Genomic DNA, 71,708 nt, shown 5'->3' on the forward strand with positions numbered 1-71,708 from the left:
CTTCCTCTTCCTGAGGCTGAAAACCAGGTCCAAAGCTATCAAAGTATAGAAGGCCAGCAATCAAAGGCCCCCCCTTTGGCTCACCTAATTAACATGTCCAATCAAAACCTACTGTCTTTGTTAGGGTGTTACTGCTGTAAAGATACGCCATGACCAAGGCGACTCTTATGAAGAACATTTAATTAGGGCTGGCTTACTGGTTCTGAGGTTCCATTATCATGGCATGAAGCCTGTCAGCATCCAGGCAGGCATGATGCTGCAGGAGCTGAGAGTTCTACATCTGGTTCAGAAGGCAAATAGAAGACTGGCTCCCATGTGGCTAGGAGGAGGGTCTCTAAGCCTACCCGGACAGTGACACACTTTCTCCAACAACACCACACCTACTCCAACAAGACCACACCACCTAATACTGCCACTCCCTAGGCCAAACATATTCAAACCACCACACCTACCAAGTCATCCTAACTTGGGCTTTCCCCTTTATAAACGACCATTTACCTATGGGCTACCTCAGTCTCGTCTCTGCCCAGAGGCAGTCATTTGGCCCTCTGGGGCAGACTCTTTACCCCTCCCTTTTATTCCTTTCCCCTTTTCCTTTATTCTTTAGCTCTTTGCCTCTCATCCACTGCCTTTGTCTGTAAATAAATCTTTGTGTAAGTAAATCTGTGTGCTGAGGACTCGGTGTCCCTGTGCCCTCTCCCGTCCTCTCACTGTTTGCAAGTTGTCTAGATGTGGATCTCTGTTGTAATTACCGTCTACTTCAAGAGGCTACTCTATGCTGATAGCATGATGTCATCAGTTTATGTCTACGTTCATCTCACAGAATAGTAGTAATAGGTTTTTCCATAAGTCCATGGTCTGTCTTGTCTCAGGTTCTTCACCTCATTAACAGCATCAGGTATGTTCCATTCTGTGGAATGAGTCCGGCTGCCGCTGTTGTCAGCAGGTCTCGAAGGCAAGTCATTGTTCGAGCTCACCGGCTCTGGAGCTGGGTGATACTAACGCTCACTTTACCTCCTCTCGCAGCGCGGACGGCACCTTTCAGCACTATGGATGCTAGCCAGAAGAGGGGAAGCTTCCAGATGTGTACCAACTCGATTTCTCCATGTTCTTTGCCATAAGTACGTGGTATCCTCAGCCACGGTGTCTTACTATTGTAAAGGATAACCAAACTTGTAATATTTGGGGGAATCTACAGGACTCCTCTGCCAAACTACAAAGTAACCCATTCCCGGCACCGGGGTATGGTATCTCCACTTAAAACTCCTTTTATATATGTATATATTTCAGGAAGATTCTACAGTAGTGATCTCCATGTGGCCTTTTGAAAGGTCTTTAGTGTTAGTTTTCCCTCTTGTTAAAAAAAATAAAAGCATGACAAAATAGGAACCAAGACTTTAAATTACTATTATTAAAATTTTATTAAAAGTAGGCCAACAACAACAACACACATAGGTATTACTGCATGCCTGATGCCCACTTTGATTTTCAGTGCCTCTCCAAAGTCTAACTGCTTCTGTAGTTCATGTTCTCAGTTTTCAGAACTGCTCTGAGAAGTTCATTGTATTTCCCTGTAGAGTGATGGTTACAAACTATAGGTGATTAGGTCTCTGGGCCAGAAATCTAATCCAGCGAGATTGGCAAATCCAGCCCTTAATAAGATCCTACTAACATGCTTCTTGGAGGGTGTGTCCTATCGGATGATACAAAGATGGTTCTCTTGAGATCTTCACCAGCATGCTCAGTCTGTCTCACTGCTTCACGGAGGCCGATGCATATGACCTCTCTATGCATCCAAAGGTAAGCGTTACGAGAGCAAGGTTCGGTCTCATGTCCTCAGTCTCAGTCCAGACCAAGAGCCTCAGCTCCCCAACAAGGAGAGAAGGCAGGGTGAAGAGAGAAGATGCAGGTTCCTTAGTAACCCCACATAAAAACACTGGTGTTCTGTAACACGTTTGCAAGAAAGAAACTCTTCATTGCGGCTTGTAACCACTAGGTGGCACCACCCACCTACATTCCCAGGAATAAGTCCATTTTTGCCCAGGATTGTGAGTCCTAGATAGCTCCAAATCCTTCCCATCCTTCAGGACACAACTTATAAAGCTTGTGGTAATACATCTAGACACTGCCCCTGGCTTGCGGCCTAAAGGCCTCTATGATGATGACTGCCATGTTCCACCCCAAGCTTTGTGTAAATCTCATGATAGATGTTTCATGAGGCCTGCCAGTTACCGAGGGCCTTGACTAGACAGTCATCAAAATGAAAAGAAATGGTTTGTCCTAACTAAGGGAGCCGGGCAGCGGGGTTCAGCTGCCTCGAGCCTTGTACTGAGTGCAATGGGCTCATTTCTCTCGTGCATCTAAGAATGGGGACAGGTTCTGCTTTACCCTTAGGAGAACGGGGACATTGCCACTCACATTTCCTGTGCTCTGTGGTGCTCGAGAGAAACCCCATGTTTAGGTTCCAGAGGCAAAGACTCCTGTGGTAGTCAGGAAGGATCAAGTGCTGAGTGTGTGTTCAGAGCACAGGGGTACGTGCTGTTCATGGTATTAATCCTTTTCCACCAGCTCTGGGTTGTCAGAGACAGTGTGGGGGTAGCTGCCAAGCATCCCTTGCCTCTGCCTCCCCTTACCAGGGCGTACTGCTGGCTAAGCTGCCTGTGGGAATGGAACCTGTTGTGAGACTCTTCACACAGGCAAACCAGTCTAGTCTTCATAAACCTGCTCCATTTTACAACCTTGCCCCTGAAACCGAGAGAGGTGGAGCACTTCACACATCTCTCTTGAAAACCTAAACCCGACCCGGCATCCTCTCTTGAACCCACATGGGCTTCTGGCTCCTGCCCGAATTTTTGCTTCATTTCATAAAAAACATGTTCGTGTTGTTTCTAACCCTGGTCCGGCTTCCACAGCCCCACTCTCTTTCCCGTCCCCTTGGCTGGGTTTCTGTTAACACTGCCACAGAATCTTCACTCCCCCAGGTCACCGGTGAACTTCGAGTCACTTCCAATGACCACATCTCTCTTCTATATGTCATGGCAACGCCCATGAGATTCCAAGGTGCTGTGCCTCCCACCACCCCTCCCTTGCTTCCAGATCACCATACTCCTTGATACTCTTTTCTCCCTGACCCTGCCCTCCATCATCGCATTTTTCAGATGCTCCTGGATCTTGTGCTCACAGTACATCCTTCTTCACTGACCCGGGGCTCCCAACTCTCTTATTCCAGCGTGACCTTTCCTGGCCCTGCAGAATCCTGTAGCTTACTCTTGACTCAACAGACCAGCATGGTCATCGGGAAGCCATTTTGAAATTAACACTGCCTAGGGCAAGTTCCTAAGCCCAACCCCCAGTGGGCTTTCCCTTCATCTATAACTTACACCAATACACACCTACTTGCTATGTCCAAGTCTTTCTCACTGCATGCTTCTGGTTGTGCCCCTCAACCATTTCCCTAATTTGCTCTCCCTCGTCAACGTCATCTGTCCCTCTCTGGTTCAAGCCACCAGCATCATAGTCTGGATTGCCACAGGAGTCTCCTAACTGTTCTCCAGGATCCTTATCCATCTATCTCTCTAGTTTGGTCTCTGCTGCTTTAGGCATGCACACCAGGTGACATACCTTTGGTGTGGCTTTGATGATGGTAGTCCATCATGCTGGACAGAGATAAATTACTGTTTACTCTCATTCCCAAGCTCCGCCATGCCCGCCTCTGCTCACCCTCACTGCACAGGCTGCTGCTCCCCATCATGCCCTACCTACCCCACCAAACTAATATTCCTGCCCCAGGGCCTTTGCACTGCCTCCAGTCTCTTCCAGGAAGGCTCTTTCTTCCTCTGGTTCTCTCACAGCTACGACCCTTAAACTCATTTAGCCCTTAGGTTAAAGATCATCTCCTCAGGAAAGCCTTTGTTATGAAGTTACCCAATCACATCCCTCACTTTTGGGACCTGTTTGCAATCCACTTTCCTAGTTGTAGAACCCAGAGCTTCTGCACAAGGCCTGTCAGTCTTCAAGAACTGACATCATAGTTCTCAGCTCTGGGTGCTGGCTCTGTCTCAGTTCATGTGATTCAGGATATGAGTTATCTCCCCCCATGTCCTTCCCCTGTGGGACCTCTGAGGGTCCCAGGGAGCAGAGTGTTCTTGCTGGTCATTCCACAGCCTCCAGCTTCATCCTTGGTCTTCTCACTCCTTCCCCTTAGGTCTCAGGGGCCTGATGGCTTCTTCTCTTGCTCTACTCAGGGACCCTTCTTCTGGAGTCCCTGCCCTGGTCTATACCACATCCTGGGAGGTAATTTTTTTGTCTTACGAGTGGTCGCCAATGTGTTTTCTCGACAGGGTTTGTATCACCCATGAGATCCTGTTTTAGTTTGTAAGAGGAAGGCAGTGTGTTTTTATTTGCTTGTAATGCTTGCCCCAGACCTTATGTGAGGCACAGCATCTCTACTGAGCTTCGGTTTATTTTTTCAGACGAGCGCCTAAGGCCATTGCTAATAAATCCATGCTTGCTCTGGAGAGAATTAAATGTTTTTTTTTTTTTTTTTGTCTTTTGTTTGTTTGTTTGATTTGTTCCCCTGCATTTTCCCCCTTGTTTCTTGAAAGCCGTTGAACAGGAATTGGGAAATAGCTGAGTGGAAACCAAGCCCCAGGCAGCACACACTGTGGGACAGGGGACTCAAGTGTCCCCTCCCTTAGACAGGTGTGTAGATGCACAGGCAGACTAAACACCATATACATATAGCACATAAACAAATAAGTAAGTCTTAAAAAATAAAATATGCTCTCAGAGTTAGAGTATGATGGAAGTGAATATCAAGCACCATATATATATATATATATATATATATATATATATACACATATATATATAAATTAATTCTTTGAGAATTATAATACATAATTATATATAATTACTTTAAAAAATATCCACAGTTCTAGAGTCAAATGTATTGTGGTGGTTTCAGTGAAATGTCCCCCATAAGTCTTGGGCATTTGGATACTCGGTCCCCAATTCTTGGTGCTGTTTGGAGAAACCAAGATGTGGCCTTACTGGAGGAAGTGTGTCACTGGTGGTGGGCTCTGAGGTTTCACAAGCCACACACCATTCCCCATTCTCTCCTCTTCTTGTTTGTGGTTCCAGATATGAGCTCTCAGCTGCTTCCCTGTTGCCTCCATTAGGCCACCATGGACTTTCCGGAACCAAAACCCTCAAATTAGACTCTTCCCTCTGTAATCACAACAGTGTCCGCACTTTACCACAGTGACAGAAAAGTAACCAATGCGCCAATGTACCAATGACTTATCAGCTGTCCTTGCTCAGGTTTCTGCCTTCTCTGCCAGTTCCTTTGGCATGGAGAGAAAATACCCCCCTGTACAGATGAAAGGCTTTGTTTACAGCTCAAGGTTCAATCAATCATAGCAGAGAAGTCAAGGCGGCAGGAGCCTGAAGCAGCTGGTCACACCATACCAGGAAGCAGAGAGGGAAGAATGCAAGCTGCCACTCAGCTCCCTCTCCATCTGTGCAGGCCAGGAGCTCATGCCTAGGGAATGGGACACACCTGCCATTAAGTCTTCCCATATCAACTAAAGCAATGATGATGGTGGTGGTGGTGGTGGTATAATGATGATAAATCCCACATCAATTAAAGCAATTCAAAAAAACACAGTTAAGCTCAGAGGCTCATCTCCCAGGTGATAGATGATTCTAGATACTGTCAAGTTGACAAAGAACAGGACCTGTCCACTGACCTAGAGTCTGTACTTCACAAGAAAGTCACACTGGAATAGTGAGGCCAGTTTGGCAAGCACCTACTACCTACTAGATGAAGGCAAAACATCTATACACATAAAATAGTCAATCAATATAACCAATATAAATCAGTTAAAATCACTGGATCCAAACTCACATAGCCAAATCCAGATTTCAAATCCCAGCTCTACAACTTTCTATAAGGCTTCCAATAAATACTAAGCCTTTCTAAGGATGGTTTTCTCATCTACAAAATGAACCTACCTCTCAGTGTTGAAAGGAGCAAGAAGCCATGTAACTTCTCAGTAAGAGGTACTTAGTTTCTTTTGTGTTATAAAATGGTAAGGGTCAAATCAGCTACTAAGGGCACTCACTGCAAGCTGGAAGCGTTTATCTCCGATCTGACCTAAAGGACTTTTCCTGTCCCGTGCCTTGTCTTTGAGTCTGGCATTCCCTGTGTACATTCCATCCCGAGGAGATCGAGTAAGGAGGGTACAGCAAGCTTCACGATAGTACCAACTGTTATTGTGAGCAACCTCACCCTCCGGCTCAAGTGAAGGTTACATATTTAAAGACTAATGGAGGCTGGAAAGATGATTCAGATGTTAAGAACACTTGCAGAGGACCCAGGTCCAGTTCTTGGCACCTACATGGTGACTCACAACCATCCATAATTCCAGATTCAGGCGATCCAAGGCTTTCCTCCGACCTTCGCTTTCTCTCTCTCTCTCTCTCCCTCACACACACACACACACACACACACACACACACACGCAAAAACTCTCATATATATTAAATAAATAAATCTAAGATCAAACAAGCACCGAATGATATTGAGAGAAAGCAGATTCAGGAAAATAATAAGAAGGATAGAAAATTCAAAAGTTCAGTGAAGCTTTTAATGGGTAAAGATACAGAGGCTAGAGATGGGCTGTCTGTTTGTCTGGGGATTGGAACATATGAGAAACTGGTGGGTTGATGTAAGGCAAGAAACTGAGCTCACAGCAGCAGGTGAGAGATGAGAAAGGTGCCTTTCTCAGCATCAAGAATATGACTTAGAAGGTGTGGAGATGGATGGCCCAGTGGTTAAAGTACTTGCTGCTCAGGCTTGTGTACAGGTGTTTGGATCCTCAGGACTCACATTAGTGCCCGGTGGGTGTGGGGGCTCACTGATAATTCCAGCCTCTGTAGGTGGAGACAGGGAATCTCAAGAGCAACCTGGATAACATCAGAATCTCTGGGTTTGATTGAGAGACCTTTTCCCCCCACTGCTACATTGGAAAAGAGGGATAAAAAGAATATGATTTAGCTAGGTATGGGGGCACATAGCTGTAATTTAAGCCTTTGGGAGGCCAAGGAAACAGGATTGCCTTGTCAGAACCAATATGGGCTACAGAGGGACTTCAAGGCCAGTCTAGGATATATACATAGCAAAATCCTGTCTGCCAGAGAAACAGACAGACAGAGAGCCATACAAAGACAGAAAAGGGGAGAATCTATCTACTTCCCCTAACTTTGACATTTCCTTTAAGGACAGACAATTCAAAGTACAAACAGACAAATTCAAATTCATTTTGGCCAGCAGCCTGCTCTTCTGCCCCTGGCTGTGACATTACATGGCCATGTTCTCACAGGCTTCCTCCTTCCTCCCCAAAATACATGCTTCCACAGGAGCCTAATCACTGAGAACCGAAGAGCTGGGTCTGGCCACTCTTCTTATGACTGTAGACTGGAATAAATCCCACAGGTATGTTGGGATCCTTGATGTACTCTTGGACCTATTCCTCCTCACTTGGGCTGCAGCAGACTTCTTGGTGACAAAGCTGTGGAGTCAGAGTTAGACTGTCATGGCTATGAAACAGGATGGGGTCTACAGTTGGCAAACTCCTGCAACTCACATAGCTCATGCTTTCTCGAACCTCCCTTTTGCTTCCTTGTATGAGTCCCAAAGTCCTCTGTGGCCTCTAGACTTGATCGTTCCTTCTCGCAGGCTCTTACCCACCTAGACTGGACAGTCAGGCTTTGGTTTTACAATGGCAGTGATTTGTTGGGTGGCACAATGCTAAGTGGCAGAAACAAGGGTAAACTCAGGTCCCCGAGAGCGAAAGCCCAAACCTTAGCCACAGCCTAGACGGTTCTAGGATGGAGATTTCTTTCCTCTGCTTCCCATTCCTGCTCGTTTCCCCTCCCATCTCCACAGAATGGAAATAATCTCTGGCAGGTGGCATTTGAGTGACTCTTTGTACCCTGCAAACAGTGTCTTTGGCAGCACTTTCTTACAGTGCTGCAAGCAGCAGCTGGGTGGAGGGTTCACAGACTCAAGTGTTCCTGATGGAGTCATTGTGAGTTGAGTCAGGAAGCAGAATAGGAGATCACGGTTCTCCCCCACCTCTTCCATCCATCATATCCCACTCCTGTGATAATGAAAATGTCCAGTAGAGGGACCTATGGTCTCGTGATGGGTACTGGGAAGACTGCAGGACATACTTGCAGGGATGTACATGCAACCCCTTTAGCCTCTGAAATGAGTGAAGCAAGCGACTTACACACACACACACACATACACACACACATTTGGCAAGGGGCAAGGAGGGGGGGAGTTGGCTCACTCCTGTTTCCTGTGACTGGATTAAGCAAGTAGGAACTGAGCTCATGTTATATGCCAGGCTCTATAGGGTTAAAACAGGAAGAGCCTGAAAGTTGCAGCCAATGGGATGGATGTAGCTTGTTATTGAACATATTTTGACATCTGAGAAAACCACAAGTACATCCACCCGTGTCTCTTATGAAGCTTGCTCAGGATGACCATTCTCCCTTGGACTTCTCTCTGTGTCAACTCTCTGATATTATGGACCAGCTAGAGGGTAAAAAAAAAAAAAAAAAAAGAAGCCAACAGTACAATTGCATGAGGCCCCCTAGAGAACAGATGTGCACACGTTGCCATGGGAACACAGTGAGGGCATCTAACCCAGTGTTGTAGTTGAGCAGGAAGTCCCAGAGCAGACTGTGGGGGCCTAAGATGGTTCCTAGAGGAGAACTAGGAGCTTGACAAAGGGCTTGCATGATCCGGAGGAAAGCAATGGGGGAAGTCTTGAAGCATGTCTACTGAGGACTGAGCAGTTGGGGTAGCCAGAACACAAGGAAAAAAGGAGTGAGAAGAGATAAAAGTGGGGGGTGTAGAGGATGGGTCACATGCCAGCCAAGCTATGGCAGAATCTCAACTCCAGCCTGAGGTCTGGGAGAATGTGGGCAGGTGGACGCAGGCAGGAGTCAGAGGAGGAGAGAACTGAGATCCAGAGTTCAGATCAGCTTGAATCATTTTGCATTGTTTTATTTTGTTTGGTTTTTAAAGACTCTGGAGAGTACTGGCTCTCCTGGAACTCACTCTATAGACCAGGCTGGCTTCAAACTCAGAGATCTTCTTCTGCTGAAAAGAAAAGGTTAATAATTTTCTGCCAGCTTCAAAGTACCGAGTAACCCATCCCCTCTAAGAAAGAATGCTTCAATCTTATCTAGCCACAGTCCCTGTAATGTCTCCAGGGCATCAAGCAGTCCTTCCTCCCAAGCAGAAAGTCCCAACCTTATCTAGACATCTGCCCTTATTCCTGCACAGTTTAACCCCTGGAGTGTGGGCCAAAAACCCCAATTCAGGTCAAGTCTGCAGCAGTCAATCACCTTAAAAGTCAAATGACCCCACCAATGCTTACATGCCTAATCACTACCACTATAGCCTGCCCTTTACAAAATGTAAAAAACTACTAACAGAAGTTCAGGGTTGCCTCTCCTCTGGATATAGGCCACCCCAATGCACTTGACTAATAAACCTCTTGATTTACATCAATTTCTAATTTCTTGTCTCATTCATGGGAGTCTTAAGTAAATAAGACTCAATTTGGTTCTTACACTGCCTCCCAGGTACTGGAATTAAAGGCATGCACCACCAATGTCCAGCTAAATGAAGGATTTTAATCATGGGTAATTTTTAAAATTTCTCTAGGCTCTAGCTTCCTCATTCCTCAGATGAGTGTAAGAAGGTATTTCTATCTTAGAATCATAAATAAAATATTTGAGAAGATGCCTGTCATATAGAGAAAGTCACTTAACCATGCTTAGTATAACTGAGAAAAACATGGTGGTGTCTGGTCTTGGCTGGTTGCTGACGTTCTGATGTTCTGTCAGCTTCCTTGCATGCTCCTTCTCATTTAGTGTGGTAGCGTGACCACCCACCGAGGCCACAGGCACTTAGAGGGGGCAAGGAAGTTGCCAAGGGCACCAGGAGGAGGAAAAGATAGATGGGCCATGCAGAAAACAGAGCCATTGGCTTTCACTGTTACTATTGTCTGTGTTGAGGTGGGTGGAGGACTGAAAGGCCTCAGTTTACCCTCCAGTGATTGGCCTTTGGGGAAGGGTATAAAGCAGGGTTAGAGAGAGTGAAGACTGAGACAAGGGCAGGGTCTAGTGGCCAGGTTGTATATGTCTCTCTCTCTCTCTCTCTCTCTCTCTCTCTCTCTCTCTCTCTCTCTCTCTCTCTGTGTGTGTGTGTGTGTGTGTGTGTACATGTGCATGCAGGTGCCACAGAGGCCAGACAAGCATTCAGGGCTCTGGGATCCTCCCAGAGTGGGTGCTGTCATCCCAAACTCTAGTCCTTTAAAAGAACAGAAAACACTGTTAACTGTCCAGCCTTAGTTCCAGCTACTTGCGCTACTTTAGCTACAGGTAGTTAATGTCTCCTGGGGGCTATAAGTACATGGTTATGCAGCTGTGCTGGTTTTCCCTGTTTGTATCTCTGTCTGAACTTTGGTGGATGGAGGACTGGAGGTCCAGTCGTGCCCACAGAGGACACCATCTAACACCATGCATCTGGAATCGAGCCTATGAGGTCCAGAGTTTGCCTTTTGCTCCTATGCCCTGCTGATGATCTCCACAGCACCTTTGTATTTTACTATTCTAGGGTCCATTTCCAAATCAAAGACAGCATCCACAGATGAGATGGAAGATGCAGGTAATTTTGGTGCGATTGGATTGTGAGGTTTAGATCACAGGGAGGTAATAGTAGGAAGCAGGGTTCGAGTTGGGACCCTTAGAGGACTTGTGTGAGAACCTATCAGGACCAATACACATTTCAAGTTAACGGGAGACCAAAACAAGACCAAATTCCTTGCAGGTTAAGGGTCTGTTTTCAGTTAAGACAGTTAAGAATAAGTTCCTGTTTGTCCTGTGCAGGTTAAGGTTTCTGTTTGTAGTTAAAGAACAAGCCCCTGTTTGTCCTGTGTTAAGTCCTTGTAAGTTACGATCTCTATTTGTAATTAAGAACACTTTCCTGTTTCTAGTATCCAATGTAAACTGCAAAGCATGTTTTTGGCCTACACTAAACTTGGGACCCCATTCACATGATGTGCATTCTTAAGGTCCTTCATTGCATTCTGTGACAATGTAACAGCGGACTCTCTCACCCCTGCCTATGGTCTCTCACATAAAGAGGACCTCAAGAAGGAAGTTCAGGAATCTAGTAGTTTCTCAGTTCCACAAGGCTAGTAGTTTCAGCTGGTCTTCTATATGAGCCAGAATCCTGAAGAAGTGGGTTCTGACAGATGTGCAAACAGGCAGAGAAGAGTGTGTCTTCCTTTTTCCGTTGTCCATTTGTAGGCCTCCAGCAGAAGGTATGTATGGCCCAGGTTAAAAGGTGGGTACATCCAAGCTTGGTTCTGAAACTTACTGTGTCTGAGGTTGGCCTTGAACTCAGAGATCTGCTTGTGTTTGTCTCCTGGGATTAAAGGTGTGGACTACCTTTCCTGGACCTAAACTTTTCATGGTCACTAAAATTCAAGATCTAGATCAAAAGTGTGTGTCATCCCATGTCACAAGATCTGGGTCAGAAGCTTGTGTCTTCCAGTCTCAAGATCTGGATCACAGGTGTGACCTCCATTTCTGGATTGTAGTTTATTCCAGATGTAATCAAGTTGACAACCAGGACTGGCCATCATGATCCACCCCTTGTCAACTTAACACAAATCATATCTCATGTCCAAACAATAACCAGAGTCATAAATATGCCTAACATGTATAACTATCCCTTGTGCAGTCACAAACACATTGTGAACTTAAAATAGGTCATGTCCCTTGGGAAACATCCTTTTAGTATCTCAACTTTAGTACAGACTGATAGTCTCTTAATTGATGTTAAAGATGTAATATCTATACAAATGTGTTTTTAAAACATTTTTCTTTTATATGAGTACACTGTAGCTGTCTTCAGACATACTGGAAGATGGCATTGGATCTCATTACAGATGGTTGTGAACCACTGTGTGGTTGCTGGGAATTGAACTCAGGACCTCTGAAAGAGTTGTCAGTGCTTTTAACCACTGAGCCATCTCTCTAGCTCCATACAAACATGTTCTTAACAAAATAAAACAGAAGTACTCATGTCTCTTATAATCCTCATTTCTGTAACTGGGCACAGGAACTGGTGGTGCTGGTCCAGGGGGTGTAAGCTGCCTGGTCTGGAAGCTGGTGCCACTGTCAGTGTCACAGAGTGCCCTTTACTCTTGTTCCTTCCTGTAACCCTGGTACTGGGCTAGAAGCTTCAGAAGGGGCTATAAACAAGGCTAGACAGGGAGTTGAATGTTCCTGGCCTGCATCCTACAGGGGCAAGGAAGAGAGTTTGCCTTTGTTATCTCGTGCAGAAGGAGGAAGTTCAAGGGTATACTCCAGCAAAATAAAATATGAGCTCAAGGAAGAGAGAAGTTGTGGGCTGCCTATCATGGGGAAATGAATGCTGGCATGTAATAAGGAGGCAATCCAGTATGACAGGTTTGGTTTTAGTAGATCCAGCATAATTTCTCTGATTTGAATAGAAAGTTAAGAAGTCTTAGAAGAACTTTTCCTAAAATGAAGTAGTTACCATGAAGCCAATGGTATGACAGGAAATGTGGAATAATATTAAAACAAACCCCAGGATTCTCTGTTGGTTAGTGGAAAACATTGTGGGGAAACCAAAATCTATATGAGAGTTTTGATGGATCAAGTAGGCACCAAACTACAATAGTGCTATTTAAGCAAATGAGGACCAAGAAAAATCTGTTTTCTGAAATCACAAAGAGCTTCATCCCAGACTTGCAGGGATGTTCAACATACATAAATTAACAAATGTGATCTACTGTATAAATGGACTCAATTTGAGAAACCACAAAGTAGATTCAGAAATGCCTGTGACAATAGAAATGCAAGGAAAGCATCTCAGTGTCATGAAGGACACATAGAGCCAGCCTGTAGCCAATGCCATGCTAACTGGAGGTAAACTGAAAGCATTTTTGCTAAAACCAGGAAAGAGACATGGATACTTTCCACTTATACTTCTTTTAAGTATAGTGCTTCAAGTTTTGGCTACAGCAGTAAGGCAAGAGAAGGAGACAAAGTGGATTCAAACAGGAAAATGTCGAAGTATATTCATTGGCAGATGATATCATTCTTCCTATATATGAAAGACCCCAAAGACTATGCTAGAAAACTTGGGGAGCTGACAAACACTTTCAGCAAAGTGGCAGGATACAACCTACACATACAAAACCCAATAGTCTTCCTACAAGCAAATAACAAACATACTGAGGAAGAAATCAGGTGGAAAATCCCACTCACAATAGCTACAAAGAGTATCTTGGAATAAACCTTACCAATAAAGCAAAAGGCCTATACAATGAAAACTTTAAAACATAGAATAAAATATTGAAGAAGACCCTAGAAGATGGAAAGGCCTCCCATGCTCATGGTCTGGCTAGATATTGTCACAATGGCCAGCCTATCAAAGACAGTCTACAAATTCATTGCAATCCCCATCAAAATCCCAATGCAATTCTTCACAGATTTTGAAAAGAACAATCTTACAATTCATATGGAAACACAAAAGATCTTAGATACCACAAACATCCCTGAACAACAGAGACACTGATGCAGGGATTATCGAGTACAGAGCTACGTAATAAAAATAGCTGGTATATACATAAAAAAATAAGCTGGTATAAAAACAAGCTGTTCAGTTTGAGTCCTCAAACAGAACTGAGGATCTCACCAAACAGAGAGAACCTTCAAAGATTTGTAGATCAGTTTAATGGGTTTCTCCGAAGTGGGTAAAATGCGTCTTTGATATGAAATCTACATTGGGATAATCTTTGTTTTTGGAAATTAAAAAATTGTACTATGATGGGTTTTTTTTTTTTTTTTTTTTTTTTTTTTTTTTTTTTTTTTGGTTGTTGTTGTTTTGAAGAAAATATTCAAAGTTACATGGCTCCCCCTGTTTCTTTCCACTGTAGATTCAAGAAGAGCAAGTGAGGCATGATCTTCCTAAAAGCCCAAGTTCAGCCCACAGTCCTATGAAACTGAAGAAAAAGAGGCTGCATGGGTATACTTTATTAGTGGCTTACTGGTGGAGGGAAGATCCGCTGGATCCTCACAGAGACAGGCATATTAATGGGCTAAGGCAGAATTGATTTTCAAATTGAACCCAGGTCTCTGGAAAAGCAGCAGGTGCTCTTAACCAGTGAGACCTCTTGCCAACCCTTGCCCTTTTATCTCAATCAAATATTATGTGTAGTCGCTGAGGTCAGCTTCAGAACTTCCAGGGACTTGTGAGTTTTCAGATCACTGGGGTTGGCACAGGAAAGTTTCTCCATCTGTGACAATGTTAGATGTGCTGCTTTAAGGTGACAGAAAAATAAATGTTTATAAACCTATAAAAACAAACACTTAGAGCCTCTTATAGGTCATCATTGGGAAGACCACAGAAAGTAGCTCCTCAAACAAATGTTATTGTTTTTAGATCTGTGGTTGTGAGTTTTGCTCCAAGCTTTTAATGCACTTCTGAACTCTCCAGTTTCTGGGGTTGGCACAGACCCAGGTCCCCTTCTTGCTGACAAAGCTGGAGAAAAAGGAGAAGAAAGATTACAAACAGAGCTCTCTAGTAACGAGGGAAGGGGAACCCTATTCTCTGGACCCTCTGATTTTCCACTCAACTGTCTGTTCTTTATAAGAGGTAGCTCAGCACCACCATCCCCTCTCTGGGACCCCCTCTAGACCTGTGAGGTTCTCTAGGGACTCATGGAGTGACTTGGGCAGATTTCTGCCTGCTGTCTCCCATTCTACACCCTGAAGTATCCTCCCCCTCACCTGGTGAGATCCAAGGATGGGCCTTTTCTGGAAGTCTATCTCCCAGGTCATCCAAGATCCTGGAGGTTCCCCCTTCCCATAGCACATAATGAGTGAGCTTTCCACTTACATGATGCCTGGCTTGGTGCACCCACCACTGGTTGGAAAATAATATATAAATCTTGAACACTGGATCCGTGAGTTATAGGAGAAGCAGCAGTCTGAAGAGTCTTGAAAGCCTGTAGGAAGACAAAGGGTCACTCAAGGGTCAGGTTGTTGCTCTCAATAGTGCTGGGGAAGGTGGTGGTCTTATGGGGGAGAGGGTGAGAAGGCCCCAGGACTCAGAGAGGCTTCCTCTCACTCTGCACTCATTGTCATCTCTTTCTACACCCTTGAGTCTGCCTAAAGTGGACCACAGTAGGTATGGCAGTATGCCCACAGAAGGAAAACCATGTACCTATAGGTGATTTCTGCCCCCAGTGGACAGACTCAGTTTATAGAAAAGACACATTTTGGGGGAATAACAATGACCCATCCTCATCTTCCTGGAGTTTCTGGACAGTATCCTCAACCACCCTCATGACCTTGTTCTGTTCTGCCACCAAGGAGGGTAATGCTCTGGTGTTCACCTGCAACCGTCTGATGCTTTTCAGTACATGCTCTAAAGAAATATTTACCCAGGTTAAACATTTGAAATTCAAGTCCTTGCTCTTTCTTCAGGACTTCTTTTGTCTCTGTTACTGGAAGAAACAGAGGGCAGAGGGTAGCGTCATTGTCTCAGCATTTCCACTCAACATCCCAACCCCCATTCTTGCCAAGGCCCAGTCAGGCTCAGGGCTGAGACAGGCCCCACAGCAGGACTACATCACACACTTGGAGCCTAAGGTCTGCCTGTGGAACCATCTCTCCCCTTTGGTGACGAGAGATTTTCTGGCATCTTAAAAAACAAAACAAAACAAGAAACTCTGTTGACTCTGAAGCACGAACTCCTTTGGTGACACAAAGTCCCTTTAAGTGTAACGAGGTTTCTGATAGTCCAGGCTTATATACATGTCTGATGAAAGGAAACCACCAGGGATGTTCGGTCACATCCAACAATGTATCACTTTTTAAAATCCATAATCATCCTGCATCCTAAAATATATCTAAGGCCAAAGATTGTTACTAAGTGATTGGGAATTTGCATTATGCTAAGATAAGACCACAAACCACTTATATCATGTCTTCAGTATTTATTTGCATATGAATTATGGGTAGTAGGGTGCGTGGTTGTTTTTAACATGCTTGATGTGGTGTGGGTGACTTCCAAAGTAAATCTTAAATAGCATCACCTGGTCTTAAACACATTGAGAGGCCAAATCTTGTAAGTTCAGACTCCATTTTAGAGAATCTGACCTAAGTTTGAACTCAGGTAAACTAACAGGCTGGTACTTAGCATTAGTTTCCAAGTTGCCCCCCAACAAAACCTGAGCCTAGTTCCAGTCTCTAGGCTAATCCCCAACAAAAACAGCGCTTCCAGGTTATACCCTCAACAAGACTCATGTCTTCAGGTTATTCCCCCCAACAAGCCTGCAGGCCCAGGTTACAAGCCCACCCCCTGCCTAATGACCACCAATGCAGAGGAGAACAGAAGTTAAGTTCGTGATATGACTTTCAGCACCAGCCAATTATGTTAAAGGCCACAGTTTACTATAAACCCTTGATCTGGTAGACATTTGCTTCCTTGCCCACAAACTGTGTTTTGGGGGAGCAGGGAGATGAGCTAGCTCAAATAGAATAAAGATCCTGCTGTATCAGATCAGCTCCTGTCCTTTTTTTGGGGGGAGGGTTGCTAACATTTCCCTGGCACAACATCATTACTAATCTGCCTTTTAATTTTCCACATTACTACTCATGTAGTCTTAAGTTATTGAAGGCTTCTCTGTTTCAGTTCTCTGGTCGGTAAAGTGAACGTGGCAACAATATACACAAGACCGTGTAAAATTGCTTGTCTTCTAACTTCCTTTTTTCTTTTTTCTATAAGAATGATGACTTTCCATTTATCTGATGCCCCCCACAGGAATGCCAGAGGAGGAATGAATCAACATCTATAGGGTTGAGCAGCAGCTAACTCTACTAACCATATTCTGTTTTCTGCATCTTCTGGCATTCTGACACACTTAAAGTCCTGACCACAGGGTGGGGTTAACTGCTTCTTAACAAAGCATTCAAACCAACTGTGGATGATCCCAGCGCCTGGCTACTGCCTTTCTCATTCTTCAACATCAGGCTGGTATTTCCCTTGCCCTAACTCTTTTAAAACTAGATCCTTAAAGACCATCCACATATACAAAGTCTGCTAGATTTCTTTAATCTAGGAAGTCTTAACTGAACCCTGCACTGTGCCCTGCCTCTTTTTCTAGCATCTCCAATAAAGAACCTAACACAACTTTCTCTATTTCTATCACTAATGCCTTCTGACCCAACTCCAACATTCTCCTTGGGTCTGTGGGTCAAGATGTACCTCTCCTTAGAGAAGTTGAGGAATACATTCTTTTATTTCACAGAACCTCTCTGTGTTGAGCCCTGCTCACTTCCATATCAACTAAAATATCATAGTTTCAAATGAGACAGTGAGCCATTGGCCTGATGGTCCCAGTGCCTTAAAAGAAATGATGTTTTTATACTAATTGGCATCTAATAACTCTAGCATCACAGAACCTTATGTTCACTTCTACAAATTTATAATTTAATTATAGTTATTTTAGTCTAACATGTTATCTAGGATTAGCTAGGAGAAGTTTTCAAATAATTCTAGCTATGAAAAATAAAAATAGTTGCCTCTCCAAATGGAAGCAAGCCATCTGTGTACCAGGGTCCAGACCAGGCTTCTCACCCGTTTAATACAGTTAGTTCCTATGTCATGGTGACCTCCAGCCATAAAATTACTCCATTGCTACTTTATAACTGTAGTATTGCTACTGTTATGAATAATAATGTAAACATCTGTGTTTTCTGATGGTCTTAAGCAAACCTTGTAAAAAGGTCATTCGACTCCCGGAAGGGTGGCGACCGGTGGTTGAGAACCACTGATCCAGAGACTGTAGACAGAGGTAGGTCTGTACTGAGTGAATTTCATTGCACTGTCTGAGACGGAGATTATTAAATGCTTCCCCCAATCTTGTAGTTACCATCGGACTCACCGTGTATGATCTGGGCTCGGATTCCAAGAGCAGCTGCAAGAATGAGGAAGGAGAGGGCAGTGTGAAAAGGCTTCATCTTCCTGGTGGGCCCACCCAGCTGGCCTTCAGACTGCTTGCTGTTCCTGGCCCTGTCTTGCTATTTATAAATGTAAGAGGATCAGGAAGTCCCCTGGTTATAGCTCATAATGCCCTTCTTTGACTACAGAACACCCAACATGCTAGTTCTAAGAGAGGGAACAAGGCTCAGTGTACAGTGGGAAGTGGAGAGCAAAGGTGACTTGGGGCTTTCCAAACTTCCAATAGATTCAGAGAGAGTAAATATTTCCAGAAGGATTTCTCCTCCTATAAAATTCATTTGCTCCTTTAGTTCTGACCACAGGGTGGGAGTGGGGAATCCTTCTAGACCCCTGATGAGGGGTTAACTTGGAGGACACTGGCCTATGCCCATTTTCACTTGATTGACAGATACAGATTATAAAAGTAAAATTATATGTCTTACCAGAGATACAGAAAATTGTTGTCAACTCCTACTTTAATTATTTTTCTTTCATTTTTAAAGATTTATTTTATATTCATGTATTTCCTGCATGTGTGCATGTCTACCACATACATGCAGTACGGTGGAGGTCAGAGAGGACGTTAAATTCCCTGGTACTGTAGTTACAGCAGTTGTGAGCCATCACGTGGGTGCTGAGAACTGAATCCAGCAAGTGCTCTTAGCTACTGAGCCTACTCTCCAGCCCCTTTAGATATTTTTAATATACGTTAACTTCAGAGGGGAAAAAATCTCTTTAGAACCTCTGACAGAAGTTCTAAGGCCGGATGGGGAGGTGTTCACCTTTAATTTCAGCATTTGGGAGCTGGAGGCAGGTGTGTGCGTCTGTCTCTGTTTGAGGCCAGCCTGGTTTACACATTGAGTTATCCAAACTCCATGAGTTCTTGAATGTTGGCTGTTTATTTGTGATTTAATCTGATGTGGCCAAATAGAATAATAAGAGAGGGCTAGAGAGACAGCTCACTGGTTTAGAGCATTTGTTGCCTTTGCAGAGGACCCAGGTTCAGCCTTCCTGAGATTCATTAGCCTGTTTCTATCATAGGAAGATCTCCTATCTCCCTGAATTATGAAGGAGTCGTTTGATGGCAATACTGGCCTGGAGTTTGATGGCTTCCAAAACTTGAAGAAGACCATTCAAGCTCTTCTGTTGTTCTCCTGACAGGTGACTTAGTGGTTCTTTCTTGATGCTTTTCACACATTTTTATTGTTTTGAGTATTTAGTAGTATAATTTTATTTATAACATGACAAGAGGAAGTTCTTTTCAGGTCTAGTCTATTTGGTGTTCTAAATGCTTTCTCTATCTGATTAGATGTTTGTCTAATTTAGGGAAACCTTTTTGCTATTATTTCATTGGAAATGTTTTCTAATTTGAAAAGGAATTCTTCACTGTTTTTTTTTATACCTGTGATTCTTAGATTTTTATTTTTCCTTCAAGTCCCGAATAGCCTGAAAGTCCAATTCCTACCTTTTCATTAATTCATCTTTGTCCTTGACACGGTCTACTCCCTGTACTTTATCTTCAAGCTCAGACATGCTGTGCTTCTCTTGACTAAGCCTACTGGCATGGCTTTCTGCAGAACTTTTAATTTGACTTAATTATATTTTGGATCTCCAGTAGTTTGCGGTGGTCCCCCTCCCCCAGTGGTTCTATACTCTTATTGACTTCCCCTTCCATATCCTTTCATATTCAAGGTCAAGCTTCTTGTTTAATTCAGATGTTCATGTTCTTCTGGGATACCCTTTCATGCATGGAGATGGGAGAGGACCAGTGGAGCTGTAGATTCTTTTCCTGCGGCTTGTGCTGGTGTTGAGTCTGTATTGGACAGAAGTGTGACACCCATCTGCAAGGTCTTCTCTTTGCAGTTTCCATTTTTCCCATGACAGAGGTTCTGCAGGCCTCAGGTTTCCCTCTATGGCCTGGGCAGCTCCTCTCATCCTCCCGAGACCTATCAGATTGTAACACTGGGGTGCTTTATGCTTCATCTGAAGGGTGTTTCCCAAGTGTGTTGGGAATGTGGGAGGAAACCACAGCACTGAGTTGGTTTAAGCAGAGGACCCATTTCCATACTTTCAAGACCTCTTGAGTATGAATCACCCTGCTGGGGGAATGCCACCCTGGGTTAGTTTAACTGGCAACCTGCTACAACCTAGAATCACTGTGGAAGAGAGCCTTAAGAGAGGACTTACCTAGAGCAGGTTGGTCTGTGGGCAGGTGTAGGGGAGATTGTCTTGATTGTTAAAGTGGGAAGACCCATCTGGAAAGGGTCAGCACTATTTCAGGGGATGGACCCGGGACTATGTAAGGGTAGAGGAAACCAGCTGAATACTAAGCAAGCAAGGAGTGAACATGCATGCATTTGATTCACTGTTCTTGACTGAGGATGTGCAAGCTCCTGCCAGCAGCTTCCCTGCTACTTGGATTTTAAGCTAAAATAAATTCGTTCCTCTCTCTCTCTGAGGCTGCTTTGTCAGTATGTAGGAATCTTGCACACACTTGGACCTTCAGAGTTCTTGGGCCCTGTGGCCATGAATAGCTGGCTCTAGAATCTGCCTGCTTTAGTCTCAAAACTATCAACTCCAGGATTGTTTTCAGTTGAGGGATCTATCTGCTCCTGATCACTGAAGGTAGGGCTCGAAGCCTGAGGACTTGAACCTTTAGCTTGTCCATAGTCACCCCTCCGGCTTTCCACAATTAATCAACTTCCCTTCCCTAGAGGCTGTGACAAGCCAAATTATGGCTCCTTAACTGGTGGAAGTTCTCCCATTTCAGGCCCCCAGCATAGCTCAGTTTTGAATAATAGACTTTATCTCAAGATGGCACTTGGCTGCTGCCCTCCCACTCATGTACCTAAAGTGACATTTCTTTCCCCCACTGACCCATGTAAATGAGAAATTACTATCTCAGCAAAACTACGCCTGGATTTGAGCATTCTGAGAGGAGCAGGCTTGCCCAGTGGCTGGAAGCTGGTTCCCTCCTTCCCCTGGGGAACAACTTGCAATAGGCAGCATTCACCAGTTAATTCTCAGCAAGAGGTGTTTTCTTTTCTGACCCTCCCTTACCAGGTTGTGGTTCCAAGACCTGCTTCCTCCCTCAGAGAGTCCAGACTCTGCTGCACACCTCGCTGGAAGGAAGAAGTAGAACCTGCGATAGGTGGGGTCTTCAGGTTCCCAGCCCAAGTGGGAGTGCTGAAAGGGGGTGGGGGGAATGGTCTCTGAGGATTTTAGTGTTATAGCTCTCTTTAGACAGTACTCAACAAAACAGCTCTCCTAGCCAATCCTCAATGAAACAGCTTGTGCACATACACCTTATTCAGGGCAGACCAGGGCTATTTATGAATGTTGGAGAGTGGGAAGGAGATTTCAGGGTAAATGCAAATCATTGGCTGGTACTTAAAGAACTGGGAACACCTCATTTGTACGGGGAGGCATTCCAGGAATCCTAGATACTTGCTGGGCAGGTTCTTATGGGGATTCATTGGGGAGGACATTGAACCTGTTGGTTTGGCAAGGACTATGTGCCTTTCCTCAGGTAAAAGGTCTGGGGGTTGGGTTCCCCAAATAAGGTCAGGCAGAGAAGAGGAAGCCCTGATGGAAAAGGGGATTCTCCATTTTGCACCAAGCACAGAGGAGCTATCTGGATATGGTAGACTGTGACCTCAAAATCCCCCTCATTTTATTTATAATGAAGAGGTATTATAGGAGTCCTCAGCCTCTATGTTGAGAACAGTTTGGTATTGAACCAGAACCTGATTGACAGTGATTTTTGCAAAGTTACTTATCTTCCATTTAAAAAATTGGGCCAGGCAGGATACTAGGAGGAACAGGGCTCCCATGGCCAGTATGGGGCCAAGGAGGAGAAGAAGCCAAGTCACAAGGTGTGAGACAGGCTGAGTCTATGACTAGCTTCAAATTGGCAGTTCAGGAGACTAAGCCTAAATTTCTGTTTCCAAGAACTGTGCAAGTCTAGGCAAGTCCAGACCTCAGAAGCTGCCTTGCCACCTGGCCTGAGGCAAGGACAGTGGGTCAGCAGCAGTTTCCAGACTTTCTCAGCAACTGTTTCCAGACTTCCCCAGAAATGGTTCTGGAATGTCCCTAGAGACAGAGCCAACAATAGAGGTTACCTACCCCTCCCTGGAATTTCCATAAGGTACTTTAAATCGGGCCTTCGAGCTTTTGGGTGTCTCCATCTTGGAATTAAAGACCTCAGCATGATGTGAGAGACCTAAGCAGAGGCCCAGAAACATAAGCTTAAGCAAAGAACCAGGTCCCCGTAGCTGCTGGGAGTCACTGGTCCTGCCGCATCCTTTTCTGCATTCAGGAGATACTGTTTTCTAGCAACCCTCCCACCCAAATGACCGTTGGGAGTCACATAGCACAGTTCCTGGAAATACCACAAATTGCTTATGATCAGATAGATGTTCTGCGAATGACCAGGCCAGAGCTGTTTGAGGCCTTGGCACCTAAAACAAACCAATCATTTTAAAAGTAGACTTCCTCATAAACCTCTTACTCAATCATGTAATGCCACGGCTGAGCAACCCGCCCCCTCCTCCCCCACACACTTGCATTTTTTCCTTTTAAAACTTCATCCCCCTAGACTTGGGCATGCTCTCCTATCCTGTTGCATCAGGAAGGTTTGTGGCCCAAGCTTAACCTTGAATAAAGACTCTCATGTGCTTGCATCAGAGCTGTGGTTCCTGGTGGTCTGTTTGGGGTTTTTGCAATCTGGGCACAACAGGTAGACTTCTGCAGAATAAAACACTCTTTAATTTTAGATACTATTTGAGTCCAGGGTATCATCCTTTGGCAAATCATGGACCCTTACGGAGGGTTTGAGTATCATGGGGTTGGGGTTTTGGGTGCATAGCATGCTCAGAAATCCCAATAGAGATCTTAGAGAATTTTTATGTTTTGTTCAACCAGCCCAGACTTGCTAGCATAGAAACAGCATTCCTTCCGCAACCTAATGCAGGTACCTTCCTGTTTGACAGTCATCAAGTCCAGAGCTCTCCAGTTTTGGAGAGCAACCTACTCTAGGGAGCTTGTCTATCATTGGAAGGACTGTCCATAGTGTAAGCCATCGCCTGGTCAAGCTTGTCCTGAAAGTCACTGGCCAGATGGTGTTTGGATGAGGGCTGCTCCAGTTGCTTCTGTGGAACCTAGCAAGACTGTGAAACTCAGTTTGATGAGCAGGGGAATGAAGAACTCTCTCTCCTTTCAGTCTCCTCTCAGCTGCAAGATGAGTTCTTCTGGCTTATAGAGATAAACCTGGGGAATTATTGTCACAGGCAGAGGTCTTGAAAATGGGATTTGATGCAGGAATCAGTGGCACATATTGGCTTGGTGATGGTGATGTAGAACCTGCAAGGCAAAGGGGGAGGAAAGGTCAAAGAGAGGAATGTTTTGTAACTTCTGTGTGGATAAGGACTCATGGAGGTTCACGAAGCTAGGTGTTAATGGAACAGTCACCAACAGGGGCCAGGAGAGGGAAGCACTGTGGGTATTTGGGCTGTGTGATTAGGGAAGGAGATTGGCTGTATATTTGATATACCATAGCCAGGAAAGGGTAGTCTGAACCCAGTTTGATTTTCCTGTTGAAGAATGCTAACATGCATAAATATTGATTTGGAGGCAGAAACAAGCTGGCAGGAGATGTATAGTTCAGCCATGGGGCACTTGGCAAATCCACTAGGGTGGAGCTTACCCATAATTCCCATTCACTATAGTTCACCTCAGGAAAGCTGAAAATGAGTTTTAAAGTTGGTGAGCACGGTGCCACCACAACTGGAGGTTTCAATTTGGTATTCCCAATGTCTGAAACCTCCATATCTGGAGGTCTCCTGGAGGCGGTCACCTGGGTTGCAGTAAGGAAAGCAGAGGGAAGGGCTGGGGATCATTTATGTCACCTGCTTAAGGTAACTGAGAAAGGAAACACCATGTTAATTATTATCCGGACCAGGCAGTAACAGCTTCTCTGGGAAAAAGAAACTGGCTTAAGTAGATGGTCTTATTTATTTATTAATTAAAGAGTAAATAATAGTTGTTGATCTAGTCTGAGAATGTCCAGGGCTCCAAACTCCTGTTGGGCACACAGGCTGAGAGATCAACAGGCACTCTCTCTTGTCTGAAGAGAGGATGGCAGGCGGTTATGAGGCTCTTCCTCCATTTCCTTGGTGGGTTCTTGGAAAGAGTAGCTATGCGGATAAAAGGAAGGAGAAGCAGGATGCTCTGTCTCTGCTTCCGCAGAGAATTGGGGAGTGGGGAAAGCCATAAGTTGGTCTGGCAATTTGCTTATGGTTATGAAGGCATCCTGTGGGGTGTTGCCAGGATGGGCCAGGGGCAAAGGGGTGGGGAAGCCACCATCTGGCAGGGCTGTTTATCCACCACTTCTTCAGAGTTCAGGGTTGCTCAGCAGAAGGAGGGGAAGTAGATGGGGTTGAGTGCCCACATGGCTTTTTAGTGAGTTTTGTTGTTTTTAATGAGGGGCTTAATAGGTCCAGTATTTTTCCAATCTGAGGGGTGTTTTTTATGCAATGAAGTATACTCCATGATAGATAAGAAAAGAAATGCTGTTGGGATTCTGTATACCCCCACCCCTAAGTTACCTGGCAATAGCAAGGTATCCTCTGCCCAGGTGACCTGACACTATAAAAGGAGGGCTTGTCCCCTCCTCTCTCTCTTGCTCTCTCTCTTGTTCCCTTGTTTCCCCCTCTTTATTTCCCCCTCCCATGCTCATGGCTGGCCTCTACTCCTCTACTTCTTTATTCCTCTCTTCTTTCTCTCTCTTTGCCTCTACTACCCTCTTAACTCCCCCATGACCTAAATAAACTCTATTCTATACTATACCATCTTGTGGCTGGTCCCTTAGGGGGAAGAGATTCCCAACATGGATCCCCCAGAGGCATCCCCCTCTCCTCCAGGCTTCACTGCACCTGGCGATGGGCGATATCCCCCCCCAACCTCCGGCGGACTCTATCCTTTTCATAACATTGGTGCCGAAACCCGGGAAGTCATCTTTAAACAACAAATGCCTTGTCCAATGGGAATGTTCCTGCAGCATTTTGGGCTCCAGGTAATTCCACAGAGGTCCAAAAACATTAAGCCTTCCCAAAGATTTTTAAGAGTTTTATTGGTCACCCTAAGTGGTATTTACTGGTTGCTGTGTTACTGTTTTTTTTTTTTTTTTTTTTTTTTTTTTCTTTTTCTTTTTCTTTTTTTTTTTTTTTTAATTTTTGTTTCAAGAAGAAATTAGACAAAGGGTCTTTGCCAACTCTTGTATGGGCTGTCGGGTTTCACACAGAGGTTTAAGGACCTTATGCCAACACCAGAGAATGCTCTGACCAGAAGGCTTCAAATGTCCTTTTAATATATCTGAATCCACTTAATGGCTCCCACTGAGAACAAAGTGGAAAAGAGATAGGTTGCCTGCCCTCAGAGTATAAAGGCTTAAGTCTTTGGGCTGATGGCTTAGGGCAGGGAGATGGCTGGTGCTCAGGGACTGGGGGCCCTTAATGCTTGTTTGTTCAAACCAGAGAGCCTGTTGAATCCACATGGGTGCCAGCTGTGGTTAGGTACCAGCTGTGGTTCTGCATTCTGCTTCTTCCTTCAGGGTGTCCGGGCACCGCTGGTACAGCAGGCTGGGAGGTTGAAGAAGAATCTAAAAAGGGTGGGGTTTACAGGATCCTGGACCTGATGGGACTGTGGGGGTTGGGGAGTGGATGGGGAGAAGATTTTTGTTTTACAGCTCTTTTAGACAGTAGTCAATGAAACAGCTCTCTTAAAGGATCTTCAGAGAAACACCTCATGCACACACACTTTATTTGGGGCGAACCAGGCCTATACCTGAATCTTGGAGTGTGGGGAGGAGTTTTCAGGGTAAAATGTAAATTACTGGATAAAGTTTAAAGTGTTGGGAATGCCTCATTTGCATGGGGAGGTATTCCAAAGAGCACTTGCTGGGCAGGTTCTTACTGGAAAGAGGAAGTTGAACTTGCAGATTTACCAACAACTACCTGAACTTCCTCAGGTAGAAGGTGGGGGAGTGTGTGTCAGCTTCACCAGATAAGGTCAGGCAGAGAAGAAGATGCCTCGCTGAAAAAGGGATTCTTCCATTTTGCACCAAGCTCAGAGGAATAGATTGGAATAAATTGTGTTCTTAAAATTTCCTTAAAAATTATATCATGATGTCTTTTTGTTTAGAATATTCAGTTATATGATCCCATTCTCCCTCCTGTATGTAAGGTGAATGAGTGAGCGAGATACTTTCATCCTCATACCCAATTTCAGACTGGTCCCATAGTTCTATGAATCTGAAGAGAGACAGACAGACCTGTAGAGACATTGAGTACACTTTTATTGGGGGCACTTATGGCTCTATGGCAGTAAGAACATCCTGCTCTATGGTGGCCATTTTGGGTGGCAGGAAGAACAGCAGGGTCCCCAAAAAGTTGGACATATGTATGGCTTAGGGCAAAAATGAATTTAATCTCAGCTGGATATACCCGACTTAAGCTCAAATCAGAACCAGACACATTCCAAAGCCCCAAAGATTACTTCAATAGTTTAACCATTTACAGTCTGCTGAGAAACTAAGCAAAAGAAACCCAACAGTTGCTCAAAGACAATCATGATGGTTACAACTCAAGATGGCTCTAATCATGTCAAGCTAAGTGCATATGAATACTGCTTTAAACTGGAACAGCAGAACACATGCTTTAAATATCTATAAAAATAAATGCTTAGGGTCTCCTAGGTGGTCACCAGGGAAGACAGAAGAAAGCAGATGACAATACATGCCCTTCTTCTCAAGCAATGGCCCTGTTCCCACGTCCTGAGCCTTGCTTCAGGGTACTTATACACTTCTGAACTCTCCGATCATGGGGGTTGGCACAGACCTGGTTCCTCTTTTTGGTGACAAAGCTGGAGAAAAAGGAGAAGAAAGATTACAAACAGAGCTCTCTAGTAAAGAGGGAAGGAGAACCTTATTCTCTGGACCCTCTGATTTTCCACTCAACTGTCTGTTCTTTATAAGAGGTAGCTCAGCACCACCATCCCCTCTCTGGGACCCCCTCTAGACCTGTGAGGTTCTCTAGGGACTCATGGAGTGACTTGGGCAGATTTCTGCCTGCTGTCTCCCATTCTACACCCTGAAGTATCCTCCCCCTCACCTGGTGAGATCCAAGGATGGGCCTTTTCTGGAAGTCTATCTACCAGGTCATCCAAGATCCTGGAGGCTCCCCCTTCCCATAGCACATAATGAGTGAGCTTTCCACTTACATGATGCCTGGCTTGGTGCACCCACCACTGGTAGGAAAATAATATATAAATCTTGTACATGGGATCTGTGAGGCATAGGAGAAGCAGCAGTCTGAAGAGTCTTGAAAGCCTGTAGGAAGACAAATGGCCAGGCTGTTGCTCTCAAGAGTGCTGTGGGGGATGGGTCCCATGGAGATTGAGAAGGGTCAGAACTCAAGGGATACTTTTGCTCTTAGAAGGTGGACTCAGGGCACCCGGGTATATGTAGAAAAGGCATCATGGGGTGAGTCCCCATACCACAAGCCACTCTCTCCAGAGATGCTCAGCACATTCAGGGCCCTCTGATCCTGTTCTTTCATGGGGAAGGTGAAGCTATAATGTCATATCCACCCAGCCCTTTTAAACATGTCATATCTGGTCATTTACCATGATGAACTATTGGCGGGTTAAAGCGATGATCTTCTTTTATCATTTCTGGAAGAAACAGACAAGGCGGGGAAATTAATTCGTGGTTGCAGCATCACATTCACCCCACCATTCACCACAAATTCCACCCCCAGTTTTTGGTGAACAAGGCAAGATCTTGCAGCCCCGTTATAAAAACATTCTGTAGATTCTAAAGTATTAAAAACGAGCTGCAAACCTAACACAGGTAAGGTAACTGAAAATGCAGTTTGCAATAGGCATGCATCTGTAATCCATGCAGTCTAGAAGCAAATTTCCTAGCAACCCACTTAGTGGTATGATGTTCTTCATGGTGTAGTGAAGTGGTTTTTTGTTTGTTTGTTTGTTTGTTTGTTTGTTTTTGTTTTGTTTTTACTGTTTGTCCCATTAGTATAAAGATACTGTTGTAGGAACTTGACTTTGTTACTATGTTTCTTAGATCATATCTGGCATAGGAGACAGAAGCAAGCGTGTGTGTGTGTGTGTGTGTGTGTGTGTGTGTGTGTGTGTGTGTGTGTTTGTGTATGTGCACGTGGAAATCAGGAGATAGCTTGATTTTGTGGAAGTAGTTCTCTTTCTGCCTTTACACAGGTTCTGGGGATCTAACTCAGGCAGCTGAGCTGGCAAAGCAGCAGCCTTTACCACTGAACCATCTTGTCAGTCTCCCTTAAGTCACTGTTAAGTGTCCACTTTAATAGTATCAAGTACAAACTACTGTGTACCTGCCCCTTCATCCACTCACAACCCTCTAAGCCTCTCTAGTCTTTACAAATGGACTCCTTCAAGTGGCGCACATGAATGGGACCAGGCAGTACCTGCCCTTCATGACTGGCATACTCCCCTGGTGATACCAGTTCCTTGGTGTTCCTCCTTTTTGTTGTACATACCAGAATGCCTTCCCTCTTAACAGTGAGTAATATTCCACTGCAGAAGTGTGCCTGTCACACTTTACTTACACACTCATCTACTGATGCATATGTAGTGTCTTCTCCTTTTGTGTGGTGTGCATAAAAATAATTGCATAAAAATCTTTCCATGTATCTGTTTTGAATTTTTTGGGGCCAATACTCTGAAGTGAAATTAGTGTGTGTTGTGCTAACTTATCAAAACTCTACTTATGCATTGCAAAATTTATATCGTGCAAAGATTCTGGATAAAGTATTGTAAAGCCGCCTGTGATAATTAGACAAATGCAACTCAAGCAACCATCCCTCCCTGTTTTCCCTTCCCGCCCCCTCTCTTTTCCTCTCTCCCTTTCTTTTACTTTCCCCCTCCCTCCTTCTTTTTCCTTTTCTTTCTCCCTTCTTCATTTTCTCCCGTTTCCAACTTAAGTTAGGTTATCACAGCTGAAAAGATAGCTGTAAAAGTTGATTTTTAGTGGGTGGAGACATGGTTCAATAGTTAAGGCACCCAAAGGACCGGAGTCCGGTTCTCAGCACCCATGTCAGGTGGCTTACACTGCCTGAAATTCCAGCTCCAGGGGGTCCAACACCTTCTTCTGCCCTCCAAAGCCATCTGCACACAGGTGTGCATGCATACACTCAGACACAGGCATGCATAAGAAGAAAAGGAATCTAACTAAAACACTGGCATTCACTTCTTATACCAAAGTTTAAATCAACGATTTTGACAGTAAGGATTAAGCTATCAACGCATCCAGCAGCTGCTTCCTCTTGTTCTAGTGGATTTCTTTTACAGAGCTGCTCTACCATCTTTGGAGCTTCCACACCCACAGAGCCAAGCAAGGAAACGTTTCCTGAACTATTACTGGGGCACTAGAGACTTTTTGCCATGGTTCTCTGGACAACAGTGCAGTGAGCATTCACAGACATTTGAGCTGTTCTAAGTCTTACAAATATATAGAATATTTAAATGTACAGATGAAGGTGTGTGGGGGTTATAGACTTGAAGTCTGGGGATTTTGATATCCATATGGGTCTAGGGTCCCAGGAAATCAGGAAATGGTATAGTCAGTCTGGCTTACATTCAGGAGGCACGTGGATACATTGTAACATGCGTCACCTGTTTTAGGTAGAGCTTGGGAAACACAGAGAAGATCCCAAATGATCATGTCTTTCTGTACTAAATCCCAGGCTTGCCCCTAACCTAACTCCCCCCGCCCCAGTTAGCCTTAATCTTGAGGTTATGACTTTTGATTCAGTTTTCTCATTTATAAAATGACAGTGGTCACAGTAATAGAGGAAAAAATATAAAATCACTGATGGCTTACTCTTATCTCATACCCACCCCCAAAAGGCAACTTCTCATTGTTTAATATGACACCTATTCTGCAGGGCTTTTAGGAGGGATCAGTATGCTAACAGCCATGAGACAAGCAGAACGGTAGCTGTCTAGTACATAAAAAGCTCCAGCTAATGCGTTTGTCAAATAAAAGAATAGTATGGTTAAACTGTCTTGGGTTGAATTGATTACCTGCCTGTCCCACCTCTTCAAATTGAGGGCGTTGTTAGAGGTAGCGTTGGACACATCAACCATCATGCCTCCTGCAAATCTGCTTCCCTCCCACTTATAATTTTACTCCTGTTCTTTTGAGTTTAACGCTTAGTCCTGTGTCAGCTAAAGAAACTTATCAAGCATAATTATTTCCTCAAATGGAAGCCAGCTTCTGAGTTGAGTCTCCTCCAGGGCCTAAAGGCTTAAGACAGGCAGATCTATAACCTGATGCTGTTTCTGAAGAAACTCCATTACTATGTCAAGAAGACAGTATTTCCAGGAGGGAAATGGTCTCCTTCCCTAGCTTCCCCCAGTTCTCACAGGCTTGCCCATTGGTGAGAGAGCTCAGGGAACTCACCGTGTATGAGCCCAGCCTGGGACCCAAGGACAGCCACAAGGATAAGGACTGAAATGGCAGTCTTGGAATTTCTCATTCTCCTGGAGGACAGGCCCAGCTGGTCTGAGGGTTTCCGCTCACTCCTCCCTGACTCTCTGGCCTGCCCTGGTATTTATAAGCTAGGAGGTTCAGGAAGTGCCAGGGTAGAGTTCAGAATGCTGCTCCTGGCTACATAATACACAACAGGCTAGTTCTAAAAGAGGGAACAAGATTGAAAATGCAACAGGAAGTGGAGGGCCAAGAATGCAACAGGAAATGAGTGTAGAGGTCATGGTGGGCTAGAAAAACAGGGACAATGAAGGGAGTGTTAGAGAGAAAGGAGCACCCTACTCAGAGGTCTTCTTGATGATTAAGGCCTGTGTTGGACCACATAGCTAGTAAGAGGAGGGATGAGGGTAAGAGTCATCTTACCTGGAAGAGAGGATGGAAAGACATGGCTATTTGCAATATTTTCTGGTTTTTGCAAGCTCCACCCAGAACATGTGAAGCCTGTAATAAGCTAAGAGTGAAGAATTGCAGTGTAATTACCCAAGGAAAATTCCCTATAGAGACAATGTTCCTTACATACAGAGATATTTTAAAAAGAATGTTAATACAGCAATGGATTATGCTGCCTATGTATTTATTAAATAGCAACGAACTATGTTTAATAGTATATGATATTTAGGAATGATCTAATTCCCTTTCCAGATGTGAACATGTAATTTTCTGAGAATCTTACAAATAAGACTACACATTTCATTATAGTGAAAATGTACCTCAACTTCTTTGTGGGATGGATCTTCATGACCAAGGGCAATACCATAGGAGCTGCAATCCTTCTTAATGAACCTCAAGAACCACCCTATGACCTCATTTACTAAAAAAAGAGGAAATAAGTTTCTTAGCAGCCCTTTGGGATATAACTCCAGAGGGTACTAAAGTTATATATGCAGTTGGTGTAACTGAATTGTAACTTAACTGTGACTCTCTTGGGAAGTTCATGTCTACATCTAAGTGTGTAATGTCCATTTCCCAAGTGTCTCTATTCACACTCATAGATAAGTTTATGTTTTTAAAAAAAAATCTCTTTCTGGTAAACTCCAACTCTAGGGTCAGAGAGGCAGATTCATCATTAAGAGCACAAATCGGGGCTAGAGAGATGGCTCAGTGGGTAAGAACACTGACTGCTCTTCCAGAGGTCCTGAGTTCAATTCCCAGCAACCACATGGTGGCTCACAACCATCTGTAATGGGATCTGATGCCCTCTTCTGGTGTGTCTGAAGACTGATATCGTATACTCACATAAAATAAATAAACAAACAAAAAGTCACAAATTGCTGTTGCAAAGGACCCCAGTTTGGTTCTTGGCACCCATAATGAACAGCTTGTCACTGCCTATAACTAGAGCTGCAGAAGGGCCTGACTGATGTTTCTGGCCCCGGTGGGCACTTGCACATGCACATGTGTATGGGTGCATAACCAGCACACACGGACACACAAATATATACATAATTAATAATAGCAAATAAATCTTTACTTTTAAAACCCTCCCAGGCTGCTTCATGTTGTCTGCCCTGACATTGTTTTATACAGCCAAGCACCCTGCTTTATCTGTGCTAAGGTCTCTGGAAAGAACTCCCCAGCCTCATCCATGCAGCAGCATGGAGCTGTGCCCAATTCATGCCCTACTTACTACTGCTATTGACGTCTTTTCTGGTGACCACAAATGGACCGGCTCCAAAGCAGTGTTGGTGAGTTTCCTTGTTGGTGATTAGCTGTTCTCTTCTACCCATTGGCTTACGGGTTGCTCTCATTTCTCTCTGTTTCTGAGCAGAGGCTAACACAGGGTTTGAGGGGTGACATTGGTTTTGAATAGGGGAATCTCCTGGGAGCCGTTTATACCCCTCTCCTGGGTCAGATGGAACAATCATAGTAATCCAGAAGGTTACCACCATAAGGAGTAGAACCACAGTCTTATATGATCTTTGCCTCTGGGAGGGCTCTCTGAGACCCTGTTGATGTGACACCCAGAGTCTCGATCCTCATTTTGAATCCAGTGTGTTCTGGATCTGAACTGCACTAGGGAAGAACAAAATCTTCCTATTGGTCCTCCCAAATGATCCTTTTTTTGCCTGCCTGCTTTGAGACTTGTCCCCTCAGGTGCAGGGAACTCTGTGCTCTCTTCATCAGTGCTGAGGTGCCAGCTTGCTTTTACAGGCTAAACTTTCTTCTCCCGGAGATAGAGGCTTGTTTTCATTCCAGAGTCTCGCCAGAGGATGTTCCGAGGATTCTGGAGCTTGGCAATGTGCCAATCAGCAAATTTAGATCCATGTTTCTCATTTCATCTCCATACCTTGGGTGTCGCTGTCTCTCTAAACTTGCAACGAGACACTGTTCAGTTCTTCAGAGAAGTTTTCTGGGGAAGCCTGTGAAGAAATTACTCATTTGCACTGTAGTGCACTAACGACCATAAGACAGGGCACTAGGGTCTGGTCCAGGTTGGAAACTCAGTGTGATATCCCAGGACATTTCCTTTTACAGGTGCAAATGAAAAGAATAAACATAGCTTCGTCTCGGTATAATTTTAAAAAGTGGAGACATATGGCTCAAAATAACGTTTTAGGAAATTTTATTTTTAGAGACATTATCTCTCCCTCTGGCTCAGCATTCAGAACAGAAAAAAATAATTAAGTAAGTTCTTCCCAAGCTTTGTATTTTAGTCCTCACTACATGAGCCCTGCCGAATGTGCTTTGTGCTTTTTGTTATTGAGGGTTGCTGCTTTGGAGGTACAAATTTTAGGTTAGGGATTGCTTAGTGTCATAGTGTCATGGAGGAAATAGTCACACCCACATCCCAAGGTACCTACAACCTAACAGATGACACACACAAATGAAAGCCATGAAATCTTTGGTCTATTTTTTTTTTTTTTTACAGCTATTCTGTGTACTGTCTGCTTGTGTTTTTAGACCGCTTGCATGGCACCAAATTGTCTTAGAAGATAAAGTGATTGTTCACGTAATCTGAAATGTTCAATTAGCAGCTTAACCGAACCTGCTGTTCTCCATTCATCAGTTAAAGAGATAAGTAACAGTGAAAGGCAGAAGAAGGGAACTAGCAGAGAGTCCAATGGACTCAGGTTCATCTGGGCACGGGCATGAACTTTACGTTTAAGTAGAAAGGGCTTAGAACAATAGACAAAAAGTTATTTGTAACTGGGCAGTCTAGGTCAAGGTGTGGTCTTGTTGATTTTCCTCTGCCCTGGACCTATAAGTGTGGTTCAAATAACCACTTATTGCTTAGAGGGACAGCTGGCTTTCAGGGGATAGTTGCTGCTGTTTCAGGGTGTGGCCTCACCTTTATGGACGATTGCTCTCCTCTGGAGTTGGGTCTGTTAGGTGCTATGCTTCCTGGAATCCAAGGCTTTGGACAATAGCTCCCCTTTTAGCTTTCGGTTGTCCTGGAGTCATTAATATGCTTATCTATGAGATACTGGGAAGATAAGGAAGGCTTTGTCCTGCCTTGGGATGCATTCTGGGCCCAAATGAAAAGCTGGTGCTTTTTGACGTAAGCAGTTCCCAAGTACCTCTGGCAGCAGCATCGAAATCCTTAACAAATTCATTAACTTAAATCTGATAGAAGGAAAAAAAGAAATCAAGTGACTTTAAATGGAAGGTTATAGCTTAGAAATGTGTGTTTGGCAAAGAAGCTTAAAAGAAAAGGAAATGCTTTGGATAAGAAAAGGACTTTAGGTGGTAACTTTAACCTAAAATAAAAGGATTGTTCTAAAATGATGTGGCAAGAAGAGTGTACAAATCCAGAAAGCAGAAGCCCACGCAGAAGTAAATTTCAGTAAGTTGTAATGGGGAGAATGTTTAATAAAAATCTTCAAGGATCACATCAGGGTCACATTTTGTCAGTTGCTCTGCAGTCAGAAAATGGGACCCGAATCATCTTTTAAATTTGTCATTTGAACTTTTCAGCAACAGAGAAAAATTTATTTGCAGTTCAGAATGCCCAGGAGGAAAAGTTGCCATGGGAACATGCTCAGTGAATGCCTTTAAGCCCTGGGGAGAACAACACATTTTCTCAGGCAGACGAGGGCCTGCCCCTTCAGAGAAACACCAGGGCAAGAGGGTTCCAGCAGGCTCATGCTTTCCACAGCCTTGTTAGCCTGGGCACTGGAAGAAATCTGTCCTCAGCAAGGGTTTAAGAAACTACCTGGCTAAGTAGGCAACTGTGGTAAGGATGTCCCAATCCCAGAGAGAGGATGAACCTTCTGAAAATGTCCAAAGTGAGTTCCTCTTTAAGTCACTGAGGACAACCATGGAAGGGCCTCAGGTGACTCCTGATGTCGCAGATAAAAATATTCATATTCTGGAGTTGGAGAGGCTGCTCTGTAGTGGGCCTCAATTTGGTTCCCCACAACCGCCTATAACTCTAGTTTCAAAAGTTGGACATCCTCCTCAGGAATCTGGGGCACTTGCACTCACCTGTCTTCCCACATATAATTAAAAAAACATTTTTTAAATGTTAATTTTCTTCTCATTGATGGGCCTCTGTTGTATTCTTCCACTGATGAGTCAGGACCCCTGAGCAAATTGTGACATTGCATAGTAACCAAAGCCAGTGGAGGTGCATCAGAGCTGAGGTGTTATTATTGTCTGCTCCAACCTTGTAGTTTCCCTTAAAACTCCCAAGAGTCCCACACTGGGCCAGCAAAGTGGCATAGCAGGTCAAGGCTCAAGTAGCCACCTAGGTGTGACTTGAAGATTACATGTGGAAGAAGAGTTGTTCTCTCATCTCCCCATATGTGCCATGGAGTGCACACACACACACACACACACACACCACAACCACCACCACTAATAATAATAATAATAATAATAATAATAATAATAATAATAATAATAATAATAATAATAATAATTCTGTAGGGTAGCTGGGATGCTTATAAACTGTAACAATCACACAATACTTTGGGGCCGCACATGGGTTCAGAAGCCTCCTACCCTGACTCATTAAGCACAGAAGCAGAGGAAATAGGCCACTCAGTGAGGAGATGAGACCAACTTACTGAAAATGGCTCATGAGCTACTTTGGGAGAACAAGAACCTCTTGCTCTTGACAATCATTGAGAGACTTCATGACTTGAGGCCCCTCAAGAGACAGTCATCGACTGTTTAACTCACCTGTGTCTTTGGGGAAGAAAACCTCAAATTCCATAATCCAAAAATGCCAGAAGCGTCTACACTCTCTGTAATAAGCCAGGAGTTGAAGCTAAACTGCCACCTTTTCATAACCTGGGATGGAGGCTGGAGCATTACAAGGAAGAGGTTGGCAAGCAGATTTCACTCACATGACTCCTGGCAAAGGATGTAACTGCCTTCTGATGTTGGCTGTCTCCCTTTCAGGCTGGATACGGACCTAGCCCACCCAAGCCCAGAAGGGCTGAAAAGGCCAGCAAGACTTTATTCTTTGGAATCAAATCCATTCTGAGTCTCAACAGCTTCAAAAGTATCTTGAAGATAATGCCGCTTATGCCTGAAAACTGTTCAAGGAGACTTAAATGTCATTTCAAAGGAGAGAAAAATACAGTAATTCTGTAGGGTAGCTCTTAAATTCAAAGATAAGCCCCATTTGTAACTACAGACTCACCGGATGCTATCTGGCACACTTCATTGTTTTTCCTCTTAGGTCAGTGGCTCTCAACCTTCCTAATGCTGTGACCCTTTAATACAGTTCCTCATGTCGTGGTGATCCCCAACCATGAAATTATTTTTGTTTCTACTGAGAGACCTAATCGAGAAGCATAAGCTTATGCAGAGGACCAGGTCCAGGGTGAAACACATCTGGTCAGCTGCAGCCCCTGGGAGTCACCAGTCCTACTGCATTCCTTACTGCACTCAGGAGATAATGTTTCCCAGCTACGTAAGGCACTAATGGCTCCTCTTCTATAGCAGCTGTTAATTAATGACCAGATGTTCTCCATAGACCTCTTACCCAATCATGTAATACCAAGGCTTGGAAGCCCCCAACACCCCTCTCTCTGTTTTCTGATTTTTTTCTTTAAAAACTTCTTTCATTAGACCTCGGGTTTGCTTTTCCTATCCTGCTACATCAGGAAGGTTTGTGGCCCAAGCTTAAGCTCGAATAAAGACTCACACGTGCTTGCACTGGTATTGTGATTCCTGGTGGTCTCTGGGGTTTTTGCAATCTGGGTACAACACTACTTCCTTACTGTAATTTTGCTATTGTTCTGAATCATAATGTAAACATCTGTGTTTTCTGATGGTCTTAGGCAACTCCTGCAAAAGGGTCCTTCAACCTCTAAAGGGTGGTGACCCACAGGTTGAGAACAACTGTTTTAGGCATTCTTGGTGTATAATCAGAGATTATAGCCTTACATAATTTCCCTTTATAATTAATCCCACCGTGGGATTCCTGTAACATATCTTTCATTCTCCTATAAAATAATTGTCATCTCGGAGGTTTACTCCCTCAGTCTGCTAACCTTGGCTTGCTAACCTAGGCCTAGTCCTGGAAGCTGCTAGCACCCATACAATCTAACCTAGGTCTACAATGTTTTCAGCCTCTGAGACTTGCTGCTGAGGCTTACCCCTTCCTAGTTCTATCTGAGCTCTGGCTGGCTGATTCTGATTCAGAACAGCTCTGACTCAGCTGTTCTGGCTCAAATTCCTCTCCAAGCTGACTGAGTCAATCTGGCTTCTTTCTCTGTTTGGCCTAATACTAGCTTTGGCAGTATGTTTTAATCTTTTAACTCCTTCTCATTCTTTGGCTCACTTTCTCTTTGCATCCTGTACAACAATCCCGGTAAAACTGCCTCCTCCCTTTCCCTCTTCACTGTCTCTTAAGTAGCTTCCCTTCCCTCTCTCTTCTTGAGAGACTTGAGAATATTCTATTCTGTTAAATCTTTCTCTAGTTCATCACTTTGTCTGCCACTCAACTAGACATAACTTTCAAACACAGGTGCTTCCTTCCACAAACTAACTTTACTTCATTGTTTAGGGTTAAAGGTGTGTACTAAGGGCTGAGCCACATCACAGCTACAAGCAGTTATTTTCAGTGAATAGCACAATCTTGGGGTTCATAGTGTAATCAAATATCCTGCAACATATTCCTTCTTGTAAGTGTCTTTTGTCTTTTCTACACTCTTAGGATATAGTCACCAGTATGATTGTTTTTGCAGCCCAGAGTCTCATTCCTACACTTAGAAGTTCAGATGAGGAAGACAGCTATGCAAAGACCTGATGGCCTTGCTGTTCCAACAGCAGCCCAAGTGGGATGTGTGCCATGATTAGAGTGCCATGCACATGTATTGGATAACTGGGGCGATATGTCCTTCATCCTCCAAGATTTACATGCCTAAATTAAGTTTCTGTCATATTCTGCCTTAAGCTTTAAATGGTTTACAAACTTCATAATACAAAGGCCCTGCTATTCTCAGTGCTAATTTTAGGATCAGGTATAACAATACATACAGTTTCTATAGCCTGATGTCCCAGTAACACCCTCTTCTTTAGATTCCCACAGAAAAACAATTCAGGTCTGCAAGCCCAGGACCTTCTTGTACTCCCTTCCACTTTAGACTACAGTGGCTGAGACTTTAAAGAAAATTGTGTGTGTGTGAACATGGGGGAACCCACAGAGGTCAGAAGAGAAAGTCCCCCTTGGATCTGGGGTTATAGGTTGTTATGAGCCATCTCATGTGAGTGCTAAGAACCTAGCTTCCATCCTTTGGAAAAGCACCAAGCACTCTTAACTCCTAAGCTATCTATTTTGGCCCCTGGCTGAGACTTTTGAACCCTTGATAGGCAGGGTTCACACTGATGTTTAGCAGTGAAGAAATTAAGAACATGGATCTCTGTTGTCAACCTTTAAGCTTAGAAGCTCAAATTCTCATAAGGGGAAACCAAGACAGGATAGACAAGGAAAATTAGGGAGATATGGAAAGGAAAAAAAGCATCTCACTGTAGAGTCTGTTTGAGACTTTTGTGTCGCTACCGTCTCCGACCAGCAGAAAAGGAGCAACAACACAGCGTTCTTCTCAAAGCAGTTTATTCAGGAACCTTACAGCATGCAAGTTAAAATCTTTCTCTCCCCTTTCTGTCTCTCGTTTCTCTTTCTCCCTCTCTGCCCCCAAGTGCAGTCCCTTTATCCTCTCTCAACTCCACCTCCTCAGTCCATGTTGCGTGGCTGCAGTTCATAGGTCCGCATCATCTGGCCTGATCTCGAGTCATGAGTGCACCTGCGCAGCTCGCACGGTAGGAGTGGCTAATCTTGGGGGCAGGAGGAAGTCAGGTGCTAGTCACAAGACTAGGCTGGAGTCCCAAGTGCCATCTTTGGACTGCAGCCACACCCGCTCTCCACACTTTTGCCAGAAGAGAAGCAAGAATTTCAACACTATTAACCTTTTCTGCAAAGACTGCTTACATAGAAGCAATACTCTTTGTGCATAAGAATATTTAAAATAAAATTGTGTCTTGGTCTCCTGTGACACACAACTTTTCCTTATCAGCTGTAATCCTACCCCATGAGCCTCAGGAACTAAGCCATGATCTCATTTAGTGGAAAAGAAGTTTCTTAGCAACGCTTTGATATGTAACCCCAGAAGCCACCACAGCCAGGCCTTACTACTGAAGCCACGTAAGCCTGACCCACTGGAGAAGTGCACGCCCACACTTGGGTGTGGTACTATCCTTTCCCTACATGTCCATCTTCCTTTACTTAAACAACCAGGCTTAAATCAATGTTAAACTTCTTTATTTTTCTCCATACTTTTCGTATTGAGAGACATTCATATGATGTATTTTGGCCATGTTTTTCTTTCCTCCAATTTTTTCCAGTTCCTTGCCACCTCCCTACCTACCCAACTTTATGTTCTTTTTCTCTCTTTCAAAACAAACAAACCAACAAAACTCCAAAACAACAGGAAAAAGAAAAGAGAGAAAGAAGTATAAAAAACCAAAAATCAAAACAAACAAAATATCAGTAAGAGATTTCCAAAACAAAGCAAAATGAAGCAAAAAGTTCATAAAATACCATTGACTTCGTAAATCCTCTGCTTTATAAACTCCAATTCTGCTTCACCTTGACTCTGCCGGAATTCTTCCCTGTGAGAGTCAAGAAGCACAGCCCCACCTGAGAACTCAGGCCTCGGGTCTCTGGCTCCAACCCCCACAGCTTCTGAGAAGATAGCTTGACAGCCTGTTTGGAGATCCTTGGCTATCAGATTGATCGGGTACAGGCAGAGTAAATATTTTATGGAGGATGTCCTTTCCAGAGCTTCACTTGGCCTCTAGACAGAGTGGTTCTTTTCACTTCTTCATGACTTGAGCAACTCCAAGTTCCCAGCAGTCAGTATGCATAGAGCCCATTCTAGGGAAGCTCACTAACTTATCCACCTGCCTGTATGATTCTTCTCACGCTGTCTGAGCAATTATATTTAGTTTCTCCATCTGCCTATATTCCATATCCGAATCATCAATAAATTTCGACTTAACCTTCAAAAACATATCTAAACCCCATTTCTTCTTGAAAGAAAAACCTGTTTCTTCTCCAATAACTGGGATGCCAGAGAGCTTTGCTTCCTTTCTCTTACAGATTCCAGTGAGTCGAGACAGGCGTTTCATCTTTGAAACTGTGCTTTATGGGGTCTAAGAGGAGACTCGGCTGCTAAGAGTACCTGCTGGGTTTGCTGAGGTCTGGACTTCGTTCTCAGCCCCCACACTGGGTGGCTCACACCTGCCTATGACTCAGGTTCCGGGGCTCTGACTCCCTCTTCTGGCTTTCATGGATACTGTGTTCATGGACATAGACACCACCCCCCACATACATACATATAAAGATTTTTAAAATGTTTTAAAAATGGTGCTTATTCAGAGAGCTGACAATCTGATAGTGGATTAACACTCCCCAAAAATATCCTGAAATATGCATTTCTTATTGCATCATAATGTCACACTCCTCAGCACTACCTCTTCCTCTCCCTGACATAAGCCACCCTTGTCTGTCACCAGGACTATTGCAAAACTCTCCTAGCTTGTATTCAGCTATTTTCCTTCCTTTATTATCAGCATTATAGCCATGGCTATCCTGTTAGAGTCATAAATCAAATGACTCCTACTCAAAATCCTGCGCCAGATTTAAAGCACAAAGCAAAACCCCCATCATTGTGGAGAGCCGGAGAGATGGCTCAGCAGTTAAGAGCACTGACTGCTCTTTCAGAGGACCTGGGTTCAGTTCCCAGCACCCACGTGGAGGCTCACAACTGTCTGTAAATCCCGTTCCAAGGGGTCCAACACTCTCAAATAGACATGCATGCAGTCAGAACACCAATGTACGTAAAATAAAAAAATAGTACATATTTGTTTTAAAAGCCCTATCATTGTAAAGCACAGTTCTTATGATAAGCTAATGTCCCTAGTGGTCCCTCCTTTGTCTGTTTTCACAGTCTGCTACTTGCTCCAGCCTTTGCTGTGTCCTAGTCATGCAGCCTGGATCCAGTCTGTTTTCCCTGGATATATTTTGTGGTTTTCATTCATATATCCTCAGGCATTGCCAGCTTACCTGCTTGTCTCAACATTATTTTAGTAAGTCATTACTTAGTCACGCCATCTAAAATATCAGCCCCCCCCCAACTACCTATTTTCCCTATTTAGTCAGCGTTACCTAACATGCTACATATTTTACTTCTGAAGCCTTGCATACCGCCTCTCCCACTGTGGTTCCCCTAGCTCTCTGTACCCAAGGTTTCATTGGAAGCAGTGCACCTAACTATTAGGTGCACTTAATTTATGTGGGAAGTATTTGAAGGAGCAGTGTTGGAGGACTGCATAGGTTGCGGGGATGTGTGTCAGGTTGGCCTTGAACTTGTTATCCTCCTGGATATCAGCCACCCAAACACTGGGATTATACTCATGGACCACCATGCCTAGCTGGATATTTAAAAAGAGGATTGTGAAGTTTCACCTGGGAGAGTAAAGGGGAAGCATTTATCACCTGGGTTTTATTCATGTGGTACTTTAAAAGAATAGCTCCAGGGCTGGAGAGATGGCCGATGGGTAGGAGAGGCATACCGCCTGTGGGAAGTCTCTGTAGATTCCCAGCATCTGTGCTGGGTGGTTCATAACCACCTGTGATGCTAGCTCCAGGAAATCTGATGCCTCTGGTCTCCATGGGCACCTACATTCATGTATGCACACACACACACACACCCCACCCTACACACACACCATATATACACACACCACACACACACACACACACACCACACAAACATATATATATATATATATATATATATATATATATATATATATATAGAGAGAGAGAGAGAGAGAGAGAGAGAATTAAAAATAAATAATATTTTTAAAGTTTCCACATGGCTACAAATCCTTTGATGTACTCCTTAATGGGCAATAAAATTTGTCTTTCCCCCTGAAATCGAGAGGACTTACGACCTGTTTAAGTGTCAGAGGATGTCATGTGGCCTCTGAGGCTCATTCATAGAAAGCCCTGGAACATCAGCTTCTGCCACTGTCACTCAATCTTGATGCATTCTTACTAGGCAAGGAGGCTGCTAGCTTGAAGAAGTCACATGATTGGTAGACAGTTGTTCTAAATGAACGGGACCTTCGAGTCATCTCAACCTATGTTCTAAAATTAGGAGTGAGGAAGACTAGAAGTCTACAGGTCCAACATTCTGATGATAAGCCTAATGTGGCTACTGAGCACTTTGAATGGTGTAGTCTAGATCAAATTTCACTGAAAGTGTGTACTACATTCATGAAAATGTCAAAGATTTAGTACCTCACATAAAATGGAAAAAAAAAAAAAAACCTCTCAATAATTTTGTACTTTGGTCATATACTGAAGTGGCAATGTTTTGGATATATTACATTAAATACAATATGATTAACATAAATTTCATCTGTTTCTTTTTACTTTTAAAACTACAGCTATGAGAGGGCTGATGTAGCTCAATCGGTAGGATACTTGCCTATCATATAGGAAGCCCTGGGTTTGCCATCCAGCATCACATAAAACTGACATGGTGGTCCAGGCCTGTAATGCCAACACTCAGGAGGTGGAGTTAGGAGGGTCAGAAGTTCAAGACTAGCCTCTGCTATGCAGCAAGTTACAGCCCATCTCAGGATTAATGAGGCCTTGTCTCAAACAAAACAAAACAAAACAAAACAAAACAGAACAACATCAATAAGACTACTATAAAATTTAAAAATTCCATGTGTAATTTGCCTTCAATTTTATGGGGCAGCACTGGTCTAGATGAATCCATCTGCCAGTCATTGGTGTCATTTCTTACTATTTACATCTTAAATAGGGACCCAGTAATCATGAAGCAGAGACAAGGTCCATCCTGCTGGGTGTGCCTCATGGGAACTTCTTTCCCACCAAAGGGTGAGCATGATAGAGCCATTGTTCAACACCACGGTGCTTCGGATGGCCTGATACATGGAGAAAGATAACGGATCCCCCACCTTAATTTGTCCGCACTTCTGGTTTATTCACACACGGCTGTCGGGCGTGTTTCTGGAGGTTCTATATCGCAGTATCAGAGAAGCCCTGGGACAGGAAGTAAGAGTTAGGAAGTACAGACTTAGGCAAGAGTTCTCTAGGAGGGTCATCTGAGTCTAAGAAGACCGATGACTGAGGCACTGGCTGTGGTCTCAATGGGAGGTGATTCGTGACTGCCACCCATCCTGCTTTCCTTTGGGGTGCTGCCATCTGTGTCATGTCCAGCCCTTCCCAAAACCTCCATCAAGTTGGATGCATTAGCTCTGCCAGGTTCAGGGGAACCCAAATTGTGTCCTTGTCTGTCTACTGCCTCCTACTTGGGTCAGTAATCAAGAACTCTAATCTAGTAGAGTCTAATGCCACAAGCAAGAAAACTGCAAATAGATCACACAGAGGTTAAGGGCTAATCTACATCACTCTTGCCCCCCCACGTGCACTAGAGATTGGAGATACAACACAGTATGCTAGCCATTCTTTAAAACATGTCCTGAACTGTGAGCTCTACTCTGAAATTTGTATTATTGGCTAAGTTACCAACACTCTGTTGGCAAGGTGCTACTCTCCGAGCCTAATACTGCCATCTTTGTGAGATCAGCTATGCTTACTTGCAAGACTTTATCATGATAGAGCCTGTGGACTGGGGGCCATTGGACTTGAGTGTCAAGATACTTCTCCAGCCATCTGTATGCAGTTCTGTAGACTAGAAGAAGGGAGACCCATCTGTGAGACTGTGGGCAAGCCATCATCCATGCTGGGTGATGACTTTCCAGTGTGGCTCTCTTGGGGTCCCCACATTCCTGATAGTAACCCATTCCCCATGCTTTCTAAGTAAGTAATATAAACCCATTGGTTTCCCAGGTGGAAACTGTGGTGGAATTGTACTTTGGTTTGTCACTGAAACCTTAGAACCTACGCTGCAGGACTTGAAGACATCTTACATCTTTCCCGTGAGTTGTTTACTGCAATTGTTTCATAATGTTGCCTAGCACACCCCACAACTTCTGCCTTTACAGAAATACCAAATATCCTGTCAACACAGCCCTTGCCACATCCTATGACGTGACCTTGCACAGAAAACTATCTTTTAACATTGCATAGGAATATAGGGCAAGGGTGAAAATGTCTCCGCCTTGAGTAAGCTACCTTCATTATCAGAAGTTAATCTAACATTTTTCTTCTATTATTTTTCTTTTCCAGAAATTGTATTTATGAGTTGGGCATGATGGCACGTGCCTTTGATCTCAGCACTCTGGAGGCAGAGGCAGGTGGATTTCTCTGAGTTCTAGGCCAGGAGAATTCCAGGATATCCATGGCTGTTACCCATAGAAACTCTGTCTCAAAAAAAACAACAAACATATTTATTTATTTATGTGTATTAGTGCTATATGAATTGTGTGTATGCCTGATGTTCCCCTATGAATGAAGTTCCAGATGTTTTTGTGTCCATGTGGCTGCTGGGAACTGAACCCAGATCTCTTGCAAGGGCAACAACTGCTCTTAAATGCTTTAGCTGTTTTGTTTTTAAATGATTTTTTATTTTATTATTTTCAATTTCACCACTCATTCCTTTCTTGTTGATCCATACCTTGGTTATTCGTATCCTTGACTTGTTATTAAGTCCCAGAATGTGTGTCATAAGTACAGCTTCCTGTCAAGGAAATGAACTGGCTGGCACTGGACCTTCCTGGTACAGGCTTCTGCTCCTTGGGTTTCCAGGCAGAATGCACTCAAGTGCCTTCAATGAGTCAGGAATTATACAGAGGCCTAAGACGTCTGTGAAGGGTGGAGTAGGCTGTGAGTCAAGCCAGATCCTCTGAGATGACATAGCACAGACTCTTTCTATTGGGCATTATCTGTATTAAGCAGTGATGCCATTGCCCAAACAATTCTTTCAGCTGTGAAGTCAAAATTCTTGGGGAGAAAAGTTCCTTTGAACTCAGATTGTTGTTCAAGCTAAGACAAAGCCTCCTCTCTCTTGGGCCATCACCATACTCCATGACAAAGGAGCCACATGCATGCAAGCTTGTTCTCCTGTGCAGTGGGCACATATGAGGGTCCTGGTTTTAAAAACCCTTTCTTATCAATAGGCAAAGAGCTTCACAGTCCTTTGTTCTTTTTTTCTTTTTTAATCAATTAATTTATTTTATCTATGTGAGTACACTGTCACTTCTTCAGACCCACCAGAAGAGGTCATCCGAACCCATTACAGATGGCTGTGAGCCACCATGTGGTTCCTGGGACTTGAACTCAGGACCTTGGAACAGCAGTCAGTTCTTTTAACCACTGTGCCATCTCTCCAGCCCTCTTTTTTTTCCTCTAAATATCTGTATTTTATGGTACCTGGTCAATGCCATGACTATGTCCAAGAAGCTGCCAGAGTCTCCAAAAGGCATGTGTGCAATCTATCCTTGAACACTAGAGATTTGTCCTCCAATGTGTTCTCTGCTCATTCTTCTTCTTTCTGTGTTCCAATTTCTTTAGCAAAATCATAAATTAGGATGTGCACACAGACAGTAGTTTTGATAGTAAGCAATCCTTTTTGCTTTTAAACCATGCATTAACCTCATGGGACTAGAACATGGGAGCCTTCTTTTGTATTCTTGCCCTGGATCCTGTAGAGCTGGGAACAGGTCTTGCCAGGTCCTATGAAAATAGGGTGGCTGTTAAGGAGAAGCCTTGGGCCACACCATTTCCCATTTGTCCTTACTGCAAACCCTAGCGAGTGAAAATCATCTAGTGACATTTCTTCCCTGCCCATGATTGTAAATGGCCTGACTATGGCATAAGGAAAGTTTCCTTAAATAGGAAGAAAAATCATGGAGCTAACCAAGTCATCTTGTTATCTTGCTATCTGTTAGTGTGGGTTCAGGCCTTCCTTAGAGAGAAGCAAAACAAATCCAAACAGATCTGACAAAGGCCCATACTGACTAAGCAGGCCCAGAAAAGGACTAGCCACTGCATGCCCAGACTTTCGAGGACAGTAGATGTTCATTGCTGTTAATCCACCAGACTTCAGTGGATTAATCCGATTTATTCTGCAGGCACAGCGAACTGATCACCATCATCTTTTGTGCCCATGGAAGATGGATTTGTCTTATCCGTAGTTTGGCAAAGGGAGATTCTCATTCAAGAAGTTGCTTCCTGCTTTAAATTAAGCCAGAACTTGCTATGGGAGGGGGGAACCACATAAATGTTAGTAAAGATACCTTATTGAGTTTAGGTAGACATGAAGAGGAAGCAGAGAGTCTCTGCTTTCAAAACAGGGTAGCCTTTGTGACCAAATGACTTGTGTGTGGTATGTGTGGTATGTGGTATATGTGTATATGGTGTGTGTGTGCTTAAACCTCCATTTGTAAATGTTTAGGAGGCAAGTAATATTTAACAATCACAGCTCCTTAAGAGTTGTTTTGTGAAGTGCTGGACATGTGTTTATTTCTTCTTATACCCTCTTTATTCTGGAGAGACGAGGTCCCATGTTCGAGGAAAACTCTGCCCACGCAGTAATACTTTCCAAAGGTCTGCAGCTGGTTACAGTGCTGCTGCTTTGCTCTGGCCCTGACCCACTTTCTGAGCTGGATTGTGGCAGATTCTTTGGGCACTATTGTTCTGATTGTCACAAACACAGAGCAGCATCACCTCAGACAGTGAGGTTTGGTGACAGCAACCATGTGTTGGTCAACCTACTGAGATGAAGCCGACTCTAGAGTTCTGCGGAGTGCTTTGTCTTGAACTCTCTACCCCCATGCAATCCCTGTTGTCCTCAGAGTAAGAACCCATAAACTATTCCCCCTTAGTGTATTTTGAAGGTGGCTTTGTGACATGTGATAGCAGAAGTAAAGGAACCCCTGTTTTCCTATCTCCAACTCTTCCCTGGGCCATGCTCAGGGCTCTGCATCTTCTGTTAATTCTGAGGCTCTAATATTGAGTCTACTCTGAGGCTTGGAGTCCCATGATCTCCTTGGGTTCTATCTAGACAGTTGGAAGGTAGAGCAAAGCTCAGAACAGAATTTGGGAACATGAGTAAGAGCAGAGACAAAAGTGTGCAGGGTAAAATTCAGGGGAAGGCAATCCCCAACGTCCAACAGAGGTGAGGGGTAGAGACAGGAGACTCAGTTTTCTCTTCCTGCTGTATCCTAAGCTCGGGTTCCAGCTGTGATGTAGTCATAGCGATTTGAGTTGCACACTGGTGCACATGACCTGTGTAGCACATGATCTGTTTCCCATCATTGTCAATCACTGTTTGACACTCTTAATAATTTTTGAAAAGGAGCTCCGTGTTTCCATTTTTCCTGCTTCAGATCAGTGTGTAGTCATGGAAACTGGAGCCATGAAGGAGGCCACTGTAGGCATATTTTTTTTTCAGCCTATTTTAACAAACATTTAAGCTTTCCTCTTGCCCATCAACCCATCAGAGGTAATGGAAGAGAAAAGTTACTAGGATATGGGGGAAGTGGACCTGTTTAGCAATAGTTCTTTGGGGATGAGCTCAATTTTCTTTGCTACCAGTTCTATCCTATAGCAAACTCCAAATACAAAACAGCAGCTGCAGTCTAATCAGGAAGAATCTGCGGGGTGCACCAACTGGCCTGAGGCTGCTGAAGCAGCAAGGAAGCTTACCAGCTGTTCTTTAGTGAGTTTTTCTCAGTGCCAGTCTACAAGAGCTCAGCAATGCTATGTAAGGTGAACCAATACTTGTGTGTACTGCCTGGGCCGAGTCTCTTTTGTGGGTGACTGTTTCATACTTTCTAGGACCCAGACATACCCAGCTCAGAATCCTCCTCTCTCTTTCTCCCTCCTTTCCACTAGTTCCAGCTCCCCTTTTCTCTGCGCAGGTGTCACCCAAGCCAAAGCCACCCCGCCCATCACTTTGTACTTTTGTCAGGCGTTCAGAAGTTTGCACACCCTGCTGTTCCCAGATCCTGTTGTCTCCTTACAATCCCGGAGGCCAGCAGGTAAAGGCAAATTTGCCTTTCTCTACAGCCAGTCATTGTCCTGATACCATATCTTGTTCTTGATACAGTAGCAGCTGGCTTAATAACACTTGCCATTTATTATGCCTTTATTTGCTCTGGGTAGGTTAGAACCAGTTTGTGGTGTAAATTAGTAGTGCTGGATTCCCCACCACACCCTGCAAATCCTAAAAAGCAAAACAAAACCAGTTTAGTAATCAAGATAAGCAATAGTACATTGCAAAATAATTAAATGCAAATATTTACATATCAAAATTATTGCTACAAATACATAAACCAAATATTTAAATAAACTTATATTTTATTATTTAAATAATGAACTTTTTATTTTTTAAACAATGAAAAATAAATAATTTTTTAAACCTCTGCAATTATTAGTTTATTAGTATCATCCAGGACTCATGTTCAGTGTTCCTCCTCCAATTACATAACAAACGCAAATGTAAAGAACCCAAGTCAAAATGATATAACAGCCCTCCATCACAAAAGCCCGTAAAATTACAAGAATGCTATCTTAAAACACTGGCACTTTTAGAGAACGATAATCTCAAAATACCCCACAAAATTGCCAAATTGTTCCTAAACTAAGCCGATTAAACATGATTAATGAATGAGTTTGGGTTTTATAAAGAAAAGCAAATGGATTGGACAACTGGAACTAATATGCAAAGTTTATCCTCTTTCCTTGTATCTGATTTATAAAGGGACAACCACAGTATAGGAAAATATACCCTTCATTTTAAATGAGGCATACTTTTAAAAGCTGGCCCAACTAATTAAATATACCTTTAACAAGTCAAGTTTCCTGAGCAAACTGTATGTAAATAGAAGGGCAGGAGCATTATAGCCAGCTTCTCATGATAGCCTTCGCTGGGACTGAGGACAGCAAAGTGCCCGAAGTCTTGTATTTTAAGCTCACACTTTTGGGGATACATTCTCGGGTCTTCTTTAGTAGGGGAAACTGCATAATTATAACTGCCATTACACAGTAATGTAATATCTATTAGTTCTTCAAGGACAGGCTTTCAGATTGCTCGATTCTAATAATCCCATGGTGTGACAGAACTGACCACTCCTTGCTATGCCAAGTAGGTTATATAATCTCTTATCCAACTGATCACGGTTTTGGAGAATTCAACTATGGATGGAAATGTTACCCCAACTACAATATGCAGGGTGTGTGGACAAAAGCTTTTTTCCCGCTAACTGTATGAAAAGATATGCACTGTAATAATCCATGTGACCCAAAATGGGTAAAAGCAAAAGACTAGCTTCTCCTGGAGAAGAAAACTTTCAGACCTATGAAAAGGACAACAATACTAATAAAAAATTATATTTACTTAGAAGCATTCAGAATGTTAACAAAACAGCCGCAATTTTTTTTTTGCAATTACAGACTGGTATTCAGTTAACAGAACAATTATCTTCTTATAAGCTGCATCAGAGACAACTGAAGATGAAAAAAAAAAAAAAAAAAAAAAAAAAAAAAAAAAAAAAAAAAAAAAAACCCAAAAGAAAACCAAAAGAAAAAAAAAAAAAAAAACCAGAAAGAAAAAAAAAAAAAAAAAAAAGCCACCAAACTACTGTCCCCATATATAACTAATTTGTGCTGTGCACCAACAAGAACCTGCTTTAAATTTCCATGCCAATTTATAACCCCCAGACTGTACCAGGCAAGGTTAATGGCTATTGAAAATACCACCAGGACAGGGCTATCTAAAGACACATTCAGAAGTGTGTTAACTATACAAGAAAAGACACTGTACAGTTTAAAAACAAATCTTACACAGCCTTACATTTCAATTTTTTTCTTTAAAAGGAGTGAGTTGTGTACAGGGGGGTTAAATGCTTTATAGACAAGAAAAAAAAAACTGCGCTAGAACCAACTTATTCATCATCATCATCTTCTTCATCTTCGTCTTCCTCTTCTTCCTCCTCTTCCTCATCCTCTTCATCCTCCTCCTCATCTTCTTCCTTCTTTTTCTTGCTCTTTTCAGCCTTGACCACCCCCTTTCTCGCTGCATCAGGTTTTCCTTTAGCTCTGTAGGCAGCAATATCCTTTTCGTACTTCTCCTTCAGCTTGGCGGCCTTCTTCTCATAGGGCTGCTTGTCATCCGCGGCAGCGTTGTTCCACATCTCCCCTAGTTTCTTTGCGACATCACCAATGGATAAGCCAGGATGCCCACCTTTGATTTTTGGGCGGTACTCAGAACAGAACAAGAAGAAGGCTGAAGGAGGCCTCTTGGGTGCATTGGGGTCCTTGAACTTCTTTTTGGTCTCCCCTTTTGGGGGGATGTAGGTTTTCATTTCTCTTTCATAACGAGCCTTGTCAGCCTCTGCCATATCTTCAAATTTCCCCTTTTCTTTAGCAGACATGGTCTTCCACCTCTCTGAGCACTTCTTGGAGAACTTTGAGAAGTTGACAGAAGCGTCCAGGTGCTTCTTCTTGTGCTCCTCCCGGCAGGTTTGCACAAAGAATGCATATGAGGACATCTTGCCTCTCGGCTTCTTAGGATCTCCTTTGCCCATGTTTAGTTGATTTTCCTCCGCAAGGCAGAGTCACCCAGTGCCCGTCTGGCTCTCGCTTGCCCCAGCACTGTCTCTATGGAACTCAATGTACTCGAAAAATAAATAATTTAAATAATGAAAAAAGTTTAAATAAAGGTGAATTACTAGCAGTGCCATTCTAAGCCATGTAAGAACTTGAGGCAAAAGGAAAAACCAATAAGATCTTCCTGCTAGAATATTTTCTCTCCCATCCATCCATAGTCTGGTTCATTTTATATCCAACATCCATTCATCTATTTACCCATCATCCATCCAACCATCTACCATCTATCTACCATTAATCCATTCTCCATCCTCCCTCCATCCATCCATCCATCCAACCTTCTATCCATTTATCCATCATCCATCCATCCATCCATCCATCCATCCATCCATCCATCCATCTATCCATCCATTCATACATGCTCTGTATAATTCACTGAAGCCTTACTTACATATGCTAGTCATCCAGTTTACTATATACTATCTGGAGTCTTAAGAAAAGTATTCCTTTTCTCACTGAAACAAATGTGAAATGATTCATGTAAACAAATATGTGCTCATATAAAGAAGAGCACCTAATAATACAAAATGGACAATGTTAGCTAAGTTGAAAAATAAAGAAAAGGTTAATATAAGGAAGAGAAATTATGTGTGAAAAGGTCTTGAGTCAAGAAATTATAGCACAAGGTGAGAACTGGTCAGTGTTATTTGAGAGTAACTAGAAAAATCATGGGGTCTCCCTTTGGTTTCAGTCATGAGAAGTAGCAAAATCAGCCCCCAGAAAAAGAAAAGACATCGTGGGAGACCCAAACCCCAACAGCTCTATAATTTATTCTCAAGGTCCTTGCCACTTAAGGAGTCTACAAGACACTCACATACAAGATCTATGTGTGTCTTGGGTTACTTGGCTCTCTTCCTAGCATCGTGAGACTGTTGCTGCAAGTGTAAAGGTGGTCTGGGAGGTCGCCTTCTCTAGGGCTGATGCTGTGCATGCGGTGGTCAGATGGTGTCCCTTCTGAGGGGCTCAGGGTGCTTTGTCTAAGGCAGAGCCAGGCCAGTATCACCCCTGTCGACTTCTTACCAAACTTTTCTTTCCTGTTTTTTATGTCACTCCCAAAATTTGTAAAAAAATAAATTTTTTTTTTTTTGGATTTGGGCCCCTAGAAGTCCAAAGAGGAGCAGAGTAGAGTTCCTGGCTCATCAAGCCCTGGCTCTGGCATTTATCTTTCCTGATTCTTTGCTGTCAGTGCCCTTCCAAGGTAAAAGAAATAAATGGATTAAAAAGGACACGACTAGATTATTGCCTCTGCTTTTCCCAAGGCCACAGATAGAAGCTCCAAAGGGTTTGGAGGCTAAATTTTATGATCTGTATTTTTTCCTTGGCAGCCAGGCAGGATTTAGGGGAGGAGGTCTCTGCTATCGAATATCTATCGTCCCTGGGGGAGCCTAGGCACACAGAGAGGAACGTTGTACAGAACTGGGGCTGGCTTAGCTTCATCTGAGGTTAGGATTTACAAGATGCCATATTAGGTTACAAGAGACAAATGTTAAGGGGGCAGCACCCTCCATTCCCTGGCACGCCCGTACCCTTGCCTCCTGCCCATTTTCATTGCTGCCATGTTACTGCCATCTTCCTTTCGCTTAGACTATGGCAGAGGTCTCGTATTTGGTCTCCCAACTTTTGTTCTTACTTCTCACAAATCCATTCTCCTCCTGAAGCAAAAATGATCTTTCTGAGTCCTTCGTCAGACCCGCTCCAGTTGGCCAATAGCTCTTGGCTGACACCATTTGACTTCCCAGCCTCATTGGCCTTCTTGTCATTTGAGGAGCACCCCGGGATCCTGTAAACCCCAGGATCTTCACCTTTACTGGATCCTCTGCCTGACTTTACCTTTCAGGCTTCAGGAAAGCTGTGGTCTTCCTTCTGAGTCTTCTCTGCCCTTTCCCATGAGGCTGCATGCTATGGCTACTTAAGGTTCTTCAAGGTCCCAGCTGCCATCTGTGGTCATTGTGATTATCTATACTTGAGACCTGGCTCCTCCCTTCCCAGGAAGAGGGAAGGTTGGAACTGTACCTGTGTAGGTACAGCACTGGAGACGCCTGGATTGGGGCCAAGTAATTATGGACAGAAGTGTCCCATGAGGCTGAGGTGGGTGGAGGTGGATGGTGGGTTTTGAGAGAAGGACAGCGTTCGAAAGATACCCTGAAAAGCACATACAGAGTGTTAAACTGGCAACTGTGGAGAAGACAGGAACCCCAAGAAGCAAATGCACAGAAGTATGACCAAGGTTTGGGTCCAGACTTCTTGCAAAGAGCAGAATGAGGAACATCTAACATGCTGTGTATTAGTTCATGGCCACTCCAAATCCACCACGTGGGTCACTTCATAAGTCCTTTGCTGCTCCTGGCTGTCCTGGCTGCAGGCTCCCGTTCTCTCTGCTTCAGTCTGAATCGCTGGAGTCCAGTGAGCTGGTTGGGCCCTACATGGCTTTCTCATGGCTCTCCTCTGCTTCTCCAACTTTCAGACAAGACAGCCATAGATTAATGTTGCAGTCAAAGACTCCAGTCCAGGACTGGAAGACAGAATGTTAGAGCAAAGCTTCCGAGCCAAACAGAATTCAGCTCACTAGGAGCTGTTGAGGAAAAGTAGGGATTCATCCACTTCAGGAAGTTTGGCTTCCAGACAGTATGGCACTGTCCAGGCTCCTCAGGCCCCATGAGTTGACATCATGGCTCAGTCTGTTAACTCTGCTATGAAGACTGTTTCAGTTCCAAACAGGTGACCAGAAATTTCCTGGTCTCTAGACTGTAGGATGCTGGCTCAAAGGTGAGTTACTGAGGCATATGAAAGGTGTCCTTAGTCATTCTGGGTATCTCTGCTCTCCTTTTGGAGAGCAGAAGGTGAGCCTAAAGATGAGCAAAACCAAAGAAAGATTCCAAGATGATTTGATGAAACCAACCATCCCATTGATTGTAATGGAGTGTGGCTCACAGGAGGGTAGCCTTGAGCCATGCTGTTAGCTCTCCCCTGGAATCCTTTGAGAGGTGTAGCAGCAGTTGCTAATGCACCCCACCCCCATTTTTAAATAGTTGGGGAGAAACAGGTAGAGGGAGGCTAAGCCATTTCCCCAAGGGACTCAGACACACTGTCCTGTTCCCCTAAAATGACTGAAGATTACTTACTCTCATATTACAAATGGGTCTTAACCCAAAACCAAACAAATGAAATAAAACCCAGGTCAAAACAACAGCAAAGCCAGAATTGACTTGCAGCCTCCTGTCCTTTCTCTGCACAAGCTGCTTTATCCTCCACTTACACTTAACCAGGCACAGCATTCTTCATAGGGCACAGTCAAGATTTTAAGTCATGGAGGAGTTAAGGATGTTACATGAAAATCTGTTGCCCTGGCATACAGATTATTTTGAATTAAAGGCACTTAGAGAAATCACAGGTGCATGAGATTACTCTGACTTTCATCTTGGTTCTTGAAAGCAAGTAAATTCTTATGTGAAAAATATTCTCCTTTGTGGAAACTTTGTTACCTTAATCTTTATCTCCAGAGTCACTTTTCCGTTCCAAATCACCCACCCCAACCCTGTACTTTATAAGTTTGTGATATCTATCCTTTGCCTGGCTCAGCCTGCAAGTTACTGACTACAAAATGGCCTCCTCAGATCTTCATCTCTTCTCGATGCCCCTGTATCACTTGACATGCACATTAAGTAAATGTACCACTCTTCTCCCAGGAACGTATTCACACTAACTGCATTTGGAGGCCAGCTGGGATCCTGAGAGGGAGGAGGTAGAGTTCTGCTCTTCCCTGCATTGGTTAGCCATTTCCTACATAGTGTTGTTTAATGCTCTCTCAAACTCTAAGGCTTGATGAGGAACATACAGTCTCGAGGGTTAAGGAACTTGTCAGTGGCCTGGTTTGGTGGGAGTTGAAGATGGCGTGTCAATTCTAAAGTTAACTCTCAGGCTCAACATCACTGATTCATTTGGCTATAAAGGTTATTAAATCTTTTCAAATGAGTTTCCACACTTATGAAAAGATGATTGATTCTCTCTCTTCCTCCCTTCCCTCTACTAGTAAAGCATTTGTGATCATTAGAAATAATATATACTTATTATATATTATACATTATATTACATATTACACATTAAATATTACACATTAAATTAGATATTATATAATTACACATCATACATTATATATTGTATATCATATCATCTATTATACCATATACATTATATATGTTACATATATAACACATAATGTAGAATATGTATATCTACATATGATATATCATATATATCATAGTTATATATTATATAATCATATTACACATTATACATATGTGTATTATATCATTATAATCAATTATGTTATTATGTATTATATAATCACTAGGTGTAATATAATCACTAAGTCTAATACTCAGCATTGTGAACATTTGTCTTTTTATTTTACACATTTCATTTATATATGTTTACAATATCATAAGGATGATTTACTGAAAATAATTTTATCAAAGGATTTTTTTGCTAGTGATATGATTAAGTACTTTTGTAGTTTTTCAACACCTGAGCAATATGTGTCTTTCTTTTATGAACATTTTTCTTAAGTGCTTATGTCAGGGATGCTTTTGTGGGAAAATCTTGAATTCTTCACTTGGATTTGCAGCTATCAGATAGGTAATTAAAAGCAGGATACGTCTTGGAATCTCTGTCCCATTTTGCATCTGGCTCTACTGTCCTAGAACCTTAGATCAGATTCTCACTTGACTTTGCATGCTGATGTGTTAATAATTTAAGTATTATTAATTATATAATAAATATAATATATTATAAATTAAATTACTTAATAATTTGATAATAAATTAAAGAGTATCTGTCTACACAGTAGTAATATAATGTTGTTTTTTCCCTGAACTGACCTGTCCTTTCTCAACCTGCCTTGAGACTGAAGAGGTCAAGTGTGACCAAAGTATTTCATTGTTGGTGTTTACAACAAACATCTTGTGCTGAATCCCTGGAAAGAAGACATTGCCTGAAAGTACAAGTCTTCATGGATTCCAGGAACAGTGGGCTCAGACACCGCAGCACATCTTAAGCCTGTTTTTCTACCCAATGGGGCAACAACCTCATGAGGATTGACCTCTCAGGGCACTGAGCTGCCTCTTGGAGAGCCGCAGGGGTGACAGTTCCTGAGCCATCACTGTTTGCTACTGACTTAGGCACAGCTCTCACCCCTTGCTCCAGTTTTCCTCTCTGTCAGCCTTAAGTTCATGTCAGCACATGAAGATGTCCAGAATGCCTGATCCATTTTTCCAATGTGCCATACTAATTCATACTTCTCACCACTAATTTTCCTTTTGATTTATAGATGCGCTTGTTTATAAATATTATAGTGCATATATTCACTCATTGAAAAATATTATTTTCAGTTTTGTCTATGGTTAGCAAAGTATCTATGGATATTTGTATGCAGAATTTAAATAAATAATGTCAGCTTCAATAGCTATATATTTTCTTATATACAGAACTAGATCTAAATCCTATGGTAAAAGAACTGGTCAAAATACTAGAAAAATCTAACTTCCATCTTTGCTAACAATACAATAAAATATATCAAGTGGGAAGTCTTTAAAAAAAGTATATAAGTTATTGCTTGGATATTAAACCTTTAGGCAAAATTTGAAAATGAAACCCAAACATAAATCTCATTTTTACTTCCAAATCACAATGCAGAATCTAGTGTTGAGGTAGTATTCGTTGTCTATTGGTTTATTGATTAGTGAATGGAATAGATGGTTGATTCAGATTGACACATAGTTCTTGAGGCAAGAACAAGAAAATTGGAATTTAATGGCAGATGAGATGGATAAACATTCTCCTGACAGTTAGATGGTTAAGACACGGTTATACAAGACTCTCAGATAATAATCTATGAGGGGTGTCTGAAAGAAAAAACCCAGGATGTGTTGCAAGAGAATAGCAGAAAATCCTAATGTGGAATTTTGGGGCAGGGAAGGTCTCTTTCTGTCTGTCTGTCTGTCTGACTGTCTGTCTGTCTGTCTCCCTCTTTCCCCCCTTTTCTTCTTCCTCTCCCCCCTCTCCCTCTTGTCCCTCACCCCACCTCCCCTGCCCTCTGGAACTACCTTTTAGTCTAAGAGCAGCAGAGTGGAGCTGAGCAAGGGACAGAGAAGGGGAAAGCCTACCCAAAGGAGAGTTGGAAAAAACATGAAAGACTTTGAAGTGAACCCCACCCTTCCAACAATGACAGACTGTCCTCTGATTTCTCTTTGGATTTTCTTGTTCTATGAAAACTCACCCCTTCTGTTTTCTTAGAATTCTTTTAGGAACCTCTGGATTGAAGAAACTCACAGTGAGGTAGAAAGGCCAGTAAGTTTTTTTCTGGAGGGAACAATTCTGCATCTGTGAGCAAATGTATTTCAGCTTTCCTGATTAATAGAAAAACCAAATGTTTGGATTCTCCACTGAGTTGCTTTTTGCATGAATGTCCAAATGTTCCAGCAATAGTTGCTCAAAGGCTTCTCCTTCCTCACACCTCTGGTTGGCTTTCATACTTGTTTAAAATATGCACATGTGCTTTAAAAAGAAAAGAATATGTACTATAAATGTAAGGATCTCCAGACTCCTTTTAATTTCTGTTCCATTGATTAAAATCTTGCTCCTTATGCCCCCACCACACCATCTTGATTGCTGTAGCTTTGTGGTAAGTTGCAAAATCAGGAAGGGTGAGTGTTCTGGCTTTGTTCTTCTTTCTTATGGTACTTCGTTGTTTTTGTTCTTGGTTCCCTCTGTTTCTGTGTGGATTTTGTTCTGAACCAGCAGGAATAGGGTCCCAAATGGCACTGAAGGTGTTGAGTGGGAGGGTCAGGGATTGAGAAATAAAGATCATAAAAGCAATAGCAGATCTTGCATAAGCTGACTATGTGGGCTAAGCAAGTTTATTAGGAAGTTCAGCATCTTCTGTACTATTTAATGGGTGTGAGGGGAGCTAAATTAGACAACATTAGCAAGGACAGCAAGAGGCATCTCAGAAACAGCCATCTAAGACTGATAAACACAGCCAGGGCTGAAGGAAAGTTTGGTCCCCAGAAACTGTAACCTTGACCCTTTTGAGGCACTGACTCTAGTGTCAAACCCACCTTGCCAACTGGTTTCTGGGCAAGGACCTTTGTCCTTAGAGAAAGTCTTGGATCAGTCTGTCGCCCAACAAATTTTATGCTGAGTCTGTCAATTTCTGCAAAAAAAAGGGGGGGGGGTATCATTTGATAGTTGTGTTGCTTTCATAGCAGGATTAAAGCACCATTTTTTAAATAATGTTTCTTCAAGTCCATATATATTTACTTATTTATATTTGCTCAGCTTTTCTTTCATTTCTTTCATTTTCTGTTTTTTCTTTTCAGTTTACAAATCTTGCAATTGATTTAAAAATAGATTTTAGAATCAACATTTGCAGTAATGGATCTTCACACATAGGCATCATGATAATCTGTTCAGGTCACTCTCTTCTCTTGCTCTCTGTCCTCTCCCATGTCCTGCTTCCTCCTGCTGGTTCTCTCCCCTCAACTCTCACTTCTGCTTTCTGGGTCTCCATCACCTTCTCACCCTCCCTCCTGCATTTCTTTCTTTTTTTAAAATTTCACACATGTTTTATTCTTTTCAATGCTATTATAAGTGAAACTCAGTTTCATGCTGGAATGTTTGCTAGTATTATATGGAAACACGGTTTTTGCAAATTGATCTCGAATCCTGTAACCTTGCTGATTCCATTTATTAGTAATAGTAATTTTTAGTGGTTCTCTGTGGGTTTTCTGTGTATAAAGCTAGGTCTGAATTCTCCTCTTACTAATTGTGCCAGCTTCTTGTTTACCTCATAAATAATTTAAAGATGATCTTGATACTTTTTTAGAAATGTTCATATGTGAATCATTATTTTAACTGATAGAAGGGTTTACTCTTTCCCAGCAAACAGCTCATCCAGAGGATCAGAGGAGAAAGCTGGTGAATTTGGGGTTAAATTTGGGTTACTTGGAGGATTGGGAGAATGGGGTGGAGAAGTTGGAGAGAAAGGCAAAGGTTACACTGCATAGACATTAGAGAGCAGACCAAATCACTTGCTCTGTCTTAAAAGTCATGTCAGGTAATGGACATGTTTAAATCTAAGGTTACTCTCCAGGCAATAAGCTGGAGGGAGAGGAGGGGGTAGGGAGGGAGGGAGGGAGGGAGGGAGAGGGGGGGATCCTCATGTAGTTGGAAGCTGTGGCTAGGTGCAGATGAGGAAGGTGATGCTGGCTGGAAGACATAGGGATAGAGCAGGTGTGTGCATATGAGATGAGGTGGAAGGTGTGTTGGAAAACAAGCAACTTAAAAATTCGATTGTTGAGAATGAAGGATAGGTGGGTTGGCTACTAACTTCTTCAGCTCTTATCTAGCTGAATGAGATCCCTCTGGGAGAAATATTTAAAATAATTATAATGCCTGAACTATCAAACACTGCAGCAAAAGATTCCTCTTCTTGCTAATATTAAAAAATAATACTCAAGAGTTGCTTCCACCTAAACATTCTTCATACACGAAGGGAAATGAAGACAAGCTGGGGTTTTTTTTTTTGTTTGTTTGTTTATTTGTTTTGTTTTCTAAAGAGTTGCCAAGCATTGACTTGTTTAATCCACAAAACAAACCAAGGTATGGAGTTATAAATATGGACTCAAGTTTACTGAGGGTCCCGGAGTCTGCGGCAAGGGTGAGTTTGAAACCACGATGCTCTGCTACGCTCTCATACTTCCAATGCTCACGACTGGGTAAGCCCGGGTAAGGATATTATCTCTCCTTAATCTTGTTTTTCATACCTGTGAAATGAACCAAATAATACCTATGTACTGAGTTGTTCTGATGAATAGAGACAATGTTTAGCAGAGGATCAACATGAATTTCTAGTGTACCCTTGGTACCAGAAAAAAAAAAAAAAAAAAAAAACATACAGAGCTTTTGAAAAGCGATAATTAAGGTGATGGTATTTCAACACACCGAGGGCCTTTTCGCCTTCTTCTGAGCTGCTTTTGTATTTGAATTAGGTAATCGTGATCTACTTACAAAGTGTCTCTCTTGATTTTTCGCCACATGCGTGTCTGTTGCTTGGCCCACACCCCTACATCTTTTTACACCCCCACCTTATTTATTTATCGGAGAGGACAGAGATGGTCCCTCATCATCTCATCTGTCTGACCCTCCACGGCATCATCAGCTGGGAGTGGGGAAGATTCTAGAGAAGGCAGCATCCCTCAGTGGCATTTCCACGGTTCAATGAACAAGGGCTTCTTCCACCGTTGCCATGGTAGTATCGGCAAAGGGGTTTCTTTTCTTTTCTTTTGTAAATTTTTATCATTTTATTGAAAGTAAAATTATTTTCATACAATATATTCTATCACAGTTTCCCATCCCTCATCTCCTCCTCGATTCTCTTCACCTTTCAACTCCATGCCTTCTGTCTCTCTTAAGAAAACAGGCAAGTTAAAGAGACAAATAAAGAAAGATAAGGGGCTGGAGAGTTGGCTCCGCGGTTAAGAACACTGACTGTTCTTCCAGAGGTCCTGAGTTCAAATCCCAGCAACCACATGGAGGCTCACAGCCATCTGTAATGAGATCTGATGCCCTCTTCTGGTGTGTCTGAGGACAGCTACAGTCTACTTATATATAATAAATAAATAAATCTTAAAAGAAAGATAAGAAACAAATAAACCAAGAAGGAGCCTGAGAAACACACGCACTTTCCCGTCTGGGAGCTGGGACTCTGGCTTGAACCTGAGCAGGTCTTATGCATGCAGGCACAGTTCCTGTGAGTTTATATGTGTGTCTGTCCTGCTAGGTCTGGAAAACACTGATTCCTTGCTATCATTTATCTCCTTTGGCTCTTACCCTCTTCCTCCTTTCTCCTATAATTCCCTGAACTCCACAGGGAAGGATTTGATGAAGACCTCTTAGTAAGCTCTGAATGTTCAAAGGTCTCTTACTCTCTGTGCGTTGTCCAGTTGAAGGCCCCTCTCTTTGTTCCCATCTAGCATGGGAGAAAGCATCTCTGATGATGGCTGAGCAAGACAGAGATTTATGAGTATAGCAGAATGTCATTAAATGTCATTTTATTGCGAAGTTCCTTTAGCAGAACAATAATATTTGGTTTATTCTCCTAGGTCCATAACCTATGACCTTAGATTCTGGGCCACCCAAACAGTGTTGGGCATGGGGTTCGTCTCATGGAGTGGTCCTTAGATCCAATCAGATGGCAGTTAGTTATGCCCATAACATCTGTGGTACTATTATGCCTGCATGCTACACAGGCAGGTCACCATGCAGATGGAAGGGTTTGTAGCATGGGTTTCACTTCAAGCACCATTGTGAATATGAATGGAAAGAGTGGATCATCTTTGTCTTGTTCCTGATTTTAGTACAAATGCTTTAAGTTCCTCTCTGTTTAAGTTGATGTTGGCTGTGGGCCTGCTGTGAATCACCTTTATTATACTCAGAAATGTCCCTTGCATGCCCAGTTTCTCCAAGATTTTTATCATAAAGAGATGTTGGATTTTATCAAAGACACATGGGGGTTTCTTAAAAGAGATGGTCCAGGAGCTTGCCTGGACCACAGCAGTGGCAGAAGGTCATAGAACCCATCCCCACTGCACAATCTGCTCCTCCCCCACTGCTCTTTGGAAAGCTGATTCCTTCCCACCGTTTACATGCTGTTGGTATTATATAGCCTGCCTGCCTTCCAAGAATGCACAGGGTTTGGCGGTGTTTACCATGTATTGTCTCAACTACTGAAAAATGGCTTCATCTACATGAGGGGCTGAAACACCACCTTTGTAGTATTTTTGTTCTCAGTTGTTTTATGCCCGTTACAGCTCTTACTGTGCCCAGAAAGAACAAACAAAAAGTGGAGATCAAACTTTTTTCCTGGTCATTTGCCTTTCACGGACGTGTTCATTTATTAACCCACTTTCTTTGTACAGATGGCTAGTTGTTCATAAGAGTGTGTTGGGGGCCAGTCCCAGGACCCCGATATACACTAGAGTCTGGGGAACCTCAAGTTTCTTATACAAAATGGCACCGTATTTACATATAGCCTACGCATACCCCCTTGGGTACTTATAATTTTTACTTTTTAGCTTTCTAAATAAAGTCTTGCAATGTAGCTCAGGCTGGCCTTGAACTCAGATCCCTTGGCTCAGATTCCTAAGTACTGGAGTGATTTACCAGTGTGAATCACTGTACTCAACTTTCCTTCTATGTAATTAATTTTACATTATTTATCATATCTAATAATGCAAATAATAGACAATTTGGGTGGCATATTATTTACGGGCAAATGACAAGAAAAATGTTTGTACATGTTAAATAAAGATACAATTAAACTCATCGTCAGTCTGAGCTTATTGAATTCTCATACATGGTACCCACAGTTACTCAAAGCAGGAAGGAGGTTATTAATAAGAACAAAATAACAACAACAACAGCAGCAGCAAAAATAGAGCTGTAGAGACCTGTATAGAGTCAGGTCAGCAGAAGATTAGGGGCAAAGTCAAGGTGGGGTGCTCAATTCTGCCCTCACGCTTCTGGGGCTTTAGCCATGTTCCCTAGTCAACTATTGACCTGAGAAAATTAGAGGCTAAGAATGACTGGAGAAAATGACTTAAAGCACACCCTGGGGTATGGTGCAGACCACGGACTCAGCATGTACAGGAATAGCTCGGTTGCTCACTTGTTGATGCTGACTGTATGGAAATGTCGTTGGAGGTGAGAGGAGGTGGGACACCAGTGTGACTACAGTAGGAGAAATCTACTGATGAACACTTCCTCCCACAGAGCCAAACTCTGACCCACGCTGGGCTAGCACCTCTCTGACCACAGAGAGCAATGTGCATAGTGCACTGTGGCGTGGGTAGAATAAGTAACATTTCAGCCACACCCTGGATGTGAAGGATTGTGACATCCAGTAGCTTGGATGCTTCTAAGAAAGAACACGTTAACCAGTGAAGTAGACATCAGAGATTGATGCGCAGGCTAACAACGTGATGAGAACAATAAACTCAGCCTGTAAGCCCAGCATTGTGGAGGCATAGACAGGAGAACCTCGTGTTAGAACAAGTTTGAGGCCAACCTGAGAGTCTCAAAACCAGAATCAAGAAACACCCAAAGAAATGAAAATACAGAAATATAGCAAAAATGTCTGGTAAAATATATGCTATTTTCCTTTGTCCTCTATGAGTGCTGGCTGCATGTACCTCTGCCTGTCCCAGGGCACAGAGTGGCTAACCTGGCTTATGTTCTACACAGCACCTTAGGTTTTTCCATTGCATCTCTCACAGAGACACACCTGCTGCAGAGAGTCCAACTACCTGCTGCTTCTTAATGGTCTCATGGAAGATCCCATAGAGACTGTGAATGGTTATCACAGGACCAGGAAGCTAGTGGGGTTGAGAGAGGCTCTCTCCAAATACCTGGTCCTCTATAGCACTAGGTGCTCAGACCTGGTCTAGGGCCAGCACAGTCCCTGGGCACCGTGAAGAGTATCATAAGGAAGCAGGCTTTCCAAAGACCCCATAGACTCTTAAAGTGGGTACATGAGCCCTAAGATTGGAGAAAATTTGGGGGACGTAAGGTCAGCTTTGGGTGTATAGGGAGAGAAGAATGCAGGGTCAAAGGAGCCTCCTGTGGATGTCCTTAAGGTTCCACCATTCCACCAGGTCAAGAGAAACTGGCAGGTCTGAGCTGACCCCAGCCAGTACTGGGTCCAGGAATTCATCACTGACCTGAAACTGAACTCTTGGAGGTTCTGGAAGTAACACGGAAGTGTAACATCTGTGGGCTGAATGAGGAAGAAATGCTTGTCTCTGCAGTTCTCGGGGCCGTCTCTTCTGTGGTCCCACCCTAAAGCTCAGCCATATTCTGGGTTTTTCCTTAACTCAAATCTTGCTTATGTATTCAATTTCACTTTTGCACTATATTTTTATTTTTGTAAAAAAAATGGTGTTATGCAACAAATGTGTTGTCTGCCTCAAGACTTCCTCTTCATCCTCACCGCCCCTTCACCCTTCAGTTCTTCTCCAATACTCTCTGAGAATCAATGAGTTTGATTACCTTTCAGAGGGAGAAACCGAACCACATGTACCAAGCAACAAATACTTTCTAAATAGCTTGACTTGTGTTGCATGTAGCACACTGAAAACATCACAGTAAAATGTCAGGGAGCATCAAAATAGCAGATTGACGGGGACGCTGCAAGAGGACAGGGACGTAAGAGAAGAGGCTGAAGTCACAGGGGTGGATAACACACTACACTAGTATTCCAGACATTTCCCGAAGGGTGGCTTCTTGGGAAGTTTAAACTGCCACTAGTATTTTATAAATAATTGATTATAAATTCAATTTAATAATTGATATGGCTTAGGGCAGAGGTTTTCAACCTGTAGGTTTCGAGCCTTTTGAGGGTCACCTCAGACCATCAGAAAACACAGATATTTATACTATGATTTATAACAGTAGCAAAAAATACAATTAGGAAGTAGGAACAAAATAATTTTATGGTTGGGGATGTATTAATGAGGAACGATATTAAAGTGTAGCCATTAGGAAGGTTGAGAACCGCTGCTCTAGGGAAACGCTCCCCTGCTAAGAAGTAGTGCATTCTATGTGTACAACTTCTGCTGAGTGACAGCTGACATTTGCCGAGATCTTGTCCGGTGCTGGGGTCTGTGTTCGTGCTTGCCCATGTGAGTACCAGCCTAGCAAAGCTACCTGTACTAGCGAGAACTCCCTGCTGGTGGCTGGCTGAGAAACTCGACTATAGTCTCTGCTGTTCACCCCTCTGTTTACTGGGAGGATGTTTTCCACGGTTATCTCTGTGGCGAGTCTCAGGTGACAAATTAAAGTACAGAATGAATAGTCTTTAAGGATAAGTATGTTTCATATATATTTAGAATATATAAACTGTTTTTGCCCAGAATTTGAATTTTTCTGGGCTTTTGTATTATACCTGGCCACCCCCTTTGGAATGAATTCCTCTTTTCAATCATCTATTCCCTGTTGGTGACACCCGCATAAGAGATGGCTTACTATAGAGAGGCAATTCCAAAGCTGAGCTCACCTTAGAGTCAGCCAGGAGCATTCCTAAATTCCAGTGTAGGGTCTTACTTCCAAAGTTACAAATGTAATTTGTATCTGGATTTGGCACCTTTAAAACTCCCCCAGTAATATTAAAGTGAGTTGAGACTGAGAACCGACATAGGCTACAGTCATGGGCTGATTTTGTCAGACGCAAGACAGGGCCGTCTCTCCTGAGTTTTGGTGCCTTCAGTCGGATGGGTTTTGTTAATTCTTCTGCATGGCTGATCAGAAGCGCAGACCTCCATGCACAGTGTGCCTCCAGCAGGTTAGGACCCTCCCTGAGAACTGCTTGTCTCCATCTGGTCCTTTGTGTTAGTTTCTATCCCGTTACCTCCTGCTGGTGGAGCGGTGCCACAGACATGGTAGCAAACATGATTGCTCCCTGACTGTTGTACACCAGGTATACCTTCACAAAGACCACAATTGACCATTGTGACAGTTAATTCTACAGCATCAACATTACTGGGCTAATTATTGCCTAGATAAACCATTATGTCAGGGTGTGTTTAGGAAGTGTTTCCAGAGGAAATTTAGCATTGAACGAGAGCATCTGAATTTCATCTCCAGAATCCACCAAAAGGTAGAAGGAGAACACTAATTTCACAAAGTTGTCCTCTCCCTTCCACATGTGCACTATGGTGTGTGCATGCCCATACATGTACATGTGCGTACATATGTACCACACACAATAATAATAATAACAATTAAAGTTAATGCAATTTTGAGTGTTATTTGAAAGACATTTTATGACTGGGTGTGGCCATAAAGTGATGCATATTTCTGAGATGCTAAGGAGGAGCATCTTGTATTCTACTGTACAAGAGTCAGGGTAGGTTAGGCTAGCGCAGGTAACAAAATCCAGAAGATGAGCTGGAGAGATGGCTCAGTGGTTAAGAGCACTGATTTCCAGAGGTCCTGAGTTCAATTCCCAGCAACCACATGGTGACTCATAACCATCTGTAATGGGATCTTATGCCCTCTACTGGTGTGTCTAAAAACAGCGATAGTGTACTCACATACATGAAATAACTAGATAAATCTTTTTTTAAAAAGTTAAAACCCAGCCAATACTCATGTCATGCACACACACACACACACACACACACACACACACACACACCCAACAGGACCTATGCAGATTAGGTAATTGGTTTCCAAAATTCATCTACGTGAGACTCCCCTCTAGGGTGTGTTTCAGCAGATTTCCAGGATTTTCTCAGGAGCCCCCTGAGTCTATAGGTTGGCTTAAGGTGCTGCATTTCTAGTGAGCACTCAGGCAAAGCTGATACTATGGGTTCAAGAACTATGCTTTTCATGGGTCACAAGTCAGAGCAGCTCTCCGTCAAGTGGTGACCTGGGCATTCAGGATGCTTCTGTCTGCATCTGTAGACTTTGCAAGGGGAAAGGCTTGAAGGCACACTGACTTAACTGTCTTGGTCCTGAAGTGACACATTTCCCTTGGGCTTTCTGTTTTGTGTTTGGTTAGTCATATGAGTTTTCTTGTAGTGATACAACCCCCACTCCTCATATTAGCCAGAGTAAACTCCATCTTCAACAAGCTTCCATGCAGCTGTCCTATATGCCAGACTGAAGCAAACCGAGCCATCTGCAGCCAGACGGTGTTTGCAAGACCAGCAAAGTCCCTTGTAAGGGCAAGGACTACATACCGATACACATAACCACTGGAGTCTGGCTTTGCCTACGCTTAGTGCTGTCTAATCTTGCTGTCACTTAGCTCAAATCTTGCTGCAGCTTTAACCCTAGCTAAAAGCTCTGAACCTAAGTCTGCATAGATCCTTCTTTAGTCAGAGCCATTCATTTTTTTCTTACAGCTTTATTTAAAGAAAAAAGAGGGATACATATACATATTTTAAAGGCATCTTGGCATAACATTATAGGAATATTTTTGTCAGTACTTAATTTTTTTTAGAGGTTTGATAGCATGCATTGAAATCCCACTAGTTATCATAAGCATAAAGTACATGCTGGAAAGAACCCAGATGTCCTTCAGTAGATGAACGGATACAAAAATTGTGGTATATTTACACAATGGAGTACTACTCAGCTATCAGAAACAATGACTTTATGAAAGTCAAAGCCATTCTTGGTAGGTAGGGTGGTTGGTGACTTCAGGGAAATACTGCCGTTTGAGATCTTATACTGTTTTATAAGTAACCCCCAACAAACTCATTTACCTTTCAAGGGGAGTTTATATGGTGGTTAACACAGATTGTCAACTTCGCAGGATTCAGAATTACAAAAAGACAAGGTTTAGGGCACTTATGTGAAGTATGATCATATTTAGGTTACCAGAAGAGGGAAGATCCGTTCTTCCCCCAAGTGAGTGACATCAGGTTACTGGAAGCAGGGAGATTCCCCCACCCCACTCACACGTGAGTGGCACCATTCCACGATTAGGGATTCTGCACTGCACCAGAAAGAAAAGCTCAACTGAGGACTGGTATTGGTCTCTGCTTCTGGACTACAGCTGCCACGTGATCACCTCACCTCTCACTCAGCCATCACATCTTTCCTGCTGAGACGGATTGTGTCTCCTCAAACTGTAAGCCATGGAGAACACTTTCTCCCTTGTCTTGCTTTTGTCAGACATTTTTCTCACAGCAATGAGAAAAGTAACCAACGTAGCACAAGGAGTCATTCTTCGATCTTTTTGTGCTACCCAAAGTTAGCAGATGTAAATTTTGTGTTTCTATGGGAAGTCATCCAGCAGTCCCGCAGCACCAGCCTCCTGAGTAGCTTCTATTCACTCATTAAAAAGCTTACGAAAGAGATTCAACCAACGTGAACCCACACACTCGTAGAATCATTTACTTTCATTTCTGTTTTCTCCTGAATACTACAGTTTAGTATTTTTGTTATATATGAATGTTTTGTGAAATATTCTTGAATTTTTCCTGCTTACATTTTTTAAAAAAGATTAACTTACCTATTTTATGTATATGAGTACACTTTTGTTGATGTCTTCAGACATGCCAGAAGAGGGCACTGGATCCCATTACAGAATTGAACTTAGGACCTCTGGAAGAACATTCAGTGCTCTTAAATCTCTGAGCCATCTCTCCAGCTCCTTTCTCTCATTTTATATAAAGGATTTTGGCTCTTCCTAATTTACTTGTACTGAAAAACCACATTGTAGGCCATCCTTAAACTTCTTCAGTAAACATTTTTAGCTTTGCATTCCATGCAGTCTCTGATGCAACTATTTGTCTCTGTCTTACGATAGTCAAAAATAGCAACGGATGAAGGACATGACCCTGTGTCAACAAAGCTTTATATGTAAAACAGATGCTATGCTGGATTTCTTCTGAGCATTAGAGTTGGTGAGCCCTGATCTGGGTAATTGGTCTGCAACAAAAGCAGTCTTGTTGCATATTGCTATAGTTTGAGTGAATTTCCCCCAAATACCCATGTAGTAGAAAGGGCTGCTCATCAGCCTGTTGTACTGTGGGGAGATGAAACCTTTAGAAAGTGGTGCTAGTAGAAAGGAGTTTGACCATTGATATCATGCCTTCAGGGATTGTAGCCTTAGTCTCTGTCTTTGCTCCCCGGTGTCATAAAATGTGCAGTTGGTATTTTTCTTGATATGTGTTCCCATCATGATGCACCAAGCTTCTGCGGATCCAAAGGGGTGGGACCAACAACACATGAACTGAAATCTCTCAATGAATCTAAGCAAAACCTTGCTCCTTGTTGATTTTCTTAGGTGGTGTGGTGCCACATGCCTTTAATCTCAGTACCTGGGAGGCAGAACCACAAGGATCTCTGAGTTGGGGGCTAGCCTGGTTTATGAAGAGAGATCTCCAGGATAGCCTGAGAAAACATGTATCAAATCCACCCCACCCCGTCAAAAAAAAAAAGAGTTGACTATCTCGAGTATTTTATCATAGTAACAGAAAGCTGAGTAACACATACATTGGCCAATTTTCTTCTTTTTAATGTAAACTACTGATTTTTGTGGAACATGGGTTCTAGAAAAATAATATTGTGCACTTAGGGAACTAAAAAACTTCTAGATCCAAACCTAAGAAATTTTACTTTTTTAAAATTTAGTATTTTAAATGAACATTTTATGTCCTTCTAGAAGTCTCAATTAAGCAACATAAGCATAAAATGTTAGTCATGGTATTAATTAACTACATGATCCTGGATCATGGACTAACTTCTTAGCCAACACTTATGTCCAGATTTCCAGACCTCAAAGACCACCAGGACTCAGCTCCAGGGTTTATTCAGCACAAGCTCGAGTTTCAGGATGAAATCCTTCCCTGATGCAGCAGGTCTTGAGAGCGACCATGATGAGGTCTAAGAAAAGGAGTTCTTAAAGAAAAAAAAATCAGAAGCAGAGGTTTCTAAGTCTTGGCATGACATGAGTGGGTAAGAGCTTTATGGGCAGGTTGACTTTTGAAGTGATTGGCTCATTTTTAGGTACCAAGGCCTCTAAGGGTCTGGCCGGGCCATCTGGAGAACATCTGGCCATTAGTTAATAGCTCTGCAGAAGAGGAGTAAGAGGAGTAATGAGGGCTGGGGAGATGGTTCAATGGTTAAGAGCTCTGACTGCTCTTCCAGAGTTCCTGAGTTCAAATCCCAGCAACCACATGGTGGCTCACAACCATCTGTAATGGGATCTGATGCCCTTTTCTGGCGTGTCTGAAGACAGCGACAGTGTACTTATATACATTAAATGAATAAATAAATCTTTTTTAAAAAATTAAAGAGGAGTAACAAGCAGGTTTATCTGGAGGCATTGCTATCTTCTGAGGGAAAAGTATGCAGGAAAGGAGGGTTGCTAGGAAACACTCTCCTTTAGGCAGAAAAGAATGTCATAGGACCTGTAATTCCCAGCAGTTGCAGTGGGCCAGATCCATCTCACCTTGCCTGAACTTAAGTCTCCGAGCCTCCGCTTAGGTTTTGTTGTTGTTGTTTGTCTGTTTGTTTTGGATGTTTTAGAGAAGGTTTTGCTACACAATCCAAGCTAGTTTTAAACATGAGATCACTTCTATCTCAGCCTTAAATGCTGGGATCACAGGCATGTATTAATAAGCTAAATAAAGCTGCAGGATTCTTACAAAGCTGGACTTATGGAAAAAAACAAGCAAACATAAATGCATGAAGATGAAGACTGAACTTGTCATGGCTGGAGAGATGGCTCAGTAGTTAAGAGCCCTGATTGGCTGCCTTTCCACCAGGCATGCACGTGGGGAACTATATATGTGTGCACATACAAGTAGACAGACCATCCATACACATAAAATTCATATTTTTAAAGATTGACTTACAGGAATATCATATACTAGATGTATAATGTTTTATAAGATAATCATTGTTCCATAAAATAATGTTTTATCTAGTTCAGAAATCTGAAGCTAAAGGCACTATGAGCATTTCCTGTCGGTGACTCCTCCTTCAGATTTTCCTATTCATTTTTCTCTCCCCAACCGCCATTTTTCCTACCAGTGACACTGACATTGCAGAACAAAGACAACAGAATCACCAGTCTTAGGAACCATCACTTCACACATCGAGTGTGGAGATGGTAAAGGACAAGCTATAAATATTTGGTGGTTGACAGATTTGGAACAAGGTCTTACAGAAAAGACCAAACAACTACTCACCTACATACAGAGTAGGTGTTAACCAACCCTGTGACTAGGGGAAGGGTAGAGAAGACAGTTACAGGAATCTCTTCGGCGAGCAGCTAAGAACACACAGAAATGCTTTAGGAAAACCAGTTAGACAAAACCAAGCCTAGTGGTGCATATGTATGGTGCACCTAGGGAGGGGAAACAGGAAGATTGGGAGTTCAAGGCTGATCTAAACTATGTAGTAAGTTTCAGGTGAGTCTAGACTACATGAAACCCTGTGCAATGTACTTCATATATTAGCAAATTGCTGTGTGTTGTTTAAGTTCATTGAGAAGCTGGCCTGGAATCAGGTTGCCTCCTCTGTCACAGCCAAGCATGCTCATGTCAAGTGCTCTTCAAGACCTTTGGGCTGAGGCTGGGCTGACCCTACCTCATGCTCTAACAGCAAAGCAGTCGGAGATTTAAAACATTGTGTCATCGAGAACAGCTAAGAAGTAAACTGTTTCTAAGCAGGGTGACTATTGTTTAATCCATTATGTAAAACTACCTACTGAGGAAAAAAGATGGCAGAGGCTCATCCTGGAGAGAAGGTCCAACTCTGCACTTGGAACTTCAGTATAACTTCTTCAGAGCGTTTCTCCAGTTGTTTCTGCTAAACGATACTGCCTATGCTATCTCTTGTTTGTCTTGGGCTGCTCAGCTGTAGAGACAGCCTGCTGGATGTACTGAGTATTTTGCTCTCTGTTGTTTCACATAAAAGAATTAATATCTAGAATATATAAGGAAGTAAAAAATAGTTAACACAGAAAACCCTCAAGTAAGTCAAACAATAAATGGGCCAGTAAACCAAAGAGACACTTCCTAAAATAAGCTTTAGCGGCAAACATGGTCATGGAAAGATGTCCCATCGGTAGCTGTTAGTGAACCACAAAATAAGATGACATTGAGATTCTATCTTAGCCCAGCCAGAACAGCTAAAACAACAAATGCAGGTGAGGAGCCAGAGTGCCAAGGAACCCTGTCCAGTGTTGGCAGAAACGTAGAGTACGGCCATGATGGAAATCAACATAGGGATTCTTATAATGAAAAAAAAAACACGCTACTACACAATTCAGCTTTATCACCTTTGGGATATGCCCAAAGTACTGGTACTAAAGTTAACTTGTAATGATAAAT

At 43.0% G+C, this 71,708-nt stretch overlaps 3 protein-coding genes across 3 annotated transcripts; all 3 read right to left on the minus strand.

Moving 5' to 3' along the window:
- Positions 1–14,087: 14,087 nt before the first annotated feature.
- On the minus strand, positions 14,088–18,171 carry LOC308425298 (C-C motif chemokine 9-like). Its single transcript, XM_080922515.1, has 4 exons — positions 18,075–18,171; positions 15,570–15,632; positions 15,023–15,131; positions 14,088–14,665 (listed from the first exon to the last, which is right to left on the minus strand). Exons 1-4 carry the CDS (start codon positions 18,148–18,150, stop codon positions 14,563–14,565), a joined length of 351 nt encoding a protein of 116 aa, XP_080778641.1. The 5' UTR covers positions 18,151–18,171; the 3' UTR covers positions 14,088–14,562.
- Positions 18,172–26,477: 8,306 nt separating this feature from the next.
- On the minus strand, positions 26,478–30,757 carry LOC308426416 (C-C motif chemokine 6-like). The gene is made up of 4 exons (XM_080924152.1): positions 30,642–30,757; positions 27,812–27,859; positions 27,407–27,515; positions 26,478–27,049 (listed from the first exon to the last, which is right to left on the minus strand). The coding sequence occupies exons 1-4, from the start codon at positions 30,715–30,717 to the stop codon at positions 26,935–26,937; spliced, it is 348 nt and encodes a 115-aa protein (XP_080780278.1). The 5' UTR covers positions 30,718–30,757; the 3' UTR covers positions 26,478–26,934.
- A 19,318-nt stretch (positions 30,758–50,075) lies between these two features.
- On the minus strand, positions 50,076–50,717 carry LOC308426356 (high mobility group protein B1-like; the record flags this gene model as incomplete). The annotated part of the gene is made up of 1 exon (XM_080924073.1): positions 50,076–50,717. One exon carries the CDS (start codon positions 50,715–50,717, stop codon positions 50,076–50,078), a length of 642 nt encoding a protein of 213 aa, XP_080780199.1.
- Positions 50,718–71,708: the final 20,991 nt, after the last annotated feature.

The sequence above is a fragment of the Micromys minutus genome (genome assembly GCF_963924665.1).
Source record: "Micromys minutus genome assembly, chromosome: 10".
In the NCBI taxonomy this organism is placed as follows: Eukaryota; Metazoa; Chordata; class Mammalia; order Rodentia; family Muridae; genus Micromys; species Micromys minutus.

What these genes read in the sequence shown, in the direction of transcription:
- LOC308425298 (XM_080922515.1), bottom strand. Translation starts at nt 18,150, where the DNA reads ATGAAGCCTTTTCACACTGCCCTCTCCTTCCTCATTCTTGCAGCTGCT. An exon ending in ATTTCAAATGTTTAACCTGG is followed by an intron (nt 15,132 to 15,569) that starts GTAAATATTTCT and finishes GTCTTCCTACAG; the next exon opens with GCTTTCAAGACTCTTCAGAC. An exon ending in TGCACCAAGCCAGGCATCAT is followed by an intron (nt 14,666 to 15,022) that starts GTAAGTGGAAAG and finishes CTTTTTCTCCAG; the next exon opens with CTTTGTCAGCAAGAAGGGGA.
- LOC308426416 (XM_080924152.1), bottom strand. Translation starts at nt 30,717, where the DNA reads ATGAGAAATTCCAAGACTGCCATTTCAGTCCTTATCCTTGTGGCTGTC. An exon ending in CCAGGCTGGGCTCATACACG is followed by an intron (nt 27,860 to 30,641) that starts GTGAGTTCCCTG and finishes TGTTTCTTCCAG; the next exon opens with AAATGATAAAAGAAGATCAT. An exon ending in TGCACCAAGCCAGGCATCAT is followed by an intron (nt 27,050 to 27,406) that starts GTAAGTGGAAAG and finishes CTTTTTCTCCAG; the next exon opens with CTTTGTCACCAAAAAGAGGA.